At 47.9% G+C, this 72,089-nt stretch overlaps 1 protein-coding gene across 1 annotated transcript; it reads right to left on the bottom strand.

Annotated features, from left to right (window-relative positions):
* Window positions 1-19,741: 19,741 nt before the first annotated feature.
* On the bottom strand, window positions 19,742-43,877 carry LOC125551105 (muscle M-line assembly protein). Its single transcript, XM_048714266.2, has 6 exons — window positions 43,299-43,877; window positions 42,949-43,001; window positions 41,544-41,581; window positions 29,269-29,587; window positions 28,836-29,140; window positions 19,742-20,690 (listed from the first exon to the last, which is right to left on the bottom strand). The coding sequence occupies exons 1-6, from the start codon at window positions 43,639-43,641 to the stop codon at window positions 20,090-20,092; spliced, it is 1,659 nt and encodes a 552-aa protein (XP_048570223.1). The 5' UTR covers window positions 43,642-43,877; the 3' UTR covers window positions 19,742-20,089.
* Window positions 43,878-72,089: the final 28,212 nt, after the last annotated feature.

The following is a 72,089-nucleotide window of genomic DNA, read 5'->3' as shown; positions in this document are numbered from 1 at the left end:
CGCGTCTACATGGAGTGCCAAAGACTATTGTCTCGGACCGGCGAACCTGTACGAGGGAGATCGGACGAGGAGGAGACGATCCACGTGGATGTGCTGCCCCAACTCTTCTTCCGCTGCACGGCACTGCGCGTCTAGTGGTAACGAACTATGATCCATCTCTTGTAGCATGTTCTTGGTTATTCTGCGTAGGAAAATTTTAATTTGCAGTCGACGCACCCTACCGTAGAACCCAAAGTGGTATTAGAGTCTCTGCTATAGGATTTGGATTCAGATCGTATGCATATTGGATATGTGGAGGCGATAGATGAGATCTGTTGTCGTTGATGAGATCGGCTGTGTGCACAGTTGATGAGATCAAGTGCACATGGGGATGGATGTGGCTATGTTTTCTGATGATCGAAGTCGATGAGGTCGTGACACAACCTACACCTACCGGTCGGTATCCGCCATCGTGGTTAACAGTGAAACGTAAATCCGAATCGGGCTCACGATGATCGATAAGATCGTTCAGATCAGAGAATTCGACGTGATCAGAGTTCAGATGTAATCTGTGATTTCCGAAAATGTCGGGCGTTGCCCGCACCCGTGAGGGGTGCTGCCCCTTCAAACCCCGTCCGCTAACCGGCTAGCGGGACCGCCGTGTGCGCCGCGCCTTGTATCTCATACACGGTCACTCAAACCGGTAGAATGTGATTCTATGCGTAACTTTGTTTTGCAGGTTTGATGTGAATGGTATGGCTCATGTGTATGTGATGCATGTGTGTAATTTATACATGGCATGCATGTCATGTTTGTCAGCCGGCAGGAGCCAAAGTGCTTTCATTATATTGTATAACGACCTGTGTGTCGACTTATGACTCTATGTAAAATTCATTACTAGTTGTAGTAGTTGGATAATAGAGATCAGGTTGGCGGCTTGGCGGCCCGGCGTGACAAACAAGATGGAGTTTCTAGATGGTCATCGGAGTTGGAGCCGACCTGGAAGAACATCCACGAAGGAGCCATACTACTTCACAATATATGTTTTACTTGTGATTGTTATGCTTCTTTGTTTCTATGCATGTTAGAATGGTAGAAAGATCCCTCATGAATATCAAGTAAATTGCCATTCCCGATGTTGCACCTTCGCATGTCAAGTACGTCTAGTAGTGGGCTCATAAAATTGGGGTGCTGCTAGGTGTCCTTGAACTGAAGGGCTCGTGTCGGACACGGACATGCACTGCATTAGGTTAACTTGACAAGGCTATCAAAACGGTTTTGGGCCTTGTGGCAAAACAGGTCGGGAGCCGGGGTATGAGATACCTACCCGACCGACAGGAGTCGTATAGAGATACGATTAGCAAGGAGTTGCTTACCGGATAGGCATGTTGTCTAGCAGTGATGCTAAAGCTCACTAGTCGCATGTGCTAGTCGGATCCTGAATCACTGAGAGTTTGCGGAGGGATGATGAATTAAGTGGGAGTATTTCTGTTTAAGGCTAAGAATTACTCTACATAAACACATTGCTTAGTGATTGCATATTTTTATGTTGTAGATCAATGGCACCACCTGCTCAACCCAACTTTGCATTGAAATCAATTCTAGAAAAGGATAAACTGAATGGAACAAACTTTACTACCTGGTATAGAAATTTGAGAATTGTTCTCAAGCATGATAAAAAGGAACATGTTCTAGAGGATCCGCATCCAGAGGAACCTGCCGATAATGCTAGTACCACAACCAAGAATGCCTACCAGAAACTCGTTGATGAATCAAACGAGATCGGCTGCCTCATGTTGGCTTGTATGAAGCCCTATTTGCAGCAGCATTTCGAAGATGTTGGGGCTTTTGATATGATCGAGAGTCTCAAGAGCATGTTTCAGGTGCAGGCTAGGACCGAAAGGTTCAATGTCTGGCGATCCTTGATGGATTGTAAGCTGAAGGAAGGTGGTCCACTGAGCCCGCATGTGATCAAGATGATCGGATATGTGCAAGCTTTGGATCGGTTGGGCTTCCCGCTCTTGGATGAGCTGGCTACTGATGCAGTTCTGGGTTCTCTTCCGCCCAGCTATGGGACGTTCATCTGGAACTATCATATGCATGGCATGGATAAGAAGCTCACTGAATTGCATGGGATTCTCAAAGTGGCAAAGCAGGATATTAAGAAAGGCACGCATCATGTGTTGATGGTGCAGAAATCGGCTAAGTTCAAGAAGAGTTGGTCCAAGAAAAAGGCTAAGGCAAAGGGTACGGAGACAGTAACCTCCGCCGCTGCGCTGAAGTCTGGACCGGACTCAAAGACCATTTTCTATCATTGCAAGGAAACTGATCACTAGAAGAGGAACTGTAGCAAGTGGCTTGCAGAGCATGGCAAGAAGGCCGGGAATGCTGCTTCAGGCAAAGGTACACTTGTTGCATATGTTATAGACATTTACCTTGCTGACATACCTAGCAGCTCTTGGGTATTTGATACCGGATCGGTTGTTCACATTTGCAACTCGATGCAGGGGCTGGTAAGAACTAGGCGTGTGGCACAAGGGAGATTGACATCAGGGTCGGCAACAAAGCAAGAGTTACTGTGTTGGAGGTCGGCATGATGCAGCTCCAGCTTCCCTCTGGATTTATTTTGGAATTGAATAATTGTTATTACATTCTTGCACTTAGTCGGAACATTATTTCTGCCTCATGCTTGATGAGTCAGGGTTACGGAATCAATTTAAAGGACAACGGTTGTTTGATTTATTTGAATGGGATGTTCCACGGCTATGCACCCATTGTTGATGGGCTATTTATATCGAATCTGGAACAGGAACCGGTCTATAACGTGAATGTCAAGAGGCATAAGCCTAATGAGATAAATCCGACATACTTCTGGCATTGCCGACTTGGACACATTAGTCTGAAATGCATGAAGAAGCTCCATGATGATGGACTCCTAACTTTGACCGACTTTGAGTCGTTCGAGACATGTGAATCATGCTTGCTCAGCAAGATGACTAAGTCCCCTTTCGCAAAGAGTTGTGAGAGGGCATCTGAGCTGTTGGAACTGATACACAGTGATGTGTGTGGACCAATGAGCACAACTGCCAGAGGTGGCTATCAATACTTCGTGACTTTTACCGACGACTTGAGTAGATATGGATATATCTATTTGATGAGGCACAAGTCGGAAACTTTTGAAAAGTTCAAAGAGTTTCAAAACGAGGTTGAGAATCAGCTCGGCAAGACTATAAAACTTCTACGATCTGATCGTGGAGGTGAGTACATGAGCCAGGAGTTTGATGATCATTTGAAAAGCAGAGGTATAGTACCTCAGCTCACACCTCCGGGTACGCCACAGAGAAATGGTGTATCGGAACGGAGGAATCGTACCTTGTTGGACATGGTTCGATATATGATGAGCAAACAGGATTTACCATTGTCATTCTGGGGATACGCTCTAGAAACTGCAGCTTTCACACTTAACAGGGTACCATCAAAATCCGTAGATAAGACACCACATGAGATGTGGACCGGGAAGACTCCCAGTTTGTCTTTTCTAAAGATTTGGGGTTGTGAAGCATTTGTCAAGCGACTTATGTCAGACAAGCTTACACTCAAGTCGGACAAATGCATATTCGTGGGATATCCAAGGGAAACTTTGGGATATAGCTTCTACAACCGGGAGGAGAACAAAGAGTTTATTGCTCGGAACGGGGTTTTCCTTGAGAAAGAGTTTCTCAGTCGGGAGGCCAGTGGGAGGACGGTCCGACTCAAAAAAAATTGAGTACCACTCGGGGACGGCTTGGCGGGTGATGAGATCATACCGGAGTCAGTCAGGGAACATGTAGTGGAAGCGGCACCAGAACCACGGAGGTCGGAAAGATTGCGCATAGTGCATGATGTATTGTTGCTAGAAAGCGATGAGCTGACCACATATGTGGAAGCGATGGTGAGCCCGAATTCCGAGGCATGGTTAGAGGCCATGAGATCCGAGTTAAAGTCCATGGATGAAAATCAAGTCTGGGACTTGGTTGATCCGCCGCCTGGCGTAAAGGCCATTGGCTGCAAATGGGTCTTTAAGAAGAAAACCGATGTGGATGGAAATGTTCAGATCCACGAAGCTCGGCTTGTCGCTAAAGGTTATGGACAAGTTCAAGGAATTGACTACGACGAGACTTACTCGCCGGTAGCGAAGCTAAAGTCGGTAAGGATCATACTAGCTATAGCTGCATATTTTGATTACGAGATATGGCAGATGGATGTCAAAACGGCTTTCCTTCACGGAAATTTAACCGAGGACATGTATATGATACAGCCCAAGGGTTTTGTCGATCCGACTAGCACTAGTAAAGTATGCAAGCTCAAGAGATCCATTTATGGGTCGAGGCAAGCATCTCAGAGTTGGAACATTCGTTTTGATGAGGTCATCACTGGTCTCGTTTTCATCAAAGCGATGAGGACGCTTGTTTATACAAGCAGTTAAGTGGGAGCTCGATTGTGTTGTTGATCTTGTATGTGGATGACATACTACTGATCAGAAATGATGTTTCGATGCTGAACTCGGTCAAGGAATCATTGAATGGCAAGTTTTCAATGAAGGACCTTGGTGAGGCAGTGTATATTTTAGGCATTAAGATCTACAAAGATAGATCGAGGAGGCTGCTCGGCTTGAGCCAAAGCACGTACATAGATAACGTGTTGAAGCGGTTCAACATGAGTGAATCCAAGAAAGGGTTCTTGCCTGTCTCACATGGTATAAGGCTAAGCGAGACTCAGAGTCCTTCGACATCTGATGAGCGAAGCAGGATGAGTCGGATTCCATATGCCTCGGCAATTGGATCCATCATGTACGCCATGATATGTACACGGCCTGATGTTGCTTTTGCAATAAGCCTAACAAGTAGATACCAGGCCAACCCAGGTGAGAATCATTGGGAAGTGGTAAAGACTATTTTGAAGTACCTGGAAAGGACTAAAGAGATGTTCCTAGTTTATGGAGGTGAGGAAAAGCTCGTCGTAAGGGGTTACACCAATGCTAATTTCCAAATTGACAGAGATGATTGTCGATCACAGTCCGGATTTGTGTATGTCATGAACGGAGGAGCAGTGAGCTGGATGAGTTCCAAGCAAGATACGGTGGCCGATTCTACCACAGAAGCCGAATACATTGCGGCTTGTGAAGCTGCAAAGGAAGGTGTTTGGATCCGGAACTTTCTGGATGATCTTGGTATTTTCCCAACCTCGGTAAAACCGTTGGACCTTTATTGTGATAATTCTGGTGCCATCGCACAAGCCAAGGAGCCAAGGGATCACCACAAGACCAGACACATAGATCGGAAATATCACCTGACACGAAAGATCGTAAAGAATGGTGATGTTGACTTATGCAAAATTCACACGAATGCAAATGTTGCAGATCCATTGACTAAGCCGCTTCCACAATCCAAGCATGAGGGGCATGTTAGAGCTATGGGCATTCGATTTCTATTTGATTGACTCTAGTGCAAGTGGGAGACTGTTGGAGATATGCCCTAGAGGCAATCATGTATGATGATATTTCCTATGTGTTTATGAATAAAGATAGTCCTTGGACATTATCAATGATGTGTATCAGCAAGTACATGACTTGTTTGTGGGACTATGCATTGTATGATGAACGTCCTAAAAGGTCCCTAGTCGAAAGGGCTGTGTGGACACGCAGCCATCTAGACTAGCATATGACACGGTCGATGGCTTGGTCTCACTAGCCATGGGGCATTGGATGCTAACTGGATAATATGGACTCGGAAGGATCTGGTCGGATTCGATGTAGTCGGATCCGAGTTGAGATAAGGTCCGAGTCGGATAGACCCAACTATGAGACGCAGCGATATGTCATCTGTGAGTCTCTAGTACAACATATGTTCTATGTCCTAAGACCTGAGCTGGCGCATATACCCAGGATGGTAACAAACTTGCTTTGGGCCAACCAAACTCTACTCCATGACTGGGTACTTACAAAGGTAGGTTTCGGGCTTGTCCAGACCCATGTTGCGAGACATGGTCGAGCAAGATGGGATTTGCCCCTCTGATCGGGAGAGATATACTCTGGGCCCCTCGTGTGATCTGACCAGGATAAGCATGGCCATGCGACGAGGATTATGAGATAATCTGGTTTGTGGTCAGCATCACTGGAACGAGAAAGAGGTCGGGCTAGCACAAGGATGACAGACTCGCCTTGAGCCCGACAACATATATCGTGTGGCAAAAGGAATGGAAGTGTGATGTACAGGTTCGCCTAACCAGCTTCAACATCTGCTTGGTGGTCGGCACGCCTTGCTAGAGGCCGCTACCAGCCATGTTGTCCGGAGGTGATCCGAACTGCGACCAAGCCGGCTTGAACCTAAGGGGTCGCGCGCTTAAGGGAAGGAACCTACAAGGTCGGATCCGAGGACACTGGTCGGATGTGATCCGAGCTGTATTTGGATTGTGGCCGAGTAGACTTATGGGCTTTATGGTCCGTGTGAGGCCCAAGTATTGAGCCCGCGACGGGCGCCTATATAAAGTGGGGTGCGGCAAACTCATGGAGTTTGATAGCTTCGGCGCTGTCACTAGGGTTTGCATGTGTTCTTAATAGACACCTCCATTCGCCGCCGGTTGTGTGATCGGACCTAGCAGTCCGCCGCACGACGTTCCTCTTGCACGCGCAGATACCGTTAGAGGCGGTGCACTTGTGCCGCTCTGGCGAACCTGTGCGAGGGAGATCGGACGAGGAGGAGACGATCCACGCGGACGTGCTGCGTGTCTAGTGGTAACGAACCGTGATCCATCTCCCGTAGCATGTTCTTGGTTATTCTACGTGTAAGAAAATTTTAATTTGCAGTCAACGCACCCTACCGTAGAACCCAACACCAGGGCCTCTATAAATAGGGCTAGCCACCACCGTAGTAAGGGGGGCTCAAGTGGACGGATCATTCGGACCATCCTCAAGGACACCAGCTCATCAAGCTCAAGAACACCTCTCCTCGGGAGGTTGTTTGTCCACTGTACTAGTTCATCCTTAGCCCATGAGGCAATCCACCACACCACACTGGAGTAGGGTATTACACCACAACGGTGGCCCGAACTAGTATAAACTCTCATGTCACTTGTTCCTTGGGTTCGGCGAGCTAGGCCTAGAGATCGTTGCGAGAGTGAGCTAGGGAGAGAGAGATCTTCATGCGCACCCCAGAGTTCGAACCTCAAGGGTTTGCCGAAACCCGCAATCCGACATTTGCCGCGCCAGGTAGGGGTGCGCTGAAGCTCTCTTCTCCGTCGACCGACTCGCCGTTGCCCCGCGACTCCAATGTCTGATGGCTCGAGGACCCAAGCCGACCACTGGGCAGCCTGGCCTACCCGGGCGCCGCCATCTGCTCCAGAAGAACTCAACTCCATGCTCCAGGTGGCCCGTGCGCCGCCTAACACTCGCGGGGGCGGGCAGCGCGGGGCGGCGCCCACCGCCCTCGCGCCACGGCGCGCGTGCACAGCCGCGCGATCTTCGGTTTACGTTGCGGCAACGGCACCACACACCTGGCGGGAGCAGGCGAACATGCGAGCCGCGCTCATCGTGGCACGGGAGCTGCTGCGGTGCAGGCTGGTGGATAGCGGCCGTGATGCACTACTGGAGCGAGTCGCCGAGCAACTGGACGCCGCCTGCAAGGGTACGCCACCTTTTTGCTCCTTGACCACATCCCAGGTCATGGCGGAAGCGCGTGCGAGGCCTGGGCGAGCCCACGCGCCCCTTGGGATGTCAGGGGGATCCGACAGCACCGGCACAAGACCTGGCGCGAGCCTTCGGGCCACGGCCGCACCATAGCTTGGAGGAACAAGCACCGACAGCCCGCCGCGAGGACGCGCTAGGATGCCACCGACGGCCACAAGGGCCAAGCGCCTCGACTGGTGGCACGAGGCGCGGGGTACATGGGCGAAGGCTCTGGTGAGGCGGCCACGGACGCCTACGTGCCCCGCATGGTGAACCCGGAATACTTGCTGGGGGAAGGCCCCAATCCGTTCCGCGGACCGGGATGGGCGGCTAGAGGGCCACAAGCACATGGCTTCCCCGAGCCGCCCGGAGGCTTCTTTGGTCCCTTCAGCGAAGACGACGGCGGGGTACGGTCAATATCTCCAGAGCAAGCTTACACTAACCCCGAACTGCAGGAGAACCAGGTTGCAGCTCCAGTTAGAGACCTCAAGGCAGTGGCCCAACCAGCGGCAGGAGTGACGCTCTGGGGGCCGGGCAGGAGAGGCCCAGAGCCAGGCCCTCCCCCGCGTCACACGGAGCAAGATGTTGCACGGAGGTAGGCCCTCTACCGGGGGAAGCGCCGGCGAGCATCCCCCCCCCCCCGGCAGAGGACCCGTGGTCGCCGGGGGCGCCGCCAGCGTCCTCTTTGCCCCGTCGTCTCGTCCTGGTTTCCGGACGCCCCAATGGTGGTCGAGGGTGGCGCAGGGCGGGGCCCTCGCCAGGCGATATGAAGTAAGACTCGCGCCTGTGAAGGTCTCCGCTCGTGACACTCTCACGTAATAATAAATGGGGTTGTACACGGCCTGGAGTCTCCGGAGTGCCGCCCTCGGGCCTCAGGGGCTCCCACCCACGTCCTAGTGGAAGCACCATGCTCCGCGCTGGACATCGACACTCTCCCCCAATGACTATGCTCACATCTAGTGAAAGCACTTAGCTCCGCGCTGGTGGGAAGACAAGAAGACTAGCTAGGTGCCGGACGCGGCCATTTGCTTTCAACCCCTTTTTTGTAGCTCGACTTGCTGCCTTTTGGATTTGGACTCGAAGTCGTATTTTCATTTGGAAGTGCGGAGGGGCGTCTTCTCTTGTTTGTGCTGATTTTCTGAGTTTTCTGGTTCGGTGCCTTGCTTCGAAGCTCGCGCCTGCTACCCCTTTCCCTGTTAGCACCTCGCGAGTGAGGGCTCGGCATGGTATGCGCGCACTACGCGCACGACCCGCCGCGTCTGCCGCTCGTTTCTCGCGAGGCCCTCTCGGGCGGGCCGGCAGGCTCTTCAGAAGCCCGAAACCTCGCGAGCCCATGAAGGACTCCCCTCGGGAGCCCGCGGAGAACTCCCCTTGGGAGGAATGCACATCGGCAACTGCAAAACCAGCTCGAGGACGGCCTGGATTGAGGTAAGTTACTACGATAAGCCGTAAAGGAGCTCAGGGGCTTGCGAAAGCACATTTCAAGTCCGGCTTAAGGAAAAAGATAATATTCTAATTACATGAGGGGCTCCCCCTCCCCAAAATGCTCTTACACCTTGAGGGGCCATGCCCGAGCATTTGCGTGCAGGTTCAAAGGATCGGACATGTCGCTCGCAGCGTCTTCCGAATCACTCCCAGACATGCTGCCGACGCTGTCGCTGGCATCGTCTTCACCATCATCAACCGTGCCGCCTTCGTCCGCCATGACCACCACCGCGTCGTCCTCGGAAGTGAAAGCCCTGACCAGAGCGTCCACATTGTCGTCCACCCAGTGCGCCAGCTTGCTCCGGATGGCTCTGGGCACAGGAGCAATGGCGGCGTTCAAGTCAAAATTGGGAGCGATGCTCTGAAGATAGCTAAAAATGCGGGAGAACGTGCGCCCAAGAAGTCCTCGGCTCTTTTCTTCAACAAGCTCATGAGCCCTCTCGGCCCAGTCCTCCAGGCGTGTCACAACGTCAGTGAAGAAGCGAAGATGGCTGGCATAGTCTTCTGCGTGGGGATGAGGGGCATGTTCATCGCAGATGGCGCCCAGCGCCCAGTTGGCCCTCGCTCTAAGGGCCCGGAGCATGGGAGCATGCTCGCGCAGCAATGTCTGCCGGTGGAGCACTTCCTCCCTGCTCTGCTACGCGAGGGACTCAGCACCAGTAACCCGCCGCTGAAGCGGGAGCAGTTCGGCACGGGCGGAGGCCAATTCAGCTTGGACAGAGATCAGGGCTGCCGCAGCTGCCTTTTTACGCCGCTCCACCTCGTACAGCCTTGACCTAAGGGTATTGGCTCTACCCTCAGCTCCAGCCTCCACCATCTTCAGCTTTAGGTCGTGCATATTGGCAAGATCCGCACGAGCCTTCGCCACCCTGGGGTCGACTTCCTTCTGGATCGGGCCTCGCGCGCGCTGGCGGCGTCCTCCGCCTGGGTGACTTGGCGCTCCCTCGTCTCCAATTGCTCAAGATCGAGGCTGTGCTCCGTGGCCTCCAGCATCAGCGCCTCCTCGCGCTTCAAGATCTCTTCCTCTTCGGAAGGTGACCCCTTCATCGACGCCAAGGCAGCCCTGCGCGCCTCGACCTGGTGCTGCAGGGAGGCGTTCAGAGCTCGGAGCTCCCCTTCACGCTTCTGTGCGGCCTCGCGGCGGCGGCCAGCCTCCCTCGCCTCCTCCAAGGCTCGGGCGCTAGCTTCGTGCGAGGTAGAGAGGGATGCCTCAGCCAGCACGATGGCACGGTCGCGCTGGAGACGCCCGAGGTCGATGGCCACCCTCAGTTGGTCCCACTCGTCCGCCAGCCGAAGGCTTTCGGTTTTAAGACGGGCGTCAACATCCACAAGCTCTTCCCCGATGATGAGGACATGGCTACCACAGTTACACCCATATCCCCTGTTGTTTTACCTCTTGGAACAGTTGCTAGAGCTCAGATACGCCAATTAAATTATCAGGTACTTTCGTTTCTTGGTAATGTTTCTAGTGTTCATGAGAATACGATGTTGTCTAACTTAGATACATTTGTGTTACTTGCAATTGAAGGGCCTAGCACAGAAAAGAAGGATGAACATTGGAGCATGGTTAAGCATGGAGATGAAGGTGCGTGCGAAGAGAACAAGAACGGAGGTTCAAGTGGAGATTTCCGGACTTTGAAGCCACCATGATGACATACAAGAAGATGGACGAAATATACAAGATGGCCTTTCATAAATTTCTTCCATAGCTTATTATTGGTGTTGCGCCACCTTATTTTGGGCCAGGCCCATGTAATCTATTTTTAGAGTCCATATTGTAGGGGAAACAACTTAGGATGTGTTTTAGTCCCACCTTGCCAAGGGTGGACAAAATCCCCTCTCTTTTCCCTATAAATATAGCCCTTAAGGCATCGTTTAGACTTGGGTTTTGTTTGGATTAAAGTTTGCCATAGCTGCAACTTCGCGTACTTCGTTTGTGTTCAACGACCAGACAAAGGCGTCACAGAACCCCACCTTGATCAATAAAGCTTTCCTCTTATATTCACAATATCCATATTGCAATCTTAGTTTCTTGCTTGTTCTTCGTTTGCCTGCAGGAGCAGACCTTCGTGGTCAGGTTGATCGTGCTCCGACGTGGTTAATAACCTCTTGGAGTTGGTTTAGCGATTGCTAAGGTGCGATGTCCTCCCACGTTCGTAGTTGGCTTTCACCAAAACGATAGCCACCATCTCATCGAAAGACGGGACACCTTCGACTCTATCAAGTGGTATCAGAGCTAATGACAAAGCTACTAATCTTCCACCTCCACATGAGTATGATAAATGTCTTGTCAAATTAAATGCACCATGCGATGAGCTACCCACTACTTTGATCACACCAGCTATTTTAGAGTACTATGTTAATGATTTGACTTTGCCATGTGATCAAACAATTTTGAGTGAACCCATTGAATTAACTATCGATGCAAAAGAATCAAGTGAATCAGGGAATAAATCAGATTTGGTTCAAATATGTTTGAAAATAATTTTGCCAATGTTTAATCATTTTGATATGACCTCTAATCTTGGTGATGGTTCATCAATGTTGGGATGGTTTAATGATAAGCATTGTCAATCTTTTGATATGAATAAGAGCTTCACTTATATGTGCAAACTGAGGTGCAATATTTTCATGCCTTTGACTTCTTGTGATAATATATTGGCTTTATATTTCACGACTTTTGAAGGGTGCTCTTATATAACTATGTCACATGTGCCCCAACTGAGATTAGTAAAAATGGATGACATATACATATACAACGTGTACACCTTGTTTCTTTTGTTAGCCACATTTCAGATTAAGCAACGCCGAGGACGGCTTTGTTTTCAAGAAGGGCAGGATGATGAGGACATGGCTACCACAGTTACACCCATATCCCCTGCTGTTTTACCTCTTGGAACAGTTGCTAGAGCTCAGATACGCCAATTAAATTATCAGGTACTTTCATTTCTTGGTAATGTTTCTAGTGTTCATGAGAATACGATGCTGCCTAACTTAGATACATTTGTGTTGCTCGCAATTGAAGGGCCTAGAACAGACAAGAAGGATGAACATTGGAGCATGGTCAAGCATGGAGATGAAGGTGCGTGCGAAGAGAACAAGAACGGAGGTTCAAGTGGAGATTTCCGGACTTTGAAGCCACCATGATGACATACAAGAAGATGGACGAAATATACAAGATGGCCTTTCATAAATTTCGTCCATAGCTTATTATTGGTGTTGCGCCACCTTATTTTGGGCCAGGCCCATGTAATCTATTTTTAGAGTCCATATTGTATGGGAAACGACTTAGGAGGTGTTTTAGTCCCACCTTGCCAAGAGTGGACAAAATCCCCTCTCTTTTCCCTATAAATATAGCCCTTAAGGCATCGTTTAGACTTGGGTTTTGTTTCGATTAAAGTTTGACATAGCTGCAACTTCGCGTACTTCGTTTGTGTTCAACGACCAGACAAAGTTGTCACTGAACCCCACCTTGATCAATAAAGCTTTCCTCTTATATTCGCAATATCCAGATTGCAATCTTAGTTTCTTGCTTGTTCTTCGTTTGCCTGCAGGAACAGACCTTCGTGGCCAGGTTGATCGTGCTCCGGCGTGGTCAATAACCTCTCGGAGTTGGTTTAGCGATTGCTAAGGCGCGACGTCCTCGCACGTTCGTAGTCAGATCGTCAAAGTCGGCTTCCACCAAAACGATAGCCACCATCTCATCGAAAGATGGGACGCCTTCGCCTCTATCACCCGAGCCGGCTCAGCGTGCCCATTGCCTCCCGGAAGAGATCATGATGGATGGCACCGCGCTGGCGCGCAAGTCCAAACGCACGGCCAGGACCGTCCTCCGTGCCAGGGGCCGTCGAAGAAGTTTGAAGCGGGTCGCTTGCTCCCAACAGGGGGCTGGAGGCCGGCGCCTTTCCGGCCGCCCTCCGAGCCTCGACGGAGGACCAGCGGGGCGGGGCCTCGTCGCTCGAAGATGAGGCTAGCGCCAAGGTCGTCGAGCCGCGGGCAATGACTATTGGCGGGGCCCTCGGCACGCTCTCCGCGCCCCAGGCAGGACCTCAGAGGAGGAACGACAAGAGCGTAGGGTCGAGACGCCAGGCCGGCGCACCCACCTCCTTGGCAGGCCCTGCGCCATGCGCGGCAGGGTGACACGGGGTGCTCAAGGTCAGCAGAGGGCCTGAAGCGGGCGGAGGTCGCTTTTCGGGAGACTTCGTCGCCTTGGCAGAAGGGGCCCTGAGGAACTACGGTCAGGAGGGGAAACCGCTCTCATGAAATTACAAAGATAAGGTACTCACTCGTCTATGGCAATGTACTTCCTCTGCTTCAATGGCCGGAAGGCGTTACCACTGCAGCTTGAAGACCCCTTCCTCTTGTGGAGCGGTTTGAAGTTCGGTCGAAGCCGGCTAAAACCCTAGATGTGGTCGCCAATGTCGGGCGTGCCTGGGGTGGCTCCTGAGGAGGCGACCTCAGGAGCGCTAGACCGCGTGGAGTCCCCAGCCCCCGCCTCATGGTGACTCGTTAGGGCCCCGGGGGCTTCGGCCTCAGGAGTATCGGACTGTGTCGCCCCCGCCGCCGCTTCCTCGGGATGGCTGTCTCGAGCCCCAGCTGAAGACGATCCAGGAGCTCCGAGCGACGCCGGTTCCTCGGCGGCCGCGCTGCCGATGTTCGACCACGACCGCCCCCCTGCGCCCACTTCTAGGGCGGGCATCGCATAGGTGGCGACCAAGGGGCCACGAAGAAGGGGCTCTCGCGAGGCCCTTCAAGGCCGGTCGGGCGAAGCCCCCATTCATCGAAAGGGGGCATTTGCCTCATGAACGCCACCGTGTTCGAGCAGCAGTACAAAAGGCAGCCCTCCTCTGACATATCGGTTGGCGATGGGTCGCCCGTCAGAAGCTCAAGCACAGTATGTTGTTCCTCAAGAGGAAGCCCGGGTTCGTGAAGCCTCATGCGGTCCTTGCTGCCGGAGAAGGTCCACATTGAACGAGAATCGCGCCTGGAGCGTGGCAATGCGGCGCCGGATGAACTCCTTCACCACCATGGGCGCCATCATGCTGAGATCCTTCAGCCTCGTCAGCCGGCGCCAGACATGGGCAAGACGTGGTTCAGTAAGCTTCTCGTGTCCCCAGCCGAAGATGGGAGCAGCTGGTGCCGTGGGAAGAAAGAGCAGGGGGCTGCGCACGCCGACTTCCACGAACACCCACCGCCTCCGGAACCCACTCACAGATGGCGAAAACTCGAAGTCAATCCCCGCACTGGCCGTCGCAGCCATGGCCTGGAAGCTCAAGCATCCGGAGCGCTGCCGAGGGTCGGTCATATGCAACGAGAAGAAGTGGCGAAGTAGGGCCATGGAGGGAGCAATACCCACCATGGCCTCGCAGACAAAGGCAAAGACGACGAGAAGGATGATGGATTGGGGATCCAGATGCAGCATATTGATTTGGTAATGGGAGAGCACAGCGTTGAAGAAGGCGGAGAAAGGGGGAATCAGGCCAGCCCAGAGGGTGTGAAGATGAATGGGGGTCTCGGTGGCTGTCCTATTGACCGCGGCGCGGGATGCGGGTTAGGCCATCGTCTTTCCCCATCCGTTGAAGTCGGCGGCGATTGCTGGGCGGACATTGTCCATCGCCTCCCGGTTGAGCACCACCGACCGCTCGACGGCAGGCTTGAAGGCCGGCGGTGCTTCGGCTGAAGCCTGGGGCTTCTTCTTTCCCTTCTTCTTCCCGCTCGGCGCCATGGCTATGGAGAGGGTTGGATCCTGGCTAGGTTGGAGGAGGAGGCCACTGCTTTCAGGAAGACGAAGGAGCTGGGAAGTGCACTGCCAGCAATGGAGATGGGGTTGAGGAGACAACGGTGGCCGCCTAGCCAGGCGGATATCAAGGTAGCGTGGGGAAGTGGAGACGGCAACGTCTCGTCAATCGCCACGTGCCAAGGCCGCAGGCGGTTGGGGCCCGCGGCGCTCCGCACTTGCCCTTTGGCTTCGCCTCGAAGCCAAGCCCGAGTGCGCCTTGGGCCCGGGGGCTATTGTCGGCGTCCTGGGAACGGGGGTACCCAGACTTGCCTGCCTGCGGCCCAGGGCGTGGCTCCACCAACGGCCTGGTACGGCCCATCTTCACCAGCAGCCACTCAAGACCCTCGCAAGGGGCCAAGCCTCGCGAGGCGGACGACACCAAGACCTCCCCAGGGGCGGCCTCGCTAGGCTGGCTCCTGAGGAGCGGAGATATCTATGCAAGGGGCACCTCACGAGGTCCGCGTGACGTGAGCCATGACGACCAAGGCCAGGCGGACGCCAGCGGGCGCAGGATGCCAGTTTTCTCTTTGGTGCTAAGGAAGCAGGCGCAGGCGAGGAGTCCCGAGGCATCAGGAAAAGGTTTCCATATCAATGCAACAAGACCAAGACCGGCAGGACGGCAGGACGGGGGTCACCGCGGAGCCCACGGCGGCGTCACCACCAGAGCCTTTGGCAGGCGAAGACCACCTTTTGTCAGGATAACTTGTACTAGTTGTCTCCCTTCAAAATTGGCCATTGTGGAATCCCTGCCCGCCTAAACATTTGGGAAGAGGACCAGGGCCTCTATAAATAGGGCTAGCCACCACCGTAGTAAGGGGGGCTCAAGTGGACGGATCATTCGGACCATCCTCAAGCACACCAGCTCATCGAGCTCAAGAACACCTCTCTTCAGGAGGCTATTCGTCCACTGTACTAGTTCATCCTCAGCCCACGAGGCAATCCACCACACCACACTGGAGTAGGGTATTACACCACAACGGTGGCCCGAACCAGTATAAACTCTCGTGTCACTTGTTCCTTGGGTTCGGTGAGCTAGGACTAGAGATCGTTGCGAGAGTGAGCTAGGGAGAGAGAGAGATCTTCGTGCGCACCCCAGAGTTCGAACCTCAAGGTTTTGCCGGAACCCGCAATCCGACATTCGACTTCCGGCAAGTCCCCCTTCGAGTTCATCTACGGCTTCAGTCCTTTGTCCCCATTGGACATTCTACTGCTACCACTACAAGAGTGCCTCAACATGGACGCAAGTGCACGAGCGAGCTATCTCAAGAAGGTGCATGAAGATACAAGACAAACAACCGAGCGCCAATTACAACGACTCACGACCAAGCTCAACATCAACAAGAAACCCATGGTATTCCACATTGGAGATCTTGTGTGGCTACACCTTTGCAAGGACCGCTTCCCCAACGAACGCAAGTCCAAGCTTCTACCTCGAGTCAATCGATCCTTCAAGGTGCTAGAATGCTAAAACAACAACGCCTATAAGATCGACATCCCACGAGACAAGTACTCCTTGAGAGACATATTCAACGTCAAGGATCTCTCTCCCTACCATGGTGATGAGGTTTTTGATCGGAGGTCGGATCTTTCCCAAGGGAGGGTGGAGATGATGCGGAGCATCCCAAGGTCATCCCCATGGACCTACCTTCGTCTCCCAAGACACCACGTGGACCAATGACTAGAGCTCGTGCAAGGGCTATCGAGATCAAGGTTAACTCTCTCCTTGTTGAACTTCCCTTTGATCAACTTGGGACATGGCTACTACCTCAAACGGAGATGCTTTGTGTGCTTAGGTACCAAGGAATTAGCCAAGGAGAAGTTATGGTGCAAGATGGATGCCAAGAGCATAGAGGAGAATCTCCCAGTCCAGAAATCCTGGTACAACCGCCCAACTACCGGTCAACTAGCGCCCCACCGGTACAACCGCTCGACTACCGCCCAACTACCGGTCCAGCTTCTGTAATCGAGCGGCACAAGACCGGTACCGCCCCGGTTGTCTCCCCCAACTGCAGTAAGACTGGTACAACCGCTAATTACTTCCGCGAACACCTCTAGGAACCAGTACCTGAGCTCCCAGCGGTACAACCGCTCATGTGACCGGTACAACCGGTCTGCCTGCGCGAAGTGAAAGGGGTTTTGACCCATGTATCCCCAACTTACCCCTTGGACTATAAATACTCGTCTCCTAGCTCTGAATTAGGGTTGGCACTGGTTTAGCTCATACTAGAGATAGAGCTTTGTCCATCCACTTGATACCTACTCCATTGGAGACCAAGGCCTCCTAGGAGAAGATCCCCCAAGTGGACTCAAGACCCCCTCTTAAGGGAAGATCCCCTATTGGATTCAAGACCTCCTTCTAGGAGATGAACTAGTGCCCCTTGTACCCCCCCCCCTTTGTTGGATTTGAATCATGTATCTCTCTTTGTGTTCATGGATCTAGCACATGTGTGACTATTTCTCGTTGATTCGAGTGTTCCCTCTCGTTTTCCCTCGTGTGTTCGCCGTGTTCTTCAGGAATCCCCCTCCAAATCGTGAAAGATCGGCCCCTAGGGTTCCACCCTACATCACATCTTGCCAACCCTTCCTCTTGGTGCTCGCACTTGGTGCCCTCGCCATCTTGTTCGTTGGTGGTAGTAGCTTCATGGCCTTCCTCCAAGTACCTGATCACACACAAGGTCTCTGCTTGAGGTAGTAGCCATGTCTCACATGTGAAACACTCCCTCCTTCCCAAAATCTTGGGTGTATTAAATTCTGCATGCAATCCCATAATACAAGACGCGCAGTTACAGCCCCACTAACGATAGCTACTTTTGTGGGAAAAAAGAAAACAGGAACTACCTCTCACCGTTTGAGATTGGATCGGTCAACAAAGAGTGGGTCAAAGGAGATCGTGCATGCTCCGCTCGTTTTTTTCAGTTACCTTGTGCGATGGCTCACGTAACCATCAATCCGTTAATTTTCATGCTAATACCTAATACACCCAAGATTTTGGGAAGGAGGGAGTATGTAAGTTTGAAGAGGAGCGAGTTCACCTTAGCTTCGATAGCCCTTGCTCGAGCTCTAGTCATTGGTCCACGTGGTGTCGTGGGAGACGAAGGTAGGTCCATAGGGATGACCGTAGGATGCTCCGCATCACTATATCTCTTTCTTTCCCAATCTAACTGATTTACTTGCCTAAGAAACAAATTATCCAAGGGTAATTTTGTCCTAATATCTCTATAATTTGGTGTCTTGGTCACCGTGCCCAAAACAATACACCTTACATAAAGGAATGGAGGGAGTGGTTACTAGACTACTAGTGATATAGTTACCAGACTACTAATGACATAGTTACCAAGGTACTCATACTACAGTTACCAACTGGAACAGTTATGTAGTGTGTTACAGCTATCAACATGACTATTACATAGTTACCGGGATGCACGTGTTATAGTTACCAACATGACTGTTATGTACTCCCTCCGTTCCGAATTACTCGTCGCAGAAATGGATGTATCTAGATGTATTTTAGTTCTAGATACATCTATTTCTGCGACGAGTAATTTGAAACGGAGGGAGTAGTTATTACCAGACTGCTAATCATATAGTTACGAGGCTGCTCATGTTAAAGTTACAACTTGACTACTGAAGTTATCAGGATACTATGCTATCATTATCAGACTACCAATACTAAAGTTATCAACATAACAATTGTACTTTGGATCATGACTGTTATGTAGTTATTACCAGACTGCTAATCATATAATTATGAGGCTGCTCATGTTAAAGTTATCACTTGACTACTAAAGTTATCAGGATACGAAGCTATCATTATCAGACTACTAATGCTAAAGTTATCAACATAATAATTGTACTTTGGATCCCTATAAGGGGTTTATTACACTCTCTTGTATTTTGGGTACATTAACCATAGATTTGGTTTGCAAAGTACAATGCTTACTCTTTCCTACAATATAAGATGTTATCACAACCAATGTACTCGTATATTATTATTATTATTTGCGAGAAATTTTTTGATATATTCATCTTCAATCATGGCAGTACAACGAATACCCGAAATAATAAAAAATTACATCCAGATCCGTAGACCACCTAGCGACGACTACAAGCACTGAATCGAGACGGAGGCACGCCGCCATCATTGCCCCTCCATCATCGGAGTCGGGCACAACTTGTTGTAGTAGATAGTCAAAAAGTCATCATACTAAGGCCCCGTAGGACCAGCACACCAAAATAGCAACCGCCGTGGATGAAGAATAACGTAAATCAGAAGGATCCAACTCGAAGACACACGAACATAGACGAACAACGACGAGATCCGAGCAAATCCACTAAAGATAGATCCACCAGAGACACACCTCCACACATCCACCAACGCTGTTAGACGCACCGGCAGAACAGGGTCTAGGCGGGAAGACCTTTATTCCATTTTTAGAAAGTCGTCGTCATCTCATCTTGAGAGTAGGACACGAACCCTAGCGAAAAAAAAGAAAAACTAAAAACGAAGCCCTCCCGCCGGCCCTTGCCAAGATCCATCACGTCCCCATGGCCCTAGGGCCATCGGAGGAGCGGATCTACGGCTGCGCCGGCAGGTGGCAGAAACCCTAGCTTTGTAAGTAACATAGGTTGTGATAACATCTTATATTATGGGCGGAGAGAATGTCGTAAAATTTATACTGTTTGATTCGTGTTGGAAAGAAGTTTTCATTTATATAGTTTTGTTACATATAACAAATTTTTTGTTACGCGGTATGCTCGAACTTTGGCTCAAAGTGAGGGGCCTAATAAACACGGGCTGAGGGGAATTGCATTCCATAAATATATCGTCTTAATCATGATTTATAGTCAGTTTTCTCCTATAACTGACTACACCCGAGGGCAATTTCTAAAGTCCCAACTACTAATTACAATGCTCATCAGAAGGCCGTTCCCTGGAATGCTCGTCAATTTCTTCCAGGGAGGAACATGCCAACAATAAATGAATCCCAATCAATCCCGTCCACACCAGTTAGATAACAACGAGCATCTGCTTCCAAGTATTGCATTTCCCTGTTGCAAATTGCAGATCCTAGCAGAATGGAAGCAAATCCAAGCATTTTCTAATGATGAGTCTCCCAAGGATTTGACTCCTTAGACCTCCTAGTTTATTCTTCTCCTTCAACTAGTCTTCCACGTACCCATCTCATCTTAGACTTATTAGAAGGTGAGGACACATCCTCTAGTGGCTCTGCTGAAATAAATTCTGTTGTATCTGCTGCAATCCGGTCGATCTGGTCGTTATTGACCACTTGCTCACTGATATATAGATCATTTGTTCCAAGATTTCCGTTCACATCTTGAGCTGTTGAAAAAGCTGAAGGAAGCAAATAAGCTCTTTCCATGGAGTTCTCTATCCTCTGAAACATACTGAGTTGTTCCTTTTCACCTAGTGCAGACACATCAAAATAGAAATCCATGCCATTAACAGTCCTTGGAGGTAGCTTCATTCCATTTACAGATTTATTCTCTTGTTTAATAAGGTCATTTTGATTCTCCAACTTGTGCAGTTCCGATACACCCGAGTCATCGGATGTATCATCAGAAGAACTTTCTGCTGGCCCATCATTATCATCAACACCTTCGAGTGACATTCTTGCCTCTGTAACAAGCTTTCTAGCTTCTATAAGTGATGCTTGAGCAAATGGAATTTTCGCTGCAACAGGCTCAAGAGCATTTGCAGCTTTCTCGGCTTCTACAATGAGTGACCTGATGGTAAAAGAATAAGAAAACAACTACAATGAGACAGTTAAATTTTAAAATGTCTTGCATGTACAGATAGCATGTTAGTTTTCTGACAGGAAGTAGTGTAAACTACTCCCTCCGTCCCATAATATAAGATCGTTTCGCAAGCTGTAATATAAGATTGTTTCGCAAGCTGTTTTAGCTTGCGAAACGATCTTATATTATGGGACGGAGGGAGTAGGTATGAAGTAAAAGCACCCCGGGAAATTCAACTGCAAGTGTGATTGCAGTGCACTAATGTGATATATTTGTATGTTATTACTTATGTTTTTCTTTTCATTCTTTGTTTTTCCGGAAAAAACTTCCGATCCATTCATCAAACATCATGGCAGTACAAAAAACACAAGAAATAATAAAAATTACATCTATGCCTGTAGACCACCTAGCAACGACTACAAGCACTGGAGCGAGCCGAAGACGCGCCGCCATCATCGCCCCTCCCTCACCGGAGACGGGCAAACCTTGTACTGACATGTATATTGTTTGGATTTTCCAAAGACTTTCACAGATATGTGGTTTTGATTTTTCCCAGTAGTAACAAACGAACTAGATGTGTCATGTGTGTAATTAGTACACGATAGAGATATGTGGTTAAACCCTCACAGATAAACCAAACTCAAACAATAATTACTTTTATCATTTTATTTTATTAGGGAATTACAAAACCATTTCCCTTTTTGGTGTATTGCATGATAGCCTTTCAAACTTAGCACATAGCCTTTCTACAATACTTAGAGGCTACCCAATTTGTTTCATGATTTTATCCCTAACCTATCACCTACATTTAGTTCAAACCCGAAATTGATTTTAAATGGATTTACATTTCAGAAAATATAAACATGATTCCAAAAATTATGAATCTTTTTGTGAGGCTTTGATATATTCCAGAGAAGGTTCACAAAATTTTTCATAAAGATTGGATCTCATTTGAACCTCCAAAACATTTTTAAACAGAAGATATTCCATTTTTTGTACAAGAAAAAGAAGAAGGAATTCTTTTAAGTCACACAACCCACAGCCCAAATACCCCTTTGCACTGGTTATTCCCTACCTCTGTATGGCAGCATGATCCCACGATCACGTTGACGGCAACGTCAATTTGACGGGCTGAACAGCGTCGCCTCGGCCTATATAGCTGCCCCCGACCTAGCCCTAGCCACCCTCTACCCTCCCTCGACGTTGCCGCTCTCCTCCTCCACCTACAGAAGCCCCTATTTTCCGCACGTCCTTTGACCGATCCAAGCACACCGTTGTGTTCATGGTGAGCTCCTATACCGAAGCCCCCTATTTTCTGCAATGTTTGGTAGCTACCCTTAGCGTGTAGTCCAGTAGCAAGACGTCACCGCTCGCCGTTGTTAGAGGTCACGGACGTCGGTGGCAAGCAAACCAGCGCCCAATGGAGCCTCAAGGTCGTATACGTCCTTGGATCATGCTAGTTCGCCGTAGATCACTGGCCCGCTCACGCACCCGAGCACCGGCATTGCCATTGGTCGTCGCCGACGATCTTCTGTTCATTATTTCTACGCACAAAATTCTGCTATCTAGCACCCGCTTGACTCTCTTTGCACTGCTGGTTGTCGTACTTTTCAGTGTTGCCAGGCTGTCCAGTCCAACTTAGAGTTTCATCGCGTCTACGGGAGTTCTTTTCTCGGCTCCGTAAGGAGTTTGATCCATGGTGCACTCTGTTGTTTGCTCGTGGCCATAGTTCTCTTATGGAGGCGCTTTCTAAGATTTATGCTGAGGAGACTCACCTCCCTAGTTCTGGTTTACTTTGTTAAGGAGTATTAGTATTAGATCTAGGAGACCTATTAGGCTATGTTTCCTTTCCTTGTACACCAAGTCTTATGTAATAAATATAAGCCCCACGGGCTACACGATAGAGATAGCATGCAAACATGGTATCATGAACCCGGGTTTAAGGTTTTTTGTTGGGCTCCACAACTCGCCCTCCCCGTCCAATCTTGTGTTGCCGTCGCTGCAATTTCTCCTTCGGGTTGGCTGCTGCTCTTCTTCCAGTTTAAGGACTTCTATAGATGATTTCTCTCGCTACACTTGGCTTTATTTATGTCTTCCCGCAGTGAGGTTCTGCCTATATATATAGGCATTTTGCTGCTATGACCCACACTCAAGTATCTTGGCCTATTCGTGTGTTTCGTGATGACTCCGCTGGTGAGTATATCTCCAAGATGTTGCATGGTGTCCTTGCTGAGCAGGGCACTCCTGCTCAGTTTTCTTGTCCCAGTGCCCATGCTCAGAATGGTGTGGCTAAGCACAAGCATGGTCACCTTGTTGAGACGCCTCAGGCATTGATGATCGCCACCTCTATTCCACCTCACTTCTGGGCTGAGGCTGTTTCCACTTCCACCTATCTCATAAACATCCAGCCCTTTGCTGCTTTGTAAGGTGGCATTCGTTTGAGCGTCTTTTTGATCATTCTCCTGATTATTCGACACTTCATTTGTTTGGTTGTGTTTGCTATGCCCCCCCCCCCCCCCCCGGAACGCACCAAACACACGTATTTCTCGGGGTGTGACTTTTGATGAGTCTCGTCCTTTCTACCCGGCTCCATCTTTCTCGACCTTTTCTGTGAAGGATATCTCTTTCCTCACTTTTCCCCGACACTTCTATCACTAATGTTGAGTCCTTGTCCACTCACCCCACTCTTCTACTAATTCGACTGTTGTAGATACGACGTCGTCATCTCCTACGGTTTCCTCACCCTCACCTCACTTGTCACGGGATCTGCACCTTCATCGCCAGTGGTATCCCCGTCTCCATCACCTGAGCCTATTCCGGTGATTCCTCGTATTCTTCCATCTTTTCCTCAGTATTATACACGTCGTTCACGTGTTGTGGATGCGTCTACTAATGCGCCATCTTCCTTGTGCCAGCCTACTTATGGTTTACGTACTCACCCGTTGACCGCTATGGTCTTTCTAGCACTGGCGCTGCGACTTCTTATCGTGATGTTGTTCATTCCAAATGGCAGCTTGCCATGGCAGAGGAGATTGTTGCTTTTGAGCTCACCGACACGTGGGATCTTGTTTCTCTTCCTCCCTGTGCGCGTCTCGTCACTTGTAACGGGGTCTATAAGGTTAAGACTCACACGGATGGTTCTCTTGAGCGCTACAAAGCTCGTCTTGTGGCTCGCGTCTCGTCACTTGTAACGGGGTCTATAAGGTTAAGACTCACACGGATGGTTCTCTTGAGCGCTACAAAGCTCGTCTTGTGGCTCGTGTCTTTCAACACGAGCATGGTCGTGATTATGATGACTTCTTCTCCTATGCCTCATATGACCATTGTTCGCACATTTCTTGGTGTGGCCTCTATTAGCCATTGGTCTGTCTCAGCTTGATGTCAAGAATGCCTTCCTTAATGGTGAGTTGTGTGAGGAGGTTTACATGCAACCACCACATGGGTATTTTGTTCCTCATGGTATGATATGTCATCTCCGTCGCTCTCTCTCTCTCTATGGCCTTAAGCAAGCCCCTCGTGCTTGGTTTGAGCGTTTCGCCTCTGTGGTGATTGTTGCTGGTTTTTCGGCAAGCGTTCATGATCCTGCGTTGTTTGTCCACCTTTCTTCTCATGGTTGGACTCTTTTCCTATACGTTGATGACATGATCATCACTGGCAACGACCCTAAGTACATTGCCTTTGTGAAGGCATGTCTTAGTGAGTAGTCTATTATGTCTGATCTTGGCCCTCTTCATTGTTTTCTTGGGAGTGAGGTTTCTACTACCTCTGATGGTTTTTTTATTTCCCATGAAAAGTATATCAATGATCTTGTCTGTGTTGCTCTTACTGATAAGCGCACCATTGAGACTCCCATGGAGCTCAATATTCACCTCACCGTGCTACTGATGGTGACCCCTTGTCTAATCTGGCGTTTTATTGTCATCTTGTTGGGAGTCTAGTCAATCTAGTTGTCACTCGTATGGGTATCTCACATATTGTTCATATTTTGAATCAGTTTCTTTTTGGTCCCACGTCGGCTCACTATAGTCACTTTCTTCGTGTTCTTCAATATCTTCGTGATGCGCTCTCTCACCGTCTTTTCTTTCCCCTCTCCAGTTTGTTACAGCTTCAAGACTATTCGAATGCTACATGGGTTAGCGATGCTCGGATCGTCGTTCACTTTTTTCTTACTGTGTTTTTCTTGCTGGCTCTCTCATTGCCTAGAAGACAGGGCAACAAATTGCAATTTCCTGCTCGAGTGCAGGGGCTGAGTTGTGAGCTATGGCTCTTTTAACGGCAGAGATGACTTAGTTATGGTGATTACTTCAGGAGTTTGGTGTGTCTATTATTACACCTACTAGACTCTTGTCTGATAATACATGTGCTAGAAGTATTGCGCGTGATCCTATGAAACATGAGCTCGCCAAGCATATTGGTGTTGATGCTTCTTTTGTGCGCCCTCGTGTGCAGGATCAGGTTATTGCTCTTCAGTGTGTGCCTTCCAAGTTACAGTTGACGGATTTCTTTACGAAGGACCAAACTAGAGCCGAGCATGGATTTTATCTCTCCAAACTAAGTGTTGTGGATCCACCATGAGTTTGAGGGGTAGTGTTAAGAGTTATATTATTTTCCATGTATAGCCTGTTTTATTTTCCCTAAGGTATGAGGGGTTTCATGCATATTTACCACCTCTACATGTATATATATCGGCCTAGGTCCACCTGAAAATACAAGTTGCATATTTCCTAACAATATCTACTTGATGCTGCTATGGGTAGTTGAACCTGGCTCTGATACATTTATGTTGTGCTATGGATATACTTATGTTAATATGTAATGAAGGCAAAGGTGGGAGGCCATGTTTTATGCAATCGGTGTTTTGTTCCACTTGAGCCGACACTAGGACCCGAGTTTTATCTTGATCCAAGACCAAGCTTACTCAACCTCTCGCTGGGGAATTTATGGGACCCCTTGCGACCTAGACCTAAACCTCAAACCTCTCCATGGGCCACATAGTTCGGGCTTTCCACTACGTCTAGTTGTGTTGCGAATGAGATGTTTATGATGATGGTGTTGTTGTTAATGTTATGGCTAACCGTTGCATACATATAGCCAAGGTTGTCAGAACCGTGATTCTGAATTGGATCGAAGCTTTGATGGTAGGATCGTAAATCATAGAATTTTCACTATCAGAATCGTAGAAACGTAGATACTAATAATCAAAATCATAGAATCATAGGGGTTCATTTGGATTGTAAAGTGGTAGAATCATGATTCTGACAACCTTGCATATAGGAATGTGGCACAGCAACCGTTTATCTTGCGGCCTCTAGCCACTCACAATGGTTGAGCTTTGATGGTAGGATCGCAAATCATAGAATCCTCACTGTCAGAATCATAGATACTCCCTTTTTATATACAAGGCCCCTATCAAAATTACAATTTGCAATTATACAAGGCCACTAACACTAATCAAGACGAAATTAATTGTGTTTGCCTCATTTTAGCAAAGGAGGACATTAATTATATCTTGCATGCAAGCGGGTGTGAGGTTGGCTTGAATGTGCCTCATTAATCAACCAAAAAGGAGTGAGAGCATTGGCCTGTTGTGGGTGGAAGAGAAAAATACACATTAATTAACACGTTAAACAACAAGACAAGATGGCTTGCAACATTGGCTTGAGCATGCATTAACTTTTGCCTTGTTACCTGTAATATACGTTTGTGGCCTTGTATACAAAAATGGAGGGAGTGCTAACAATCAAAATCATTGAATCATAGGGGTTCATTTGGATCGTAAAGTGATAGAATCGTACAATAGAATTGTGATTCTGACAACCTTGCATATAGGAATGTGGCACGGCAACCGTTTATCTTGCGGCCTCTAGCCGCTCACAATGGTTGAGTCTGTTTCGGAGCATCGGCTAGATTCACAATTCAGGCACAACTCGGTTGGGTAGCCCCTTGGACTTGTTTGCAACATATGGGAAGTGTCGTGGCCACTCTCCCTCCGCCAGCACACCCCGTGTGCGCTATTCTCGAGGGCATTAAGGGGTTGTTTGGTTCTCGCCAGTGTCGGCCATGCCAATGTTGGCGAGCCAAATACTTGGTGCAGGATCTAGGCGCCCGAGATTTGCCAATGATTTGGCGTCAAAGTGAACCGGAGGAGCCTGGGTGGGCTGGGCGCACCAAAAGTTGGTGCCCATCCCAACGGGACGCCAAGCCTGGTCAACGACCAAAATTTTGGATCCGCAAGTGCGGGTTGTAATCCAAACAGCCCCTAAAAGAGCGTTTGGCGTTTGTTAGAGTAAATTGGTGCGCCCCTGCAGGGTTAAATCTATTTGAATAGCCCTGTCCATGTTATGGACGACTTCAACATTTTGTACTTAATCATAGAACAACTTCAACAAATATTTAATAAACTTGCCGCCGTGTGAGCATTGTTTGTAAAGCGTCCCTCAGAGCGCCCTCCAGGCTCAAAGCATCCGGCTCACTTTACACATGTGTCTAAGGTGTGCCTTAGACATTAAAGCGTCTAAAGCGCCCTCTTAGGCATCCTGATTGGCGCTTTAGTACAGAGAGGACGCCATAGACTTGCCAAGCAGGGAACAGAGATTTCTGGCGGGAAAAAAGGGCTGGGTGGGAACACAAGGGCGGGAAAACTGGGCTCACATGTGAAACAGTTTCAGGAGAGGAAAGAGAGAGAGAACCAAAACCAGGACGTGCAAATCTCCAGGCTTTCAGATCTCTCTCCTCTCCTCTGGCAGCAGCTTCCTCCTCAGATCAGCACCAGCTTCCTCCTCTCGCTCCTCTTCTCCGGCTGCAGCAGCTCCCCCCTTCCTCTTGCGCAACCACAATTGCATGGCTCCTGCCCTCTCTTCTCCCCCTTCCCCTCCCTTTGCTCTTTCTTGCATGCTCAGATCTGCACCAGCCTGTCATGCCTTTCCTGCTCTGTTATGTGTTATGCTATGCACAGCTCCTCTGCTCCTAGGTGCTGCTGCTACCTCTCTTATAGTAGTTGGCTAGTTGCTTACTGCTTAGTGGATGGATTAGAATAATGGCTACTAATGCATATGTGCTCACTGGTGGATTAGAATCAAGGTACGTATGTCTCACTAAATGGTACTCTATTTTACTGCCCATCAGGTTCAGAGTCTGTCCAAAGCGTCACCTCACTTTACGCTTTAGCGCTTAAGCAGTGAGGTGCCCCCTCAGCGCCTCGCTTCCCTTAACCGCTTTAAAAACATACGGTGTGAGTGCCTTGCGGATTCTTCCTCGTGGGAGATACAAGGTGGAATGAAAGCCAGTGCACTCTCTTTCCTTATCTCTATTAGACGCAAGTTGTAGTGTATCTATAGGAGCAAACCACATACCCTTACTTTGAGACGAGGCATACTCAGTGTAGATCTAATGTAAGTCTTGCAGAGTACGTCATGTACTCACCCTTGCTATTCAAACCAAGTTGCAGCAGAGGACTTCACCGACATTGAAGGCGGCTACTTTGCAAAACTTACTGACGACGAGTTAGATAGAAGGTCCCAGGTGGTCTGAGCCTTGGGAGGGCCTTTCGTTTATCTCCAACCTCTTGGGCACATTTGATATTTTGCCTATAACCAGACTATTCACTTCGTTGAATGATGTAATGTTGGGTCATGTTGATCTCTAGTTGTAACAATAACTTATTAGCTCATGTGAGCTCCATACCTTATATATATGTTATCGTTCGAGTTCTATGATGATACTTATTACGTCTCACCCCACAGCGTGTCATAGTGCGTGCATGTACGAAAGTACACTTTGCGGGTAGGATATGGCTTCTATTCTATACCTTGTAGGCAATTGCGCTAAACTTGGAATATACCAAATCCGGGGTCCGACAATGTGGCTGTTATTAAGCTTTGACTACTTTTCATAAATTAAACACATTGGATAGTGCAACAATCAAACAGAAATTATAAGGGGGGGCTTAGCCAGCATTGCTGGGTTATTTTGTCTTATTTTCATATTTGTCAAAACTAGTCAAAGTCTAGTTGAAAGAACACATCAAAGTGCAGTAACAAAATTTTAAGCACAGAAAATCAATAGCTGATATTTGTTAGCAAAGATGTGCCTCATGCAGTTTACCCTTTTCTAATTGCAAATAAGACAACATACCTGGCCCTTTCAATAGCCTCTTTCTTCTCTATTTCCAGTGCTGTCCTTTGGGCTCGAATCTTCGTTATCATCTCTAGTTTCTCACCTGCCATAGGATCTTTGTAAGGAGTTGCACTTTTCTTTCTCTTAACCGGAGCAGTTTTTGCATGTGCATCGTCCAAGCTGACAGCTCTGTGTTGAATAGATTTCTTTTTTTCACGCTTTGCACCTGGTTCTCTCGGAGTTCTTTGTTTACGCGGTACTTTAGATCCAGAAGATGTTCCATGATAGCTATTAATTGCACTGCAAACACGTTCACGGTATTCCTGCAAGAAAATCAATCGTTTCTACCATTAGTTTATGCAATATGAATAAGCCATATATTGCCCCGAAGACATTGGAATGAGAGGATGAGAACCATGAAATATGTTCAGCAAGGCATAGATAATCTTACTCGATCCAACCACTTCGCAGCAATGGCTTCTGCAATTTTTCTCCTCTGCTCTGGAGTTTTTGGCGCTCTTCTATTACCTGTCGGCCTAGGCATTGATCGTCTTTGCTGGACTTTCTCCAACCATTCCTGCCGCAATTGCTCAGTCAATATTTTATGTGAATTCCATTGGAAGGCAACTCCACCAGCAAAGCCCTTCCTAGCTGCATCTGCTATCATTTCCCGCCACTCCACAAAGCAGCCATCCTGAACCATTAGCTTCTGTAGACGCAAGCTCCACCCACGCCTCACTCCCAATGATATCTTAATTTTGGTCTCTTCACTGTATTAAGTACAAACAAAAATAGCAATTACTACAAAAGCATCTACAATTAAATCGATTTGGTAGTTCTAGAAATCATGAAACTAAGGAACTGCAGTTAACATTTTTTTTTAAAAAAACTGCAGTTAACTTTTTTTTTAAAGAACTGCAGTTAACTTATTACACTACTATTTAAGCACTAAATATTCTTGCTTTGAGGTTAGTTCCTGGGTACTTCAGAGTTTAGACTTGTGGGTTGTGGCACAGTTGCAGGTTTGGATATGGCCGAGGGGAGTATGAAGTGGCATGTGCAAACATTGCGAAATCAAGCGAACGAGCTCTTCGGATCAGCTCGCTATAGTGCATGAGCTTGTGTAGGCCACGCTCCATCTCTTGAAGTGCATGTGCAAACACTTGAATCATGCCGAAACTGAGACAAGCTCGAGTCCCTGGCATACTTTAAACTATGGGCCAACTGCCATCCTTACTGAGTAGTATGCTTGCAATTCCCGAGCTAGCAGCCAGGTTGTGTTATCTTAAGACATCAAAACCAGTCCCGCCGATGCCCTCAACGGCACTCTCCATGGGTGCTGCCACTAACACAAATAGTGGTGCCATTACATGTGTGCAGGAACCATCATTGCAATCCGCTGCTGCACTCGTCATTGCCATCCGCTGCTGCACTCGTCATTGCTCATGGAAAACTGGGTTCTTGCTGAGTGCGAGCACGGACATGGTGTCCCTCTTCCCCTTCATATCACCAAGCAACCGTGCCAGCCAGATGGTTTGGCTTGCCGCCGTTGTTGCAGCAACGTACTCTACTTCACAGGAAGACGCAGCCAAAACTCACTGCTTCGCAGATTGCCAGCTTACTCCGGACATGCTCTTCCTCATGTCGATGTCGCCGGTCTGATTGCTGTCCGAGAAGCCAACCAGTTTTGCGCCCTTTGTACTACGAGGGTAGGAGAGACCATAGTCAATCATGCCGGCTGTAGCGTAGCAGCTGCTTCACGGCGCTCATGTGTTCCACCGTGGGGCGCTCCATGAGTCTGCTCGTTCAACCCAACAAGAAGGCGAGATCAGGCTGTGTGTGGACGAGGTACTGCAGACTTCCAATGATCCGCCGGTATGTTGTGGCATCAATCTCCTCTGCTGTGCTCTCACAACTCAATTTGAGTCGCGCCTCCATGGGTGTGGGCAAGGGATCGCAGTTCCTCAGCCCAGCTATGTCAAGGATGCGCTTGACGACTTCCCCTGATTCAAAGTGTCCCATCTTTGCCTTGGGTGTAACTCAATCCCAGGTAGAAGGAGATGAGCTCAAGATAACCTATAAGGAATTCCGTCTTCATTTCTTCCTTGAATCGGGTGATCTCATCATGGTCTAATCGGGTGTCTGATCTGGTGATCACCAGATGGTAGACATTGATGCCAATGAGCAAGAACACCCTGCCATGGACGCGTCCGTACATCGTGCTCCTGGGCGCTCTGCTCGAAGCCAAGCCACTTCAGTGAGGCATGAGGCATGCCTTACATGCACGCAGGGCTTGGCACAGTACATAGTACCCCCTCATAGTCGCAACACCTTTCCTTCTTCTCAAGTGACAAAGAAACCAAGTGGCTGCGACACATAAACCTCCTTGGTGCGGAGGGTGCCTCCGGATATCACCATGTCAGTATGCCCCATCGTCAAAGACATGCATATCTCCCACATCATACATATAAAGGTGAATCTTCTCTTTTTCTTGTGTTTACTTGACCCCTTCGAGGACGGTATACTGCTTGACCCTCCTCCCTCATGCATCCATAGGTTTGAGTGGAACTTCACACATGTCAAGGAGTGCAAGCACGAGAGTACGCCTACACCATCCGCAAGGGAAGCTTGGAAGCAGCAACGAATAGAGAAGAAGGAGAAGAGCTGCTGAAGATCAGCTGTTGGACTGTCTGGACATCATCTCGGAAGTCCAGCTTGATGCCTCCAGGCATCAGTACCCAAAACGTTAAGCCTGATGAAAGGGCCCTCTGACTTTCTGTCCGGAGTTTTGTCTGACCATCAGCCAGACTGTCCGGCATCCAAGCCAGAGTGGAACTTCACACATATCAAGGAGTGCAAGCACGAGAGTACGCCTACACCATCATCAAGGGAAGCTTGGAAGCAGCGACGAATAGAGAAGAAGGAGAAGTGTTGCTGAAGATCAGCTGCCGGACTGTCTGGACATCATCCCGGAAGTCCGACTTGATGCCTCCGGGCATCTATACTCCTATAAAAATGGCAATTGGTGATGATGGTGTGTCTGCCTCTATGCCATATTGACCGTTCGATCTGGAATGTAAGGCTGAAACTGAGGTGGGTAGTTCCGGAGCACATTTTGCATAAACACCCCACACATTCGACAGAATTTTGGAGAAGACATCCGAAACACAAAGCCGATACCCTGGAAATTTCTCCTTCTCTCGCCAAACAAACGAGCCTTCTAGAACCCCTCCCAAATTCCTCGTCGTCGGCCCTTCTCCTCTCATCCACGGCAACTGCCAGAGTTGAGTTGCGCGAGGGATCCTACTCTTCTATACGTAGTTGTAGTTAGGGTCTCAGTAAATTGAATTTTGGCTTCAAGCTTTCGTCCGTATCTCTGCTTCTAGATCCGTCGAAGATGGAGCCATGGCGGTGGTTGCTTGCTGCCACATCCAAGTGTCCCTTTGCTCTCTCGTCCTACCACCCCTCTTGGTATGGATTTCCTTTTGGAAACACTATGCCCAAAAAAGGGGACGATCCCAACTCCTGGCACAATCGACGCACGCGCACGATTGAGCGCGACCGTTTCGCCATCTAGGCCTTCACCGCTGGTGCCGGTCACCCGGTTGGAGATCTAGGACGCTGTTGCCAAGTACTCCCTCTGTAAACTAATATAAGAGCGTTTAAATGACTACTTTAGTATTCTAAACGCTCTTATATTAGTTTACGGAGGGACTACGTCAGGCTGCGGGCACTCCACGGCGCTGTCCGCTGGCATGGCGTGCTGAATGCTGTTGGTGTCGGCGCGTACGCCAACAGGAGCCCGGCCAACATCAGCCTCGTGCCAGCTGCGTCGTCCGTGTGCTCACGGACAGCGGCATCGACCAATGCAGACTAGGAGTATCCAATGTTTATTCAGACAAGTAGTGCAAGCTCTGAACCGTACACAAAGATGTAACAAGAACGCCTCCACCTCAGCTCTCAAGTTCCAGGGATATGCACAATCACATCGGCACAGCGTCTTTCCGTGCAGCTGACTGTCAGTGCTGCTTCCTCTCTACTGTATTTGAGATGTGGACTCGGCTTCGTCAGCGCTATCAGCCCTCTGGTGATGCCTTATACCTGTCTGTGGTTCGGCAGGAGCATGCTCTTCAGCAGGGTGACTCCGCTGTTGATGAGTTCTATGCACAGAGTTCTGCTATCTGGCATCAGCTTGATTCTCTCCGCACTGCTGGTTGTCGTACTTGTCAGTGTTGCCAGGCTGTGCGGGCTGATTTGGAGTTTCATCGTGTCTACGAGTTCTTGTCTCGACTCCGTAAGGAGTTTGAGCCCCGGCGCGCTCAGTTGTTTGCTCGTGGTCGCATCTCCCTCATGGAGGCGCTTTCTGAGATCTGTGTTGAGGAGACTCACCTCTGTGGCGCTGGTTTACTTGAGGTTCCCTCTGTGCTCGGTACTCGAGTTCCTGCTATGCCTGCTGCACCGACTCCTTCCCACTCGAGTGCTCCGCCGCTCTTGCCTACTCCTACGGGCGGCCAGGGTCAATCTCGTCCTCACTGCGGCTACTACAAGATGGATGGTCATGTTGAGTCTCAGTGCTTCCAGAAGAAGAAACACCTGCGTAAGGTGCGATCATCAGCTTCGAGGACTTCTTCTACTTCGACATCTTCAGCCACCGCCTTGACTGAGCAGGATATTCTGCGACTTAAGCGTCTGCTTGCCGCTTCAGGTTCTCCTTCGACGGGTACTGCAGGTTCTATGACTAATGCTTTCCGCACTGAGCAACCACCCTCTACATAGTCAGGTACATCCTCGTGGGTTCTGGACTCCGGAGCTTCTTTTCATATGTCTTCTCATTCTTCAAATTTGTTCTCTCTTAAATCGCTTGATTTTCCTGTTCACGTACTCACTGCTGATGGTACTCCTCTTTCTGTTGCTAGTCGAGGTAATCTTACCACACATTCTTACTCTGTTCCTGATGTTGCTCATGTTCCTCGACTTACCATGAATCTTTTTTCTGCCGGTCAACTTACTGATTCTGGTTGTCGCGTCATCCTTGACGTTGACTCTTTGTTCTGTCCAGGATCGTCGAACGCACACTTCGGTTGGGGCTGGCCCTCACCGCCGTGACTCTCAGGGTCTTTGGGAGCTAGACTGGCTTCATGTTCCTTCTGCTGCCACCACTATCGCCAGTCCATCCGCTTCTGTCGCTTCAGCTACCAGCTCCTTCCAGCAGTGGCATCATCGACTTGGTCATCTTTGTGGGTCTCGCTTGTCGTCATTAGTTCGTCGAGGTCTTCTGGGGTCTGTCTCAGGAGATGTCTATTTAGAGTGTCAGGGCTGTAGACTAGGAAAACAGATTCAGTTACCTTACCCTACTAGTGAGTCGGTGTCTTAGCGTCCTTTTAATTTGGTCCATTCTAATGTATGGGGTCCGGCTCGCTTCGCTTCAAAAGGGGGCCATTGATACTATATTATTTTCATAGATGATTTCTCTCGTTACACTTGGCTTTATTTTATGACTTCTCGCAGTGAGGTTCTTTCCATCTATAAGCGTTTTTCAAGACAGCACAACGACAACTATGACTATGGACCCATTCAAGGACCATACTTTGGAGGCAAGTGACTTGGTGGCGAGCGAGGAACAAGCTTCCACTTTTGGAGGCAATAGTGAGATGGTCAAGCATGGGATATTCCCTTCAATCATGGAGGCGAGTGATGATGTGCCACCTTCTAGGACCTTCATCCTTGGCAACGGTGACGGGATGCTTGAGGATGGGATTTTCCCTTCAACTATGGCGGCGTATAGTGTGACTTGAGAGATATGTGCACGCATATTGAGAGTGAGAGTTCACCACTAGCCCCACATATGTCGATGCCCCAATTCCTATGTGAGGAGAGCCACAACCACCACCATCACTTGAGTGACTCCATCATATGTGAGTTTGAGTGTGGTCCATCCACCTTGAGGGAAATAGTGAGCCACAAGAGATGAGTGAGGTAGTTGATAGGTCATGTGTAACACCCCGGATATGATTTACCCAATATGTATTCCAACTCTTGCCGTTTCCGGCGTTAAGTTATTTTATTTTTCTCGGGTTCGGGTTTTTGTCTCCGTGTTGTTATCGTTGTCATGCATCTCATATCATGTCATCATGTGCATTGCATTTGCATACGTGTTCATCTCATGCATTCGAGCATTTTCCCCGTTGTCCGTTTTGCATTCCGGCGCTTCGTTCTCCTCCGGTGGTCATTTCTACCTATCTTTCGTGTGTGGGGATTAAACATTTCCGGATTAGACCGAGACTTGCCAAGCGGCCTTGGTTTACTACCGGTAGACCGCCTGTCAAGTTTAGTATCATTTGGACTTCGTTTGATACTCCAAAGGGACCGTAAAGGCCTCGTGTGTGTTGCAGCCCAACACCCTTCCAATTTGGCCCAAAACCCTCTCCATCATCTAAAGCGTTTGATCACGATCGCGTGGCCGAAAACCGCACCTCATTTGGACACTCCTAGCTCCCTCTAGGCCTATAAATAGGTCCTCCTCCAAAAATCCGGATCTCTTCCCCGTCCAAACCCTAAAAATCGCCCCGCCACCACCAGACACGTCCGGCCGCCGCCGGACGAAGTCGCCGCCGCCGCCCGCGCCAATCAGGAGGCGCCACGTGGCCGGCCGCCTCCTCCCACCGCCGCGGCCCGCCCAGCCCGCAGCCGGCCCCCGAGGGCCCGAACCGGCGCCCGCGCCCCGCCGCCCTTCTCCTACCTCCCAGCCCGCGCGCCCGAGCCGCCGACCATCCGCCGCGCCGCCTCTCCTCTTCCGCGCCGGCGCTGGACCGCCTCGCCGGCCGTTCCTCCGCCCCTCCTCGCTTCGGGAATCGGCAAGTCCGGCGACGCCCCTGCTTCTCCGGCGAACTCGAGCTCCGGCCGTCGAACCTCGTAACCCGCGCGTGAACAGTGCAGATCTGGATCCAAAAATCTCGAGGGTTGACTTTTATCCCCGAAACCCTAATTCATATGCCCATATTCATCATGCCGTAACTTTGCATCCGTAGCTCCGTTTCGCGCATATAGCATATCAAAATGTTCGTCTCAGAGAGCACATCATTTCATCTCATTGCATCATTTTCATTTGAGTTCATCTTGATGCCCGAAATGCTGTTAGAAGAGGGCTACTTGAGATTATTGTCAGATCTGCTGCTCCATTTAGATATTTGTCATTTTTGCCATGATTATTGTGTGCATGATATGTCCATGAGCTCTACATATGTTTTGTTAAGGGTTTTGTCATCTTTTCAGAGATGCAACCCATGTATTTTTGTGATGTGTGTGGTGACTAGCACAAGCTTGCAAAGTGAGACACTTGGTAATGCTGATTTCAAGGACTTAGCATTTCCACTAAGTCCTTGAGCTGTTTATCTCATATGGCCATATGTTCATGTTGTTTCCTAGTGATCCATGCCTCTTTTGAGGATGATCAGTAAGGATGTTTTGTTAATCTTGTAGTGCTCTATCCATCCATGTCTTTGTTTGCAATTATGGAGCACCCTAATTTGAGTCAATCGAGCTCTACTTTTGCTATTTCGTGAATCTGGTCAGATTGTCTACTTATTAGCAATTTTGCCGAGGATGTTGCAGTTGATCCGTGCATGCTATGCTATTGTTCTTGCCATGTCTAGCTTGTATTTTGTGTATTCTTGATGGGTGTATGCTCAGATTGTCATGACTTGCTCTATAGTGAGTGCATCGAACTCGTAAACATGCCTACTTGATATCTGTTTCAGCATGCTCCAGTTTTCACTAAGTCTGAGAACTGATTATGTTTTTGCCATGTTCACATGCTTGCAATTGTATTTTCTGATCCCTTTTGGCTCAAGGTCACTAAGGGACTTTTGTTAAGCTCTTTGAGTAGCTCCATGCCATGCTTTACTTTGCCATGTTCAGGTTTTGTAGCATATAGTTTTGTTGCTCCAAAGAGTGCTATCTGATCTGAGATTCCAAACAAGTGTTAATTTCACTAAGTCTGAAATCTGTTTACCATATGCATTTTTGCCATGCTTGTTTGAACCTGTTAATGGATGAATTGGCCGTAGCTCAGTGCTAGACTTTTGTTAAGCATCTTGAATGAATTCCTGCCATGTATTTTGATGCCATGTTTGGGTGTTGTAGCGTGTTCATCTCGTTGCATTTAGATGGCTACTTGCTGTAAATCGCAGAACGTGGTCATATTTGAATTGCTTGTCATTTCCAAACCGTAACTCCGATTCCGGTGATCTTTATATCGTTTTCAAGCGATTTCATCTCACCTTTCCAGTGGCACACTTGGAATTCCAAGTTGAGGCCAGGTTCATGCATCCCTTATCAAATCTTGCATATGCATCCCGCATAGCATACCATCATTGCATCATATTGTTTGAGCTTTGCACGTGGTTGATTGTGTTCCGTTTGCTTGTTTGTCTTGTTTGGGTAGAGCCGGGAGACGAGTTCGCTAACGAGGAGCCCGTTGAGTTTGCTTTCGAGGATCCATGCAACTCTGACAACTTTGCAGGCAAGATGATCATACCCTCGAAATCACTACTATCTTTGTTTTGCTAGATGCTCGCTCTTTTGCTATGCCTATACTACGATGCCTACCACTTGTTTTTCAAGCCTCCCAAATTGCCATGTCAAACCTCTAACCCACCATGTCCTAGCAAACCGTTAATTGGCTATATTACCGCTTTGCTCAGCCCCTCTTATAGCGTTGCTAGTTGCAGGTGAAGATTGGAGACCGTTCCTTGTTGGAACATTATTTACTTGTTGGGATATCATTATATTATCTTGTTATCTTAGTACATCTATATACTTGGTAAAGGGTGGAAGGCTCGGCCTCTCGCCTAGTGTTTTGTTCCACTCTTGCCGCCCTAGTTTCCGTCATATCGGTGTTATGTTCCCGGATTTTGCGTTCCTTACGCGGTTGGGTTATAATGGGAACCCCTTGATAGTTCGACTTGATTAAAGCTTTTTCAGCAATGCCCAACCTTGGTTTTACCATTTGCCACCTAGCCTCTTTTTCCCTTGGGTTTCCGAAGCCCGAGGGTCATCTTATTTAAACCCCCCCCCCCCGGGCCAGTGCTCCTCTGAGTGTTGGTCCGAACCAGGCAGCCTGCGAGGCCACCTCGGAGAAACTCGAGGGTTGGTTTTACTCGTAGCTTGACCTATCTGAGTATGCCCTGAGAAAGAGATATGTGCAGCTTCTATCGGGATTTGTCGGCATATTCGGACGGTGTTGCTGGTCTTGTTTTAACCTGTCGAAGTGTCTTGAAGAACCGAGGTACCGAGTCTGATCGGAACGTCTCGGGAGGAGGTCTATTCCTTCGTTGACCGTGAGAGCTTGTCATGGGCTAAATTGGGACTCCCCTGCAGGGATTTGAACTTTCGAAAGTCGTGCTCGCGGTTATGGGCAGATGGGAATTTGTTAATGTCCGGTTGTAGACAACTTGAACCTTAACTTAATTAAAATGAATCAATAGTGTGAGTTACCGTGATGGTCTCTTCTCGGCGGAGTCCGGGAAGTAAACACGGTGTTGGAGTAATGCTTGCCGCAGGTTGCCCTCTAGTTATCCGTTCGCGCTTTGCCTCCTCTTCTCGCTCTTTTTTGCGAACAGGATAGCCACCATATATGCTAGTCGCTTGCTGCAGCTCCACATATTTACCTTACCTTACCTGTTAAGCTTAAATAGTCTTGATCGCGAGGGTGCGAGATTGCTGAGTCCCTGTGGCTCACAGATTACTATTACATCAGATGCAGGGCCTGATGATTCCGCTCCAAGTGACGCGCTCGAGCTCAAGTGGGAATTCGACGAGGACTCTCAACGTTACTATGTTTCCTTTCCTGATGATCAGTAGTGGTGCCCAGTTGGGGGTGATCGGGACCATGTCGCATGTTGGGTTGTCTTTTATTTTGGCGCCGTAGTCAGGCCATGAGTGTTTGGATGATGTAATGCTATTTTATGTACTTGATTGACGTGGCGAGTGTAAGCCAACTATGTTATCTCCCCTTTTATTATCTATATTACATGGGATGTTGTGAAGATTGCCTAACTTGCGACATATGCCTTCAATGCGATTATGTCTCTAAGTCGTGCCTCGACACGTGGGAGCTATAGTCGCATCGAGGGTGTTACATCATGTTAGGCCATTTGCAATGCAAACAACTTAACCTCTACCTTTATTGTGTCCTCTCCTTTGGTGCTAGGTCTCATGGATGATAACACCTCGATCCTCAACAACTTCGGCCCTCCTTTGGACAAGACAATGGCCATGGTGGAAGAAGATGCACCCCGCACATGATTCCATCAAGATGATGACGTTGGCCACAAGATGGTCTTTTCCACCACAGCTACTTCACATGAGTGGGACTCCCAAGGTAACAAAATAGGTGATGGTGATGTGTGTGTCCCTCTAGTGGATATGGATTGCTTGCATGATTCTGACGCTCCTATTACTATGTCACATGCTATTAGGCCTTCTACATGCTTTGATTTGACACCCGTCTATGATGTGTGTGATGATGAGTATGTTATGTTGAGTAGTTGTGATACCGTGCTACATAGGATATCTTGTCATAACTTCATATATCATATCATGTTCGATAACCCTCTTGCTTGGTCATATGCTATGAATGAGATATGAAAATTCAAATCTTTGCAATCTTATCATGGTGACTATGCCATCCCCATTAAATTCAACTTGAGTTATGAATATGGCAGAGATGACAAACTTTTGCTCTATGGTATTTGCATATCTTGTGATGATATTGGCGTGCTCCCTTTGCATCATTTGAGCAATTCCCTTCATATGTCATGCCATGAACAACGTGCTTTGTACATGCATTGTTTAGATGTTGTTCAATTTCTCCTTGTATTCTTTCAAGTCTTTGTCTTGCTTGCAACCATGCTTATACTATTGCCCATGAGGACATCCCCATAGTTTCCTTGTTAGGTTGCTCTATCTTTTACTTTGCATGCTCCCATAATTGTGTGCGTAATATGTTTTACATTGATATGAATGCTATGCATATTAGTATTGATGCATCATATACTTGTTACACCTTTTGTCCCCCATGTGTTGAGCATAACAAGTATCATTGCATCATGGATGACGTATTCTTGTATCGTGCATCAAATTTACTTGCATATCTTGTGCTAACTCCCACATGCACATACACATCATGATGGATGATGTGTACATATGCCACGTGCCCACATTCTTTCGTTTGTGTCTATGTTGTGTAGGTCATCATGCTTGCTTGTCAATTTCTAAACTCATGAGTTGACAAAACGAGCTCTGGAGAGCTCATTTGGAGTCCGGAGCCGTATACCGGCCTAGGGGTCCTGTGCCAACCTGATGGGCCGACTTTTGGTGGCTGAAGGCAACCCTGGGCCATGGCACCGTCACTGATGTCACACAATTTTATCGGACGGCTATCAATAATTGAGGTGAAATGGAAGCACACATGTGCGAGGAAATCTAGTAGGCTTTCATCACACACCACTGATAGATATATTGTTCCGTAGTTTAATGGGCGTGGTCGGCATTTAAGAACATATTCAATAAAATATAGAGAACATGTTGATGTAGAAGTGCTTTGATACTCATATTAAAAATGTTTACAAAAAATTAATTTTTATCACCAAAAGGCCAAAATTGCTAACACGTCTTTTACAATGCAAGCAAGGACAAAAAAGGAGACATGTACTTACAAAAATATTATTTTCCATGAACACAATCATATATCTTAAGAGTCTCTCTAAATGTGGCGGGAAACAACAACAATTACTTCATCAAGTCATGCATTGTTCGCAACTCTAAGAGCGTCAATCCAGCCGGTATGGTTCACAACTCTAAGGGCGTCAATCCAGCAGGTATGGTTCGCAACTCTAAGGGCGTCAATCCAACTGGTAAGGTTCGCAACTCAACTCTAAGGGCGTCAATCCAGCTGGTAAGGTTAGCAACTCTTAAGGGCGTCAATCCAGCTGATATGGTTCGCAACTCTAAGGGCGTCAATCCAGCTGGTATGGTTCGCAACTCTAAGGGCGTCAATCCAGCCGGTATGGTTCGCAACTCTAAGGGCGTCAATCCAGCTGGTATGGTTCGCAACTCTAATACATCTTAAAGTAAACCATGTGGGACTAAACCCACCATTACAAAGCACAGCACACAGCAGGGTGTTATAATTATGGAGGATAATGGTTCAGGCCATCTCCAACGCGGCGCTACAAATGGGCGCTAGGGAATAAATTCCCAGCCGTTGCTCTCCAATCCCGGTCACATAGTTGGTGTTGAGTGCCTGATTTAGAGGCGACGCTTAGGTGGGCTTTTGGTTCAAATTAAATGGTCCAAGCACCCATGGATTTATTATGTGCGTTGGAGGCTGCGGCTCTTACGTGAGTGCTTCATCTTGGTATTTTTATATTTTCTTGTGCAACGTCTTACCGAGGGCATCTCCAACAGAAGAAGCTTATATGAGCACCTAAAAAAACAAGGGGGGCAGCCCAGTGCAATAGACCCAAGGCGGTCGGACCCTTCCCCGGACCCTGCGCAAGCGGGAGCAACATGCACCGGGCTGCCTTTTTTTTAGGTGCTCATATAAGCTTCTACTGTTGGAGATGCCCTTAGTAAGACGTTGCACAAGAAAATAGAAAAATACCTTGTCGATAATTGTTAATGTTTTATCAATGTACTACATAAATCTTAAGAATAAGGGCCTACCTCTGAGCATGTCCGAGATTCATCAGCTTTTTCTTAACCTGCACAGCAATCTCTTTAGCCAAGCTAAACAATGCATTAACTTGTTTCTGACAAAAACTTGAACATACTGACACAGTATTAATGAGCCAAGTAAATAATGCAAGAAAAATATAGGCTTCGATGGGTATCACACCTAGTACCGTACACTAGTGCACCCACTGGTCCTTTGCGGTTGGACCAAGTGTTACATTTGTGCCTGCTATGGCATGTGTGGTTAGTTTGTAATACCACACCATTATAGTTTGTAAGTAGCATGTGTGGTTAGTTTGTAATGCCACACCATTATACTAATTTGTAAGTAATTAAACCAATAATAATAACAATAATCATTTCCCATTATATATGTAGAAGTATCTGTATTACCAGCCATGCAGTACCCATGTTGCTGCAACATATCAACATATTACTGCATATTTCATGTAAGATCCCAATTTTAAAGAGAACTATAGCAAACGAATTCAGGAAAATTACATCTTAATACATACTTCAAACAACAGCAGCAAAGCCTTAGTCCCAAACAAGTTGGGGTAGGCTAGAGGTGAGATCCATAAGATCTCGCGACCAACTCATGGTTCTGGCACATGGATAGCAAGCTTCCACGCACCCCTGTACATGGCTAGTTCTTTGGTGATAAGTAAATTTAGATGCCCTAGAACCATTTATGAATACTATTCAGCATGCTTTACCTGGCAAGGTTGCAAAACATACCCAGCAGAAAGCAAAAAGAAATGATGGCATAAACATTCCAAGTTAATTGCTTCCGATCAGCATATGATTCAATAAATTAGAAAGTGTCTCAAAATAAAATGTGGTTGGATGAACATTTCATTGCAAACATGCCAGATTTCTAGGCTATGATATCTGCATTTGCATGTATCCACAGCCAGAAATGTGGAACCAAGCATACTTAAACGTACATTTTTTCAATAATCTATCCAACTCACTGTCCTGAAATTTTTTATCCTTCCTTTGCATTGCAAAACAAACAGCTACATAGAAGCTGTATGGTGACAATCTGTTACACCATGAAATAAAGCAACTCCAGAACGTTGTAGCACCCCAAGACATAAGGGTGTTTGTATTGTCCAGTTTAGTTAGAGATGGTTAATCTCCTCAGATGATGCAAACTTGAGAGGTAGAGACCATGCGTTACCCAAATGCAATTGTGCCCAGGCATTCAATCGATCCAATATAAGATAACAATTTTGGCTTGTAGCAATATTGCTATTAATTAAATGTATTCAATTAGCTATCTACAATCCTACATTATGAAATAGTTAGCTCAAGTAACACTACGCAAATACCAAGGGATTAAAAGACATGACGCCACATATAAATAGCAACAACAATTCTTACATGACTTCACCTTGGGGTTCTGCATAGCAAGCCGTGTCCTCTCCCGAATCCGCTGGAGCGTCTCTACACATGCAAGTTAAATTTAATAAGGCATTACCGTTTCCTCAAATCAATATGCAACTCTTATCTAAGTCATTTACTAGATCCATTTAAACCTTCATCGTTGCAGTTATTCCATGTTTTTCTGGAACAGAACATCTACATGAATTTCCTAAAAGGTGGCCGCTGGCATGTTGAGTTCTCACGTTGCTATCACACAGTTTCCACCTACCAGTACCAATCTCTCTCTTTTTCTTCCATTTTAATCAAACATTTCCACAAAAGTTACCACTGAAGGATTAAACTAGGGTGCAATCCTACCTGGGCTGTGCTTCCTGCCCTTGTTCCACGGCGTATTCCCCTTGTTCGCCTGCGATATCCGCATCCGCCTCATCCTCTCCCTCTCGTCCACTGCCTCGCCGTCTTCCTCATTCCCCACACCATCCTCCTCAGTCGGAAACTGGATTTCCACCGCCTTCGCACCGCGGTCCAGGGCCAGCGCAGGGTCCACCTCCGCTAACACCCTGACTGCGCCGGCGCGGCAGCGGGGCGGCCCAAAGCATATCACCCGGCGCTGGACGTGGGATGCGCAGGGCCACGGGGGAACCTGCGGGAGCCGGGGCCAGGAGGAGACCGAGTAGTAGCCCAGGAGCTGCGGCGCCATTAGACGTCTGTGTTCTTCACGGCGGATGGTTGGCCTAGCAGAATGCCGCCCACGTAGCGCGTGGAGACGTGATGCGAGGAGCGCCGCCGCTGCCGGTGGCGGATGGAATGGAGGGCGGCTGAGGAAAGGATTGGCTCAGCCGCGGCTGATGGAAGGATTGGTTCGGCGGCGAGGAGCGAGAGATAGTCGAGCGAATTGGTGACGTCTTATGCGGAGAACGTGGAGTGGGGGATAAGAGCGGACACGAAATCAAGGGTGTGTTTGGTTGGCTGGCTGCACAAGGGCAACTAAGGCCAACTCCACCGCATGACCCTAAACGGACGACTTTTTTCTTTTGATGCAGCAATGGTTTCACCCATGTCCACGTCTGTTCGATGGATCATGGGTGCACCCAGGACGCGGCCGCACCCCAAATCTTGTCCGTGTTGGACGTGTTTAAAAAAACATAAAAACTTAAATAAAATGACTTAAAAAGTAAATAAACGCAGTTTAAAAAACTTAAAACTTAAGTTAGGGTCGCCACAAAATGGCTCAGTTTCACGTCTAACTGGACATAACTAAACATAAAAAAAGAAAATAAAAAACGGCGCCGCCAGCGCGCTCCTGCTCGTGCCCGTCGATGTCGTCGCCGTCGCCGTCTTCAGTGGCCGCCAGCGTCGTCGTCGTCGCTGACGAGGTCGACGTAGGCCGGTGGCGTCCAGAGGTGGGCCGGCGGTGCGTGGTAGACGCGGGCGGGCTGGACGGCAGGAGGTGCCTGCACCACCTCCTCCCGTGGCGACGCCTCCCGCTCCGGTGACCGCGGCGGAGTGGCGCACCAGTTCACGCCCACGACGGCGGCCATCTCCGGAGCAGTGCAGGACCAGCCCCACCCCTGGCCAACCAGGCCTGGTGGAACGCGGCCACCGGCTCCTCCTCCATCGTCTCATCCGCGGCCACCATCTCCAGCTCGGGGGTGGCTACCTCGCTGGCGGCGGAGCGGGCCATCATCTCCTCCAGGCCCTCCCATTGGCGCTCATCGTGCGTGTACATGGAGTCTTCCATGACACGCGCCATGAGACGGGCCTCCTCCTCCTCTGTCATGCGAGGAGGTGGTGGTGGAGACGGCGAAGGCGACGGCGATGGCGTGGGCATGAGGCCGCACACCCGCCTACGCCCGCGCTCCTGGGGAGCAGGCGCTGCGCGCTCCCGACGTGGCAGCCGCGGCCCAGACGCCGTGCCGGTGAAGAAGGAGGCACGTCGCACGCCGTGCTCGTCCCTGAGCCAGGTGTCCCAGAGGGCGAAGTCCAGGGCATACCTGTCGTCGTAGTATAGATCGTCGGGGAGGAGGCGGCGACGGCGCTCGATCTCTTCACGGCGCGCATGGCCGCTCGCCGGGACCGGCGGGATTGGCACACGGTCGGTGGACAAGTGCCAGTTGTTGGGGAGGTGGACATTGCTCTAGGGGAGCGGTGTCCTCATCTCCTAATAACGGCGGCACACCGACGCGCGGATGTAATGCCGGTCGCGCTTGCCGGCGGACATGGGGGCGATGGAGAACGCGGGCGGCGTGGGGGCCCGGCGTGGTGGAGATGCGGGCTCCTCCTTCTTCTTCATGGAGCCAGCGCGGCGCCCCGACAAGGAGTCGGCCTCGCGGTCGTGCTTCCCCTTGCGGTTCCAGAAGCCGATGGCTTCGAGGTGGCCGGCCGGCGAGCTCGAGGATGGGGGAGGGCTAGGGTTTCGCGCTGTCGGGTTTCGAGGAGGCCGCGGGATGGAGTGGGGCAGTGTGGACGACGACCGGTCCACGAGTTCCCCGTTTAAGAAGGACGGCGACCTTCCACTGGGTCGATGACAGGTGGGGCCTGCCGCCCGTGCGCATTGATGTTGGCGGGTGGGAGATAGGTGGCCGCCCTGCCACGCGGCCAGACACGGACGAGCGGCGCGTACATTCGGTTTCCGTGGCGACCCAAACCCGGCGCAAGTTTGCGCTCGAAATGGGTCCACCCGGACACAAAATGGACCAGATGGGTCCGGGCCGTCGTGCGCTGGGCCGCCTCATTTGTCCGTTTTACCCCAAACGGACGGGGCCGGACAGAATGGGGTCGCACGGTGGAGTTGGCCTAAGTCTAGTAGGAATTGGGGAGCGCGTGAGCCCGCCGTGCGTCACTCCGGCGCCGACGTCCACCTTCCCGCCGTGCGCCACTCCGGCCTCGGCGGCCACCCCGGGTCCGGTCCATCTCGGGTTGTCGGCCTTTTCCCTTCCCCGCTTCTCCCCGTCCCCCATTCGCTCCATGGCGAAGAGCCCACAATCGGTCACCTCGTCCGTCCAAGGAGAGCAGCCAGTGGTTTTCGGTCTGGGGATCTCGTCGGCCTCCGAGGAGTCGGAGGTGGCAGTGGTGCTGGCTGCTCCGGCCGCAGCAGGTGCTGGGGTGGGCTCGTCGCGGCGGATCTCGCAATGGCAGGAGGCCCCTGCTTCCAAGAAGACCATGTGGCGGCGGCGCCTTGAGGAGGGACGGCGGGCTCCCGTCCAGCGCCGCTCGTCGCCGCCCCGCAAGGAGGTCTCGTCGGATATGCGTGACAAGTGCTTCCGGTGCCTGGCGAAAGGGCACTTCTTCAAGGATTGTACTAATGACGTCGTCTGCCTCCGGTGTGGTCTGTCGGGCCATGTCGCGTCGCAGTGTAAGCGGCCGCGCAGTCCTTCCCTGGTCAAGGAGCTCAGGCGTGAGGCTGCGGCCAAGGTCGCGCGCCGGTCAGGGATGGAGGGCGTGTTGTCGGGCCCCCGCACGGCAGGTGGGGAGGTGCAGCCGAGGCATCTTCCTCCACCTCTGCCCCCTCCTTCGTCGCGCCCTGCTCAAGAGGTTCCGGCATGGACCCATCTTGCTCCGCCGCGCCTGGAGCTGGATTCAGACTCGGAGATCGGGTCGGGCGAGCTTTGCGTGGTCAAGAGGACCCGGTGCGATGGATGAGTTGGAGGGGAGGCTCTAGCAGGCCATGGTGGTGTACGTGGGAGGTGGTCTCGCCGGCGTTGGTGCTGGAGGCGCTGGATTCCGGGATTGGCATCCCGCCGGACAGGGTTTCGGTGCATTGGTTCAGGCCGGAGGATTTTCTCGTGGTCTTCGCGAGGAGGGAGGATCGGAGTAGGATGGGGCTCCGCCCGGTGCTGGAGTTCAGGGGGCATTGGCTGTCATTCAGGCAGTGGATCAGACAGACGCAAGTCGTGTTTGCCGCCATGAAATTTAAGGTGGGATTAGAGTTGGAAGGCATTCCACCGCATGCCTAGGAGCTTGATGTGATGGACAGCTTGCTGGGCGGGTCTTGCATCATTGAGGCAGTGGCACCAGAGACCTCGTCACGGGCGGACATGTCGTCGTTCAAACTTACGGCATGGACGACGGAGCCAGAGCAGATCCTGACTCACCGGTGGCTTGCGGTGCCGGAACCGTCTGAGCAGCGGGAGCTATTCGAGCCGAAGACGCTACAGCACAAAGTTCTCATTCATATGGACTCGATGATGACATTTTCGGAAGGGGAGGAGCCATGGTTTCTGGGGGCCTCGTCGGATAGTGGGCAGAGTGGGTTGCCGGGTTCAAAGCCGGACATGGGCGACGGACCGAGTACTCGCAGGCTGGTCTGGCAGTTTGGAGTTCGCGCCAGAGAGGAGCCACCGCGGGCGGCGGAGGTGGCGCGCCGGAGGGCAGGCAGCACGTCGGTGGGTTGGCTGGAGTTGGTGCGGATGGGGACTGGCGGATTCCCCCGATGGACCCACTACTTCGGGTGGGAAGCCACGGGCCCAAAGTGCCAGTTCAGGATAGGTTGACGACCCGTCTCTTCGCTTTTGACCGTTTGGGCGGGGTGGAGCGGCATGTGGGGGAGGCGGAGCGGCTGGAGGCTCAAATTTCAAATGCGCTACGCACCTCTAGCAATGCGGTGGTGGCCGCTGAGCAGAGGGAGGCTGAGGTAGTCGCATCAGAGCATGCGCAAGATAAGGCTGAGGGTGGGGCCATTGGCCCAGATAAGGATTCGTGTCAGGTGGTGGTGGGGGTCGTGGATGTCAATCCCATGGTCGAGCGTAGGGACCCGGAGGAAGATCAGGTATTGGCTGGAAGATTGGGGGATCGGTGGTTGGTGGTGGGGTCGGCGATCGGCATGTCTGTGGGCGGGCGCGATGTGCCTGGGATTGGATGATAGGGCCCAGCGGTTGGGCAGGTGTGGCCCAACCGATCTCTGGATGGATGTGGTCTAGTCGTGGCGGGCCAGGTGGCGGGCCCATCTGATTAGGAGAGGCTAGAGCGGCTGCTGGTTGGTGCGCGGATTGAGCAGGCTGGCCCCCACTAGGAAGGCGCATCGCACGATGGGGTGGCCCTGTCTCAAGATGCTCGGCAGCTCGCCCCGCTAATGATTATGGATTGCACTTTGGCATGCATGAAGGGGGAGTTGGATTTGGGACAAGTGGCGACCTCTCAGGGGGCTATGGAGACACCGGCTGATCGGCATGTTGGATTGGGCATGCAAAACCAGATTCGAATATGCACGAGTGGGATGACACCTCAGGTGGCTATGGCATACGGGAAGCTCAAGTGGTTCTACAATGAGCTTGTGCTCAAGTTGGCTCCCCTGCTTCTCATGGAGGTGCAGTTGTCGCTTAGGCCGGAGGCCGAGCCTTTCACCCCGCGTCGCACGACTAGGGGATCTAAGAGGGCTCCGACGAGTAAAGCATGCAAGGCGACACAGGCAGAAAGTGTGCTCATGCAGGGGCTTGGGATTGTTCCGGAGGATTTGGATGGCAACGAGGACAACATTGCCGAGTTGGCTGAGATATTTGACTCGCCATTGAGGGAGCAGCACATTAGGGTCATCGCTGCCTTGTTTGGTAAGGAGGTGCCGCCGGCGAGGGACTTGGCTACCGGATCATCGACTGTGTTGGGAGCGGCATGAGTGTCGTGCGGGTTGAGGCGTTGGGTGTCTAACGGGTATCTACGGATTGGAACCCAAAGGTACTTTGTTGGAACGTGAGGGGTTGAATAATCCAACCAAGAGAAACGTGGTGAGGGAGTTTGTGGTGGAGGCCAAGGTTAACATAGTGTGTTTGCAAGAGACGAAGCTTGATGTAATCGACCCATTTATAGCAATGCAATGTTTGGGGCCATCGTTTGATGGCTTCGCCTATGTGACAGCGTTGGAAACTCGGGGTGGTATTCTCTTGGGGTGGGATTCGACGGTGATGGGCGTGGATAGCATTGCCTTGGATACTCATTCACTCACGGGGAGGGTGCATACCAAGGATGGATCGGCTTGGTGGGTGACGGTGGTCCATGGACCGCAAGGGGATGAGGCGAAGATGCAATTCCTAGTTGAACTACACAATAGAAGGGCGGTGTGTCCAGGGCCTTGGATGGTTCTTGGTGACTTTAACATGATACTAAGGGCAGACGAGAAGAGCAACAATAATCTGAACCGGAGGATTATGAGAAGATTCAAGGAGTTTGTGGATGATTGCAAGCTTAAGGAACCATACTTGCATGGGAAGATGTTTATGTGGTCGAATGAAAGAGAGCAACCGGTGTTAACGAAAATTGACCGGGTGTTTGTTTCGGTGGATTGGGAGCTAGCTTACCCGGATGTGTTGCTACAAGCTCTTAGTACAAACATTTCTGATCACTCCCCGCTGCATTTAACAACCTCGGTGCCCTTCTGTGCTAAGAAGAGGTTCCGCTTTGAGATGTATTGGCTGAAGTTGGAGGGGTTCGAGCAGACGGTTCGCGATGCTTGGGTGTGTGAGGAGGATGTCTTTGATCCTTTCAAGAGGTTGGATTGCTTACTTCGCAACACTGCGACAGCTCTACAGGCATGGGGGCAGAAGAAGACGGGTAACATAAAGATACAGATAGCCATTGCCAATTACATCATCCTGAAGTTGGACTGTGCCATGGAGTCCCATGAGCTTTCTTCCGAGGAGAGATGGCTCAGGTGCATTATCAGGCATGCGTTGTTAGGCATGGCCTCTTTGCAGAGGACCATAGAAAGGCAGAGGTCGCGCTTAAGGTGGATTAGGGAGGGTGATGCCAACACTAAACTTTTCTAGGCTGTGACAAATGGCCGACGATCCAAGAACTTCATCCCGCACGTGAGGCACAATGACGAGTTGATAACTGAACAACATTGGAAGGAAGAGATATTTTCGGAGGCCTACGAAAATTATTGGGTAGAGCTCACTCGAGGGAGGATGACGTGGATCTTGAGTTCCTGGAGATGGAAACCCACAAATTGTTGGAGCTAGAGGAGATCTTTTTTGAGGAGGAAGTTTGGAACACAATTAAGGATTTGCCTCCGGATTGTGCACCGGGGCCAGATGGGTTCATCGCTGCCTTCTACCAGAAGGTGTGGCACATTATCAAAAATGATGTGATGACAGTTTTCCTGAAGTTGTATGTGGGTGATGGTCGGGGCTTTAGCAAACTAAACCGAGCGCACATTGTTCTCATCCCAAAGAAGCCAGCGGCAGAGGAGGTGGGCGACTTTCGTCCCATCAGTCTCACACATAGCGTGGCTAAAATTTTCGCAAAGCTGCTTGCGAATCACGTTAGGTGGAGGATGAAGGAGATCGTGGCTGCGAACCAACCGGCCTTTGTATGTGGGAGGCATTTGCATGACAACTTCATTTTGGTGCGGCAAGTGTCTAGAAAGATTACTCAGAGAAAGGCAGGAGTGTTCCTTAAACTAGACATATCCAGAGCGTTTAACTCGCTTGCCTGGCCATTTTTGTTTAAGGTGTTGTCGCACAAGGGATTTAGAGCCAAATGGCAGATGTGGGTGTCCATTCTTCTCAAGAAAGCCACCACGAAAGTCATTGTTAATGGGAGTTCTGGTAGAAGCTTCCAACATGTGCAAGGCCTAAGGCAACGGGATCCAGTTTTCACCGTTGTTGTTCGTCATTGCGATGGACGTATTGTCCAAGATAATGACCAAAGCTGCTTCTATGGGTGTGACGAGTAAATTCACTAGGGTCTCGATGGAGCAAAGTGTGTCTACCTATGCAGACGATGTGGCGCTGTTTGTTAAGCCCACAAAGGTGGATCTGAGATTCGTAAAGGAAGTGCTATGGGTGTTTGGGGAGGCTTCGGGGCTGAAGATCAATTACCAAAAATCATTGGCTGTTATGATCCAAGGGGAGGTGGCGGATAGAGTGTGTTTGCAGACTATCCTGCAATGCAATGTGAGGAGTTTCCCATGCAGATACTTGGGTCTACAGCTAGCGATTCATCAGCTCAGCAGGGCGGAGTGGAAGCCCATGGTGGATCAAGCGAAGAAGGCTGCTCCGGCGTGGCAACGAGGACTGCTTCAGAGGTTTGGGCGGCTGGTTCTTGCCAAGTCTATGATCGCAGCCAAACCCATTCACCATTTCATGATTGCGGAGGCCCCGACGTGGGTGTTGGAGGAGATCAACCAATGGATGCGCGCGTTCTTCTAGGCGGGCAAAGAGAAAGTGAATGGAGGACAGCGCCTAGTGGCCTGCAGTGCGATTTGCAGACCAACTTACTTGGGTGGCTTGGGGGTGAGGGACCTGGAACTCCAAGGCCTTGCTCTTCGGGTGAGATTGGAATGGTTAAAGAGGACGGATCCTACGAGGCCATGACAGGGGCTAGTTATGATGGAGGACAAAGACGCTAGAGAGGTTTTTGATAGCCTTGTCAAGATTGAGGTGGGCGATGGCAGCAAGGTTTTGTTTTGGAGAGATAGATGGATACTTGGATTTGCAGTGGCGGACATAGCACCTTTGTTGCACAAATTGGTGGACACTCGCACTAGGAACCGACCCACGGTGAGAGATGCATTGGAAAATGACAGATGGTTGCAGGATATGGATGGATACCTCACCTTTGTGGGTCATATGCAGCTCGTACACCTCAACCTGGCTATCAACACTGTGCCTCGGGATCCAAACAGGGCCGATTGTTTCTCTTGGCCGGTGGACCCGTCCGGGAAGTACACCGCTAGATCCACGTATTACCGATTGTGCCAGGGGATCTAGCAGGTAGCGTATGCCTCATGCATTTGGAAGAGTTGGGCACTTCTCAAGTGCAAACTATTTGTCTGGCTGGCTATACAGCACCGCATCTGAACCTCGCACCGGAGAGCGAAGCACGGGCTACAGGAGCGTCCATCAAACTCCTTCACATGCTTGCAGGAGGAAGACAACGCAGAGCACATCTTGGTCCAATGCATGTACGCTAGGGAAGTGTGGCATGAATGCCTTCAAGAGCTCAACTTGAACGTGGCGAGGCCGATGATGTAGGACAATTTGTTGGATTGGTGGTTGGAGGCCAGGAGGGGATTCCGAAAAGAGCTCAAGTGTGGTTTCGACACTCTTGTGATTGCGGTGACTTGGGCATTGTGGAAACAACGTAATGCACATGTATTCAATAGAACAGCCCAACAGAAATCACCACATCAGGTGGTGGAGGCTATCCTGCGGGAGATCCAAGATTGGAGAGAGGCGGTCTAGGAGTAGGCGGGTTGTCACGCTTTGTGAGAGAGTAGGCTTGTGATAGTGCGTGGGGTGTAATCAGGTGTGGCCGAGGTGGGATGTTTGCATCCTCCTCATGGCTTCTCTTGTAAATTTGTTGCTCTTCTTCTACAAAGATAAGGTACGCCATTGGCGTACTCTCGAAAAAAACTAAGTCTAGTAGTCATAGTGGGGAGTAACTTAGGCTACTCATAGTGGAGAACAATTTAGACTAGTAACATGCATATCTATATCTATATATGTACTTCTATACAGACACACACACACACACACACACACACATATATATATATACGTAAACACTATTCTGACCACGAGATCAGAATATTATTCTGATCACAACCTGAACTTCCCTCTGTAGGAACCCGACCTTCGGGCTATCTTCACAATCGTGTCTCCCGCGCGAATTATTCTGGCCAGTCGTGTTCTTTGTGATGTAAGTGTAATCTGCAAATGATTTTTAGCAACTAAATGCCCATTTTAAATAGGAATCTCGCTCATTGATGGATTTGCTCTCGGGTCATGATGAAACATGCCTCTATTGCAATTTTACTGCCTGAGTTGTTTGACCTGAACTTCCCCCAGTGCTAGGTTGAACTTCCGCGGACATTGTCCAAATGGGGCTTGCGATATATCATTGGAAAGTTATGGACATGAGTATTGTCGGGGATATACCCCGCGGTATGACCCGACCGGAAGTACGACCCGGCCGGACTTGGCGATTCACTGGTGACCCACCCTAACTTGGCGACTCACTAAGTGACCCGCCCGGATCTCTCCACTCGCCGATGACCCAGCCAAGCCTGGCGACTCATTAGTGACCTGGCGGGCAGGTCAGATGGATGACAAGACTCAATGGCCCATAAGGCGGCTCATGGGAAGGCCAACTTATGTGATGGTGGGTCTGCTTAAGAGGAAAGGAATAAGGAGTTTCCCCTTGCAAAGGAAGCAAGACTAGGATTCCGCTTGTTATAGAATAGTCCTAGTCCTACTAGGACTAGTTATGTAACCCATCCCTTCAACTTATATAAGGAGGGGCGGGGCACCCCAAGTTGAACAAGTTTTCACGAGTTGGACAAGTTAGGGTTAGACAGACAAGTCTATAGCTCTCGAAATAGAGCACCCTTGTAATTGTGATCATCATAATCAATATCAATGAAGCAGGATGTAGGCTTTTACCTCCACCGTGAGGGGCCGGACCTGGCTAAAACCTCGCGTCTCTCGTCCCACTCAACCCCTCTCAAGCTACCACATAGATGCGTTGGCCCCACGACTAAGTCCTTTTCACGAGGGCATATGTCGTGACAAATCCACGACAGTTGGCGCCCACCATGGGGCCAGCGCAATGTGGTGTTGAGTTCTTGGAGGGAATTCTTAAGGGATCGAGAAGTTGATGATTGATCGGATGAAGAAGAGCCGACATGGACAATCGCGCATGATAAGCCGCCATGGAAAAACCTTGTGCTGATCCGGCAAATCCATCGTTTGGTGATCAAAAGTGTGATTAATTTTGAAGGTTGCAGTATGAAGAAAAATTAGGGTTTGGTGTTTGGTGTGCCGCCGATGCTACATGAGCCGTCGAATACGGATAAGAGATCAATTTCTACTGTAGCTGCCGCGTGTTGCTGAGTTCAACAAAAATACTGCTCCAACCGCCGTACGCGCGCGGTTCACATGAGCTGCCGAGTTTCACTATTGTTCCACGTATACATCAACAAGTCCCGAGGCACGCGCTGCTGGTACTACTCGTAGGAAGCATTAGATCGGAGTTCTTGTACTAAGACAAGCTGCAACACAATTTACACAGTCTGGCTGTTTTTTGGAATAATTCACTGGCACTCCATAATGCTAGTTGAAGACTACTCCAAGGAGAGTACATTTTGGATTAGTACATCATTGGAGGCCAAGTTAGTTTTTCCTTTGTCAACTCTCATTACTACAAGGAAGCTATGAGGAGGTTAAATTCCATAATTAATGATGTAGGGTGGAACCCTATACGGCCGATCTTTCATGAAAGGAACGGATCCCGCGAAGAACACGAAGAACACGAGGGGAAACACGAGGGGAAACGCGAGAGAATCACTCAAACCAACAAGTACGATCACACATATGCTAGATCTAAGTACACATAGAGATCACACGATCCAAAGTCAACATGGGACGATACAAAGGGTAACCGGTTCTTCTCCAAAGGAGGTCTTGATGGTCTTCTCCGCGAGGAGGTCTTGAATCCAACATGGATCTTCTCCGAAGAGGGGTCACGGTCTCTCTTAAGGAGTAGATCCATATGGATGAGCAAAGCTCTATCTCAAGTATGAGCTAAACCAATGCTAACCCTAGAAAGATGGGGAGGAGGAGTATATATAGTCTAGGTGGGCGAAGGGGTACATGGGCCATGGCCCTTACACTGTACATAGTCAGGGGAGGCCGGATGTCCGGGCGTCGGGCCGGATGTTTGGGCGTTCGCGAGGGGCCGGATGTCGGGGCTGGAGGAGCTGGCCTTGACGCTCTCTGGTTGGAGGGTGCCGGATTTCCGGGCTTCGGGCCGGATGTCCGGGCTGGGACGGATGTCCAGGGCCTGTAGGTGCTTGGCGTCTGGGCGGATGATGCTCCAGGGGCTGGATGTCCAGGGTCAAGGCCGGATGTCCGGGGCCTGGGAGCTGCTCTTGACTCCTTCCATTGGTTCTCTTCATCCATGAACTTAGGGACTTGTCCGTCTTCACGTGCATCTTTGGGAGGGTCCTCTTGGTACCTAATCATGCACAACATCTCGGACTTAGGTAGTAGCCATGTCTCGAGTGGATCATATGTGATATCACTAAGGAAAGAAGTCACCTTGGTCTCGAGAGCTCTAGCTCTAGCTCGTGTCATAGGTCCTCTTGGCACTTCGTGAGATGACAGTAGGTCCATGGGGATGACCGTAGGATGCTCCGCATCATCTCCCCTCCCTTGGGAAAGATCTGACCTTGGATTGAAATCTTCATCACCATGGTAGGGAGAGAGATCTTTGACGTTGAAGGTGTCGCTCACGGAGTACTTGTCGCGTGGAATGTCGATCTTGTAGGCGTTGTTGTTGTAGTGTTCAAGCACCTTGAAGGGTCCATCCACTCGTGGTCGAAGTTTGGACTTGTGTTCGTGGGGGAAGCGGTCCTTGCGAAGGTGTAGCCACACAATATCTCCAATGTTGAACACCATGGGGTGCTTGTTGATGTTGAGCTTGGTCGCGAGTCATTGTACTTGGCGCTCAATGGTGTGCCTTGTATCTTCATGCATCTTCTTGAGATAGTTAACTCGTGCACTCACGTCCATATTTGTGCGCTCTTGTAGTGGTAGAGGGAGAATGTCCAATGGGGACAATGGGTTGAAACCGTAGACGACCTCGAAGGGGGACTTGCCGGTAGTCGTATGTCTTGCTCGGTTGTAGGCGCACTCGGCGATAGGTAGATACTCCTCCCGCTCCTTGATGTTCTTCTTGATTAGCACGCGAAGTAAAGCGGAGAGTGTGTGGTTGGTCACCTCCGTTTGGCCGTCGGTTTGTGGATGGTAAGCCGTGGAGAAGAGTAGCTTGATTCTGAGCTTGGCGCATAAGGTTTTCCAAAAGTAGCTTAGGAACTTGACGTCGCGGTTTGAGACTATCGTCTTTGGTACTCCATGGAGGCGCAATATTTCCCTACAAAAGAGATTGGCAACATGTGAAGCATCGTCTATCTTCTTGCAAGGTATGAAATGAGCCATCTTAGAGAATCGGTCCACAACAACAAACACGGAATCCTTTCCATTTCTAGTTCTAGGCAAACCAAGCACAAAATCCATGCTAATATCTTCCCATGGTTGGTACGGAATTGGTAGAGGCATATAGAGACCATGGGATTGAGCTTTAGACTTAGCTTTGCGACATGTAGAGCATCGGTTGGTGAAGCAGTTGACGTCGTGAAACATCTTGGGCCAATAATAGTTCTTGGAGAGCGTAGCGAATGTCTTGTCGCGTCCAAACTGTCCCATTAGTCGTCCGCATGAGATTCTTGCAAAAGTAGCAAACAAAGATAAGACTCGGGGATGCAAAGTTTGTTAGCTCTCATAAGGTGATCATCTTTCATGTAATAATGTTCCCAAGATGTATGCGTCAAACATTTGGCATAAGGAATAGAAAAGGTAGGATCATGCGCATACAAGTCTTTTATGTGCTCAAAGCCAACGCCATCCAATTCAAGTTTAGTAACAAGCATGCATATGCGAGAAAGTGCATCCGCCACAACATTTTCCTTACCTTTAATGTACTTGATGACACAAGGAAAAGACTCAATGAACTCACTCCATTTAGCATGACGCTTGTTCAACTTAGTTTGATCCTTAAGGTATTTAAGTGTTTCATGGTCAGTATGGATGATATTTTTTTGACAGAAAGACCGTAAGGGAACCCCCTATAGTATAATTGGTGCAACAAACCCAAATTGCAAGTACCATGCCTTGAACCTGGGTGGGTGGGAAGGCATCAGCCCCTTCCCACCACTAGGCTATGCCTTAGTCCGCTGTCAGTATGGATGATAAATTCATGAAGGCGAACATAATGTTCCCATTCATGCAAAACTCGCACTAAAGCATATAGCCCTTTGTCATAGATGGGGTAATTGAGTTGCGCTCAGGAAAGTTTCTCACTAAAGTAAGCTATGGGGAGCTTCTCTTGCGTTAACACACCTCCTATGCCATTACCACTAGCATCGCAATGAATCTCAAAGGGTTTGTCAAAGTTGGGTAATGCAAGCACGGGAGCATGAGTAAGTAAATTCTTAAGCTCATTGAATGCGATATCTTGGGATGGTCCCCAAACAAAGGGTGCATTCTTCTTACTCAAAGCATGCAAAGGTGAAGCAATGGTGCTAAAGTCCTTCACAAGTCTACGGTAGAAACCTGCTAAGCCAAGGAAGCTACACACTTGTTGCAAGTTAGTTGGTTGGGGCCAAGTTTTAATAGCATTTATCTTAGATTCATCAACATGAACACCCTTAGAAGACACAACGAACCCCAAGCAAACAAGCTTGTCAACACCAAAAAGGAATTTGTCCATATTAGCAAAAAGGTGCTCTTTTCTAAGAGTTTGAAGCACGGCCCTAAGGTGTGTGACATGATCTTTGAGAGATTTGCTAAACACAAGAATATCATCAAAGTAGACCACAACAAATACACCAATATAGGGTCAAAAAAATGCATGAGGCGCATGAAGGTACCGGGTGCTTCGGATAAACCCATTGGCATAACAAGCCATTCATATAAGCCAAACTTGGTCTTAAGTGCGGTTTTCCATTCATCACCTTCTTGGATGCGTATTTGATAGTAGGCACTCTTAACATCAATCTTAGAGAAAATGGTAGCTCCGCTAAGCTCATCAAGCATATCATCTAGGCGTGGAATAGGGTAACGATAACGTACGGTAATAGCATTGATAGGACGGCAATCGGAACACATGTGATATGTACCATCTTTCTTGGGAACAAGGATTACCGGGATGGCACAAGGGCTCAAACTTTCTTGTACGTGGCCGTTGTCGATGATTTGTTGTACTTGCCGTTGGATCTCCTTAGTTTCCTCCGGGTTGACGTGGTAGGGGGCCTTGTTAGGAAGGGGAGATCCGGGGATGAGGTCGATTTGGTGCTCGATGCCTCGTAGAGGAGTTAGACCCGAAGGTAGCTCGTCGGGGAAAACATCTTGGAATTCCTGCAATATAGAAGATAACACTAAAGGTAGATTGTGAGAGGTGTTAGCTTTTGGTGCCTCGTCCTTGCACAAAAGGACATAGTGCATGACACTAGATGGGTTCTCACACACTTCTCTTATCTCACTTTTGGTGGCAAATAGGACTAAGTTCTTCTTGTCGCTCATCGTGGAGGCACTCGATTTGGGCTTGTGGCGCTCACTCTCTTTTGTGTGGTTCTCTCTCTCTCTCTCACTATTCTCTCCACGATGGGTGGTTTGCTTGTCGGCGATCCCTTGGCTTAGGGACATAGGGCAAAGTACGTACTCCTTTCCTTTCATCTTGAAGACATAGTGATTCGTACGGCCGTTGTGGATGACACCTCGATCAAATTGCCATGGTTGCCCGAGAAGAAGGTGGCAAACGGTCATTGGAACGACATCACACTCCAAAATGTCTTCTTTAGCTCCAATTTTGAAGGATACTTGTACCCTATGATCGACTTGGATAGTGCCGGAGTCACTAAGCCATTGAAATTTGTATGGATGTGGGTGCTTCATCTTGGTCAATTGGATCTTGGAGCAAAGTTCTTCACTTGCTAAGTTATGGCAACTCCCTCCATCGATGATGACCTTGATGGACCTTCCATTGATGCCGGCCTTGGTATGAAAGATATGGCATCTTTGGTCTTCCTCCTGTCGATGTTGAAGAGTCAAGACCTTGGAGACAATGAGAGCGGGGCTTGAATCTTCGTCACAAAAGTCTTGTTCTTCTTCATCTTCGTTCACTTGCCGATGCATTGCTACTTTCTCAAGTGCTTCCATTTCTCCTTCACTCATGGAGTCATATGTACCATCGTCGTTGAGGATCATGGTTCGCTTTTTGGCACACTCAAAGGACTTGTGGCCTCGGCCTCCGCATGTGAAGCATTTGAAGGAACTTGTCTTGATGGTCTCATCGGTTGGGGTAGATGATGATGAAGCTCTTTGCTTGAAGTTTCTTGTTGTAGGATGATGTGTAGGATCGAAAGTATGTCTAGAGGGGGTGATTAGACTACTTGACCCCAACAAATCTAGCCTTTTCCCAATTTTAAGTCTTGGCAGATTTTAACAACTTAGCACAAGTCAAGTAATTAACCTACACATGCAATTCTAAGAGTATAGGAGCGGAATGTAAAACAATTGCATATGAAGGTAAAGGGAGGAGTTTGAGGGAGCAAACATAATGTAGACACATAGATTTTTGGCTTGGTCTCGATAGGGGGTGCTATCGTACATCCACGTTGATGGAGACTTCAACCCACGAAGGGTAACGGTTGCGCGAGTCCACGGAGGGTCCATGAACAAGAAAACTTGCCTATCCCACCATGGCCATCGCCCACGAAGGACTTTCCTCACTATGGTAGATCTTCACGAAGTAGACGATCTCCTTGCCCATACAAACTCCTTGGTTCAACTCCACAATCTTGACGGAGGCTCCCAAGTGACACAAAGCCAATCTAGGATACACCACTCTCCAAAAGGTAATAAATGGTGTGTTGATGATGAACTCATTGATCTTGTGCTTCAAATGATAGTCTCCCTAACCCTTAGCTCTCTCTCTCATAGTATTGGATTTGGTGGAAAGAGGGTTTGAGTGGAAAGCAACTTGGGGAAGGCTAGAGATCAAGATTTATGTGGTTGGAAAGGAATATATTGACCTCAACACAAGTGTAGGTGGTTCTCTCTCAAAAAATGTATGTTAGAAGTGTAGGCATGTTCTGATGGCTCTCTCCACAAATGAAGAGTGGGTGGAGGGGTATATATAGCCTCCACACAAAATCTAACCATTACACACAAATCACCGAACTTGGTGGGACCGAATCATGAAACTCGGTCAGACCGATTTAGTTCAAAATGTGAACGTTAGGATTTTCGGTGGGACTGACATGTCAACTCGGTGTGACCGATTCCATTAGGGTTAGGGCGTAGCGTAATCTTGGTGAGACCGATTACACAAACTCGATGGGACCGATTTTGGTAATAGGCAAACAGAGAGTTGGTCAGGCAAACTCGGTGGGACAGATTCGCTCATCTCGGTTAGACCGAAACGTTACGAAGGGGAAACAAAGAGTTTGCATTGCAATCTCGGTGGGATCGATCACTCATCTCAGTTGGACCAAAACATTATGAAGGGAAATAGAGAGGTTGCAATCCCATCTTGATGAGACCGAGATCCCTATCGGTGAGACCGAGATGACTAGGGTTTGTGGCAGTGGCTATGTCAAGTGAACTCGGTGACGCCGGGCAGGAAATTTCGGTGGGGCCGAGTTTGACTTTTTGTTTGGGACATATGTGGATATGAGAAAGTAGTTGCGGGTTTTGGAGCATATCACTAAGCATTTTGAGCAAGTAACTCATTAAGCAACACCTCATCCCCTTTTAATAGTATTGACTTTTCCTATGGACTCAATGTGATCTTGGATCACTAAATGTAAAATGTAGAGTCTTGAGCTTGAGCCAACATGTGTTCTTAGTATTTTGAGGGTTCCACTTTCTAATCCATGCCATGCCAAACATTGAGCTTTCCTGAAATATTTATCTTGAAATAGCATTAGCTCAATGGGCTATGTGTTGTTAGGAATTACCAAAACCACCCAGGGATAGTTGCACTTTTAATCTCCCCCTTTTTGGTAATTGATGACAACATATAGATCAAAGCTTCGACAGATGATAATAAGATTGAAAAACATCGTCACTTTGAGAAGTATGTGATAAGCAAGAGCTCCCCCTAAATTTGTGCATTATTTAAAATTTGCTTTTGAATGCAAATGCACAATCGATTAGGATCATGGGTTACTCTTCCATGTCACATACATCTTGGTGGAGCACTCAAAATGATAGAAATTAAAAGCATGCACTCATCACCAAGCAAGTGAATGATCATATATGGATATAAAGGATAGTATCATCTAAACAAGCATTAAGGTAGCAAATGATCAATCACATGCTCACACAAGTATCTCACACAAGGACATAAAGTATCTCACATAATAAAAAGTTCAACCAAATGCAAAGACGCAAAACACTCTCTCGAAGCCTATGATCTATACATATTTCTCCCCCTTTGGCAACAAGTTACCAAAAAGTTCAAATATGCATAGTGCTATGCGTCTCTCAGGCTTGGTCTTTGGGAGGTGGTGTGGAGAGAACTCCAAGGACGAAGGCATCTGTTGATGTAGTTGGAGCTGGTGGAGTGGCTGCTGGAGGTGGCACTGGAGCTGTAGCTGCTGGTGCTGATGTTGTAGCTCTGGAATCTATCACTGGCACGGCAGCAGATCTCTGACTCCTTGGCACTCGCTGAAATGCATCTGTGGTTGCCTTACCTCTCTTCTCTTCTGCTTCCTCCTGAAGCTGCTCAACTGTTGTTTGAATCTCAGTTACCTTTAGATCAAGATCATAAAATTTGGTCTCTATGATCCTCTCCAGGCTCTCCTGGTTTTGAGTCAGGGTGGCCAAGCCCTTCTCAATCCTCAGTGTAGACTGGATCAGATATGCAAGTTGATCTTGCTTGCTCTTCAGGAAAACTTGAGATGCCTCTTCAACACTTGGCATCTTGGCAGCTTTCTCAGCCTTTGCTTTAGCTCTCTTCTCCTGTGCTTGAACTGATGATGGTTCCTCCTCATTCATCACAACAGTATTATCTTCAAAATTAGGATACAGGGGTAGATGCTCCTTATCAAAAAGATACGTTCCTGTGCCCATCTTGGAGTTGATGAGCTCCTGAATGTGTGGAGCATACCCACAGCTTCTCTTCTGGTCAGCAGCAATCCTCTTGATTGTCTCTACAATCAGACTCATAACCTTGAACTTCTGAGGGACATCAAAAAGCTGTAGCAGGTTGATAGAGTGCCCTCTGATCATCTTGCGATCTCCTGACTTGGGTAGCAGAGTGTGCCTTAGGATCCAGTTGATAGTAGGCAGACCAGACAACAAGAAATGTATAGATCCAAGCTTGTGAGTCTCCAAAGCTTTATCTGGGATCTCCTTGTACATGTTAGCCATAGTGTTGTGGTCCTTCTTCTTCTTGGCATACGCATCCAAGTCATCTTCATGTTCTTCTGGGGTATTTATCAATTTTGCCCATTCTTCAACTGTGGATTGGTACCTAGTACCTTCTGACATCCATATGATATTCCCATCTGGGTAAAAGTGAGCAGTGGAGTAAAACTACATGATCAGTTCATCATTCCATTTTGTGAGCTTTTGTCCAACAAACTCATCTACTTCACATGCTTTAAAGCTATCATAAACTCCTGGAAAGTGATCTTCATTCTCCTGGATGTATTCCCAATCAACCCATCTCATGTCACAGACAATGGGCTTCTTGTCAAGCAAAATAGTTTCATAAAAGTCTTGTTGTTCCTTTGTATGAAACCGGTAGTCAACTGCTGTCCTCCTCCTCACAGCATAAGGATCAGACTCTCTCCACAATCTCAGTCCTGAATCTTTCCTGATGTGCATGTTCTCAGTGACTGGATGAGCATCATTGTGGACTGGAATCTTGGGCTTCATTTTTCTCAAAATAAGAGACTCATCATCTTCTTATTCAGCCTGAGGCACTGGGACCTTGTTCTTTTCTTCAGCAGGTATACTTCTGGTGTTCCTCTTGGGCTTACTGGGCTTCTGAGCTGGAGCTTTGGGAGCTATCTTGGGCTTTGATGGAGTAGCCCCTGACTTTATAGCATCTCCCATAAGCTTCTGAGCTTTGGGTGCCAGTGCAGCATCCTCTTCCTCTTCTTCAGAGGGATCTCTCATCATGGAGGGCTTGCCAATGACTCTGGAAATGGTCTTCTTGACCCTCCCCTTCCTTTTCTTGCATTCTCCCCTTCTTTGGGTTCAAGAGTGAACTCCATTATCTCTTGAGTAGAGGCTATGGCCTTAGACATAGGAATTCTCTTTGCTGGAGCCTTCTTATTCATTCCTGGCTTAACTGTAGCAGCTGTGCCATACTCCTTTTTCAGCACCTTCTTCTTGGAGCTTACTTCCTCCTCAGTGGCAACATAATCCTCATCCTCAGATTCTGAGGTTATCTCCTTCCTAGATCTGGTGGCTGTCTTTGGCAAGTTGTTGGGAGTGCTCCTGCTGCAATCATCAGAAGTGCTCGAGGGATCTGAACCCTCACTCAGCTGCACATGTTCCTCAGACCTGTTTTGACTGTCACTCTGATCAGATATCTCTGCAAACTCACTGACATTAGACCCTATGAAAAGATGTAGATGAGATAGAGTGGATGAGCATCACAAAGTGAAGAGGTTTTGCAAAACAGATGACTTAAAAACTTAGTTTTAGTTCTCCACAGAAAGCATTTCGGAGCTACCGATTTGTAAACTCGGTGATACCGAAGCAGCTTTTGGAACCTAAACTAGTGAACTTGGTCAGACCGAGTCACAGTTCGGTGGCACCGAGACTGCTAGAGTTCCACAGAGAATCGAACTCAGTCACACCGATTTGCAGTTTTCGGTCAGACCAAAAATTGCAAGTGCTATGGCCTAAGCCAAATCGGTGAGACCGATTTCTACAACTCGGTCGGTCCGAGATGAGTTCGGCGGAGACCTAACCCTAAATTTTAAAATCAAATCTAACCTAAAGGATGTTTTCAGTGGATAGAGTGTTTGCATACGTGGTAAAGATCATGGCAAAACAATGTGCTATGAATCAAAGGTAAAAGAATAGCACAAGGGTCGAACCCATACCCTAGTTCGGCGGGAGTTCGCTACAGCGACAACGGTGGAGAACATTTCCGTTGACGGCGATGGAAACCAGCGGCGGGAGGTCACTGGCGGTGAGGAGACGATCCGGAGACCCGAGGAGGCAGAGCAGGACACACACGCGGGCTGATGAGTTTGAAGAAATTTCCAAAATCTCACACGTGGGTATATATATCCCGACCCTATCGGTGTGACCGAGTGCAACAACTCGGTGGCACCGAGATGCAGAATCGCACGCGGTTACTGCAACTCGGTGTGACCGAAAAGTTCAAATCGGTTGCACCGAGATTGAAAACCTAGATCAACTTAGTGATCTCGGTGTGACCAAAATAGATGAATCCGTCATACCTAAATGCACAGAGAGGTTTTGGAAGTTTAAGTCTATGACGAATCGGGGACTCCGAGTGCTCCTCACACAGAGTGGTTCGAATCTGACTTGATCAAACTTTGTGATGTAGCATGAATAGAGTTTGAGACGAGAAAAGCATAGATAGCTAGAGGAAGTCCTTAGGCATTCTTGTCCATCCATTTGGCAAAAGAGAAAAATCCAAACAATCAAGGCAACAAATGGATGTCCTCGAATGAGTAAAATATGCAACCAACATGCTCACACAATAAGATGGCAAATGAAATATGTGGCAAAGCATGCACAATCACTCTAGCATCTATCAAGCAATTTGGCGATGAATAGGTCATCTATATATGAGTATATTGACTGAGGAGTCAAATGAGAACATTTGATCGTAGGTCATACTCATCATTTAAGCACAAGTGGGGTTATGATGTCTACTACACAACCTTCTTAGTAGACGTTGTTGGGCCTCCAAGTGCTGAGGTTTGTAGGACAGTAGCAAATTTCCCTCAAGTGGATGACCTAAGGTTTATCAATCCGTAGGAGGCGTAGGATGAAGATGGTCTCTCTCAAGCAACCCTGCAACCAAATAACAAAGAGTCTCTTGTGTCCCCAACACACCCAATACAATGGTAAATTGTATAGGTGCACTAGTTCGGCGAACAGATGGTGATACAAGTGGTATATGGATATTAGATAAAAGTATTTGTAATCTGAAATAATAAAAACAGCAAGGTAACAAGTGATAAAAGTGAGCATAAACGGTATTGCAATGATAGGAAATAAGGCCTAGGGTTCATACTTTCACTAGTGCAAGTTCTCTCAATAATGATAACTGATACGTCTCCAACGTATCTATAATTTTTGATTGCTCCATGCTATATTATCTACTATTTTAGGCAATATTGGGCTTTATTATCCACTTTTATATTATTTTTGGGACTAACCTATTAACCGGAGGCCCAGCCCAGATTTGTTGTTTTATGCCTATTTCAGTGTTTTGAAGAAAAGGAATATCAGACGGAGTCGAAATGGAACGAAATCAACTGGAGAAGTTATTTTTGGAAGGAAACACACCTGATGGACTTGGACCCCACGTCAGAAGATATGGGAGCTCCCACGAGGGTGGGGGGCGCGCCCACCCCCCAAGGGCGCGCCCCCTGCCTCGTGGGGCCCCCGTGGCTCCCCTGACGTGCTTCTTCTGCCTATATAACTCCATATACCCTAAAACTTCCAGAACGCAAGATAGATCGGGAGTTCCGCCGCCAGAAGCCTCCGTAGCCACCGAAAACCAATCTAGACCCGTTCCGGCACCCTGCCGGAGGGGGCAATCCTTCTCCGGTGGCCATCTTCATCATCCCGGTGCTCTCCATGACGAGGAGGGAGTAGTTCTCCCTCGGGCTGAGGGTATGTACCAGTAGCTATGTGTTTGATCTCTCTCTCTCTCTCTCGTGTTCTTGAGATGATACGATCTTGATGTATCGCGAGCTTTGCTATTATATTTGGATCCTATGATGTTTCTTCCCCCCTCTTCTCTCTTGTAATGAATCGAGTTTCCCCTTTGAAGTAATCTTATCGGATTGAGTCTTTAAAGACTTGAGAACACTTGATGTATGTCTTGCCATGGATATCTGTGGTGACAATGGGATACCACGTGCCACTTGATGTATGTTAAGGTGACCAACTTGCAGGTTTCGTGACATTGGGAACCTATGCATAGGGGTTGGCACACGTTTTCGTCGTGATTCTCCGGTAGAACTTTGGGGCACTCTTTGAGGTCCTTTGTGTTGGTTGAATAGATGAATTGAGATTGTGTGATGCATATCATATAATCATACCCACGGATACTTGAGGTGACATTGGAGTATCTAGGTGACATTAGGGTTTTGGTTGATTTATGTCTTAAGGTGTTATTCTAGTACGAACTCTAGGGATGTTTGTGACACTTATAGGAATAGCCCAACGGATTGATTGGAAAGAATAACTTTGAGGTGGTTTCGTACTCTACCATAATCTCTTCGTTCGTTCTCCGCTATTAGTGACTTTGGAGTGACTCTTTGTTGCATGTTGAGGGATAGTTATGTGATCCAATTATGTTAGTATTGTTGAGGGAACTTACACTAGCGAAAGTATGAACCCTAGGCCTTGTTTCCACACATTGCAATACCGTTTACGCTCACTTTTATCATTAGTTACCTTGCTGTTTTTATTATTTCAGATTACAAAAACTATTATCTACTATCCATATTGCACTTGTATCACCATCTCTTCGCCGAACTAGTGCACCTATACAATTTACCATTGTATTGGGTGTGTTGGGGACACAAGAGACTCTTTGTTATTTGGTTGCAGGGTTGCTTGAGAGAGACCATGTTCATCCTATGCCTCCTACGGATTGATAAACCTTAGGTCATCCACTTGAGGGAAATTTGCTACTGTCCTACAAACCTCTGCACTTGGAGGCCCAACAACGTCTACAATAAGAAGGTTGTGTAGTAGACATCAAGCTCTTTTCTGGCGCCGTTTCCGGGGAGGTTAGCGCTTGAAGGTATATCTTTGGATCTTGCAATCGAGTCTTTTAGTTTCTTGTTTTATCACTAGTTTAGTTTATAAAAGAAAACTACAAAAAATGGAATTGAGTTTGTCTCATACGCTTCACCTTTTTAATATCTTTCGTGAGTATGATGGAAAGGATAATTGTGCTCAAGTGCTAGAAGAAGAAATCTATAAAATGTTTGGCACAAAATATTTGAATGGTGAGCATGATTGCAATGTTGTTAGTATGAATTCCTTGAATATCCATGATGCTAATGATATGCAAAGCCACAAGCTTGGGGAAGCTATGTTTGATGAGGATGATATTTTTTGTCCCCCAAGTTTTGATGAGCAAATTTATTATGATGAAAGCATGCCTCCTATATATGATGATTACTGTGATGACACGTATGCTTTAAAGAATGATGATAACCATGAAACTTGTCATCTTGGTCTTAATTTTCAATCACATGATAGTTATTTTGTTGAGTTTGCTCCCACTACTATTCATGAGAAGAATTTTGCTTATGTGGAGAGTAGTAGATTTTCTATGCTTGTAGATCATGAAAAGAATGCTTTAGGTGCTGGTTATATTGTTGAATCCATTCATGATGCTACTGAAAATTATTATGAGGGAGGAACATATGCTTGTAGGAATTGCAATAATATCAAGTTTCCTCTCTATGTGCTTAAAGTTTTGAATTTATGCTTGTTTTGCCCTCCTATGCTAGTTGATTATTGTTCCCACAAGTTGTTTGCTCACAAAATCCCTATGCATAGGAAGTGGGTTAGACTTAAATGTTCTAGCAATATTCTTCATGATGCTCTCTTTATGTTTCAATTCTTATCCTTTATGTGAGCATCATTGAAATCATCATGCCTAGCTAGGGGCGTTAAACGATAGCGCTTGTTGGGAGGCAACCCAATTTTATTTTTATTCCTTGCCTTTTGTTTCTGTTTAGTAATAATTAATTCATCTAGCCTCTGTTTAGATGTGGTTTCATTGTTTTAATTAGTGTTTGTGCCAAGTAGAACCTTTGGGAAGACTAGGGGAAAGTCTTGTTGATCATGCTGTAAAAAAAACAGAAACTTTAGCGCTCACGAGAACAGCTGCCATTTTTATTTGGAGAGTGATATTTAGTTAATTATTTTTGAAGATGATTAATAGATAAATTCCTCAGGTCCAGCAATTTATTTTAGAAATTTTATTAGTTCCAGAAGTATACGTTTGATCCAGATTACTACAGACTGTTCTGTTTTTGACAGATTCTGTTTTTCATGTGTTGTTTACTTATTTTGATGAATCTATGGCTAGTAAAATAGTTTATAAACCATAGAGAAGTTGGAATACAGTATGTTTAACACCAATATAAATAAATAATGAGTTCATTACAGTACCTTGAAGTGGTGATTTATTTTCTTATACTAACAGAGCTTACGAGTTTTCTGTTAAGTTTTGTGTTGTGAAGTTTTCAAGTTTTGGGTAAGGATTCGATGGAGTATGGAATAAGGAGTGGAAAGATCCTAAGCTTGGGTATTCCCAAGTCACCCCAAGGTAATATTCAAGGATAGCCAAGAGCCTAAGCTTGGGGATGCCCCGGAAGGCATCCCCTCTTTCGTCTTCGTTCATCGGTAACTTTACTTGGACCTATATTTTTATTCGCCACATGATATGTGTTTTGCTTGGAGCGTCAATTTATTTTGTTAGGATTTGCTTGCTGTTATTTAGAATAATGTTTTGCATCTTTTATTTCAATAGAAGTGGCATTGATAGCCTTTACTATGCCTATTTTAGAAGTCCACATGTTGCTGTTTGAAAACAGAAAGTTTACCGCTGTTGCAATAATTCCCTAGAAAAGTCAGAATGTGATAAAATGTTGAAATCTTTTGAATATTAAGATCTGATAAATTTATTACAGTGGGAATTTTATTTCATAATTTTTGGATCTAGGGAAGTATGGATGTTGCTGCATTCTTTACAGACTATCCTGTTTAGGCAGATTGCTGTTATGTTTGCATTGTTTGCATATGTTTGCTTCTTTAATGATTCTATTTGAGGATAGGACTATTAAATATGCAGAGAAATTTAGTATGCAATGTTGAATAATAATTTTAGTGATTTGCTACAGTAGAGTATGATAAGGTTTTGGCAATGGTTTATACTAACTTATCTCACGAGTCCTTGTTGAGTTTTGTCTGGATGAAGCTTTTGAGATTTAGGGAGACCGTGATATGAGAGGAATTAAGGAGACACAAAAGCTCAAGCTTGGGGATGCCCAAGGCCCCCCAAGATAATATTTCAAGTAGTCTCAAGCATCTAAGCTTGGGGATGCCCCGGTTGGCATCCCACCTTTCTTCTTCAACAACTATCGGTTAGTATCGATTGATCCTAAGTTTTTGCTTCTTCACATGATGTTTGCTATTCTTAGATGTCATTTTATTTTGCTTTGCTTGCTGTTTGAATAAATTACCAAGATCTGAAATTATTAAATGTTAGAGAGTCTTCACATAGTTGCATAATTATTCGACTACTCATTGATCTTCACTTAAATCTTTCAGAGTAGTTTGTAATTTGCTCTAGTGCTTCACTTATATCCTTTTAGAGCACGGTCGTAGTTTTATTTTGAAGAAATAGATGAACTCTGATGCTTCACTTATATTATTTTGAGAGTCTTAAATAGCATGGTAATTTGCTTAAAATCCCAATATGCTTGGTATGCAAGATTAATAATAAAAAAATCTCTTATGAGTGTGTTGAATACTATGAGAAGTTTGATACTTGATGATTGTTTTGAGATATGGAGATGGTGATATTAGAGTCATGCTAGTTGGGTAGTTGTGAATTTGAGAAATACTTGTGTTGAAGTTTGTGATTCCCGTAGCATGCACGTATGGTGAACCGTTATGTGATGAAGTCGGAGCATGATTTATTTTTTGATTGCCTTCCTTATGAGTGGCGGTCGGGGACGAGCGATGGTCTTTTCCTACCAATCTATCCCCCTAGGAGCATGCGCGTAATACTTTGCTTTGATAACTTGTAGATTTCTGCAATAAGTATATGAGTTCTTTATGACTAATGTTGAGTCCATGGATTATACGCACTCTCACCCTTCCACCATTGCTAGCCTCTCTAGTACCGCGCAACTTTCGTCGGTACCATAAACCCACCATATACCTTCCTCAAAACAGCCACCATACCTACCTATTATGGCATTTCCATAGCCATTCCAAGATATATTGCCATGCAACTTTCCACCGTTCCGGTTATTATGACACACTCCGTCATTGTCATATTGCTTAGCATGATCATGTAGTTGACAGTGTATTTGTGGCAAAGCCACCATTCATAATTCTTTTATACTTGTCACTCTTGATTCATTGCATATCCCGGTACACCGCCGGAGGCATTCATATAGAGTCATCTTTGTTCTAGTATCGAGTTGTATCATCGAGTTGTAAATAAATAGAAGTGTGATGATCATCATTCAATAGAGCATTGTCCCCCCCCCAAAAAAAAAGAAAGGCCAAATAAAAAAAGGAAAGGCCAAATAAAAAAAGAAATGCCAAATAAAAAAATATATAAAAGGGACAATGCTACTATCCTTTTACCACACTTGTGCTTCAAAGTAGCACCATGATCTTCATGATAGAGAGTCTCCTATGTTGTCACTTTCATATACTAGTGGGAATCTTTCATTATAGAACTTGGCTTGTATATTCCAATGATGGGCTTCCTCAAAATGCCCTAGGTCTTCATGAGCAAGCGAGTTGGATGCACACCCACTAGTTTCTTTTGTTGAGCTTTCATATACTTATAGCTCTAGTGCATCCGTTGCATGGCAATCCCTACTCACTCACATTGATATCTATTGATGGGCATCTCCATAGCCCGTTGATACGCCTAGTCGATGTGAGACTATCTTCTCCCTTTTTGTCTTATCCACAACCACCATTCTATTCCACCTATAGTGCTATGTCCATGGCTCACGCTCATGTATTGCGTGAAGATTGAAAAAGTTTGAGAACATCAAAAGTACGAAACAATTGCTTGGCTTGTCATCGGGGTTGTGCATGATTTAAATATGTTGTGTGGTGAAGATGGAGCATAGCCAGACTATATGATTTTGTAGGGATAACTTTCTTTGGCCATGTTATTTTGAGAAGACATGATTGCTTAGTTAGTATGCTTGAAGTATTATTATTTCTATGGCAATATGAACTTTTGTCTTGAATCTTTCAGATCTGAATATTCACACCACAATTAAGAAGAATTACATTGAAATTATGCCAAGTAGCACTACACATCAAAAATTCTCAGGACAAGCAGGAATTAAGCTTGGGGATGCTTGATACGTCTCCAACGTATCTATAATTTTTGATTGCTCCATGCTATATTATCTACTGTTTTAGGCAATATTGGGCTTTATTATCCACTTTTATATTATTTTTGGGACTAACCTATTAACCGGAGGCCCAGCCCAGATTTGTTGTTTTATGCCTATTTCAGTGTTTTGAAGAAAAGGATATCAGACGGAGTCGAAACGGAACGAAATCAACTAGAGAAGTTACTTTTGGAAGGAAACACACCTGATGGACTTGGACCCCACGTCAGAAGATACGGGAGCTGCCCACGAGGGTGGGGGGCGCGCCCACCCCCCTAGGGCGCGCCCCCTGCCTCGTGGGGCCCCCGTGGCTCCCCTGACGTGCTTCTTCTGCCTATATAACTCCATATACCCTAAAACTTCCAGAACACAAGATAGATCGGGACTTCCGCCGCCAGAAGCCTCCGTAGCCACCGAAAACCAATCTAGACCCGTTCCGGCACCCTGCCGGAGTGGGCAATCCTTCTCTGGTGGCCATCTTCATCATCCCAGTGCTCTCCATGACGAGGAGGGAGTAGTTCTCCCTCCCTCGGGGCTGAGGGTATGTACCAGTAGCTATGTGTTTGATCTCTCTCTCTCTCTCGTGTTCTTGAGATGATACGATCTTGATGTATCGCGAGCTTTGCTATTATATTTGGATCCTATGATGTTTCTTCCCCCCTCTTCTCTCTTGTAATGAATCGAGTTTCCCCTTTGAAGTAATCTTATCGGACTGAGTCTTTAAAGACTTGAGAACACTTGATGTATGTCTTGCCGTGGATATCTGTGGTGACAATGGGATACCACGTGCCACTTGATGTATGCTAAGGTGACCAACTTGATGTATGCATATCATTAGCATCATGGATATTCAAGGAATTCATACTAACAACATTGCAATAATGCTCATTATTCAAATATTTAGTGCCAAACGTTTTATAGATTTCTTATTCTAGCACTTGAGCACAATTATCCTTTCCATCATACTCACAAAAGATATTAAAAAGGTGAAGCGTATGAGACAAACTCAATTCCATTTTTTGTAGTTTTCTTTTATAAACTAAACTAGTGATAAAACAAGAAACTAAAAGACTCGATTGCAAGATCTAAAGATATACCTTCAAGCACTCACCTCCCCGGCAACGGCGCCAGAAAAGAGCTTGATGTCTACTACACAACCTTCTTCTTGTAGACGTTGTTGGGCCTCCAAGTGCAGAGGTTTGTAGGACAATAGCAAATTTCCCTCAAGTGGATGACCTAAG

Source organism: Triticum urartu, chromosome 1A (genome assembly GCF_056163025.1).
Source record: "Triticum urartu cultivar PI428250 chromosome 1A, HENAU_Tu73, whole genome shotgun sequence".
NCBI lineage: Eukaryota > Viridiplantae > Streptophyta > Magnoliopsida > Poales > Poaceae > Triticum > Triticum urartu.
The sequence above is the reverse complement of the archived record's forward strand: the minus strand, read 5'-3'. Positions and strand labels throughout refer to the sequence as shown.

Coding starts and splice junctions, on each gene's coding strand:
- LOC125551105 (XM_048714266.2), bottom strand. CDS start 43,641: ATGGCGCCGCAGCTCCTGGGCTACTACTCGGTCTCCTCCTGGCCCCGG. Junction 41,582..42,948: donor TTGCTATGCAGAACCCCAAG/GTGAAGTCATGT, acceptor ATTGCTGTGCAG/GTTAAGAAAAAGCTGATGAA. Junction 29,588..41,543: donor AATCTCGGACATGCTCAGAG/GTAGGCCCTTAT, acceptor TACTTAATACAG/TGAAGAGACCAAAATTAAGA.